The 72089-nt window shown below is 43.4% G+C and overlaps 1 protein-coding gene across 1 annotated transcript; it reads right to left on the minus strand.

The window, feature by feature from the left end:
- Positions 1–20963: 20963 nt before the first annotated feature.
- LOC139413192 (phosphatidylinositol glycan anchor biosynthesis class U protein-like) lies at positions 20964–43201 on the minus strand. Its single transcript, XM_071160291.1, has 12 exons — positions 43028–43201; positions 42174–42238; positions 42000–42059; positions 41689–41751; positions 40804–40913; positions 40437–40537; positions 40235–40332; positions 38179–38333; positions 37788–37931; positions 34533–34657; positions 24994–25136; positions 20964–22269 (listed from the first exon to the last, which is right to left on the minus strand). The coding sequence occupies exons 1-12, from the start codon at positions 43155–43157 to the stop codon at positions 22156–22158; spliced, it is 1308 nt and encodes a 435-aa protein (XP_071016392.1). The 5' UTR covers positions 43158–43201; the 3' UTR covers positions 20964–22155.
- Positions 43202–72089: the final 28888 nt, after the last annotated feature.

Genomic DNA, 72089 nt, shown 5'->3' on the forward strand with positions numbered 1-72089 from the left:
GAACCTAAACATATTGACTTAGCTAGCTAATATCACCTCTGCTCTAAAAGTTACTGTCCCTAAGATACAGTAGCTAGCTAGCTAACATTAACATTAGCTGACGTTAACAGAGAAACTTTGACAACAACCACGACCAGAAATTAATTAGCGACTGCGATGAAATACACTATTACAAATAATGTTATACTAGCTACAATTACCTATTTTGAACTTTTTGAAATTTTCTCTGGCTGGCCGTTGGAAAGTCAGGCTACGAGGCAGGCTCGAGCTGCAAGGCAGACGGCTCGAGCAGCAGAGGCCACCACTGCTGGATCATGTGTTTTTGGTTAATTAAGAGGTGATGCTAGCTCCTTAAGGATAAGACCCTTTAATTTATTTTTTGCCTAATATGATATCCCCAAATCTGCCTGTAGCTAAGGACCTGAAGCAAGGATATGTATATTCTTGATACCATTTCAACAAAAACAACTTGCAGTTTGTGGAAATGTTAAATGAATGTAGGAGAATATAACACATTAAAAGATAATATAAAGAAAAAGAAATACGTTCCAAAAAAAATGTCCATCATCTTTGAAAGGCCACAACGTATTATTCCAGTTTAGGTGCAATTTCGATTTTGGCCACTAGGTGGCAGCAGTGTATGTGCAAAGTTAACTGATCCAATGAACCATTGCATTACTGTTCAAAATGTTGTATCAAGTCTACCCAAATGTGCCTAATTGGTTTATTGATACATTTTCAATCGTCAGTACATAACTGTGCACTCTTCCAACAATAGCATGCTATTATTTTACTGTAATAGCTACTGTAAATTGGAGAGTGCAGTTAAATTAACAATAATTTATGTTTTATGGCCATATCAGATATACCTATGTCCTAGGAAATGTTCTTGTCATTTACAACGTCATGCTAATCACATTAGTGCACGTTAGCACACCTTCCCGCGGGGACGAAACCGATCCTATAGGATACTTCAGCAAGCATTGATGTTGGCAATTGAAGATACATGTATGCTGCCATTTGTTATGTTGAAAATTACAATCACAGACTTGTAAAACAGACAGGAAATAGTATATGAGGCGTTATACTGTAACGGTTTTCTTTAGGTGAAGGAGAGTCGGACCAAAATGCAGCGTTGTGATGATTCATGTTTGTTTAATAAAGGAAAAACTATACATGAATAAACTACAAAATAATGACATGTGAAAACCTAAACAGTCCTATCTGGTGCAAACACAGAGACAGGAACAATCACCCACAAACACACAGTGAAACCCAGGCTACCTAAATATGGTTCCCAATCAGAGACAATGACTAACACCTGCCTCTGATTGAGAACCATATCAGGCCAGACATAGAAATAGACAAACAAGACATCCAACATAGAATGCCCACCCAGCTCATGTCCTGACCAACACTAAAACAAGGAAAACACACACGAACGATGGTCAGAACGTGACAGTACCCCCCCTCCAAGGTGCGGACTCCGAACGCACAACCTAAACCTATAGGGGAGGGTGTGGGTGGGCATCTGTCCGCGGTGGTGGCTCTGGCGCTGGACGTGGACCCCACTCCATAAATGTCTTAGTCCACCTCCTTAGCGTCCCTAGATAGGCGACCCTCGCCGCCGACCTTGGCCTAGTAGTCCTCAACAAGGGCCCCACTGGACTGAGGGGCAGCTCGGGACTGAGGTAGCTCGGGACTGAGGGGTAGCTCGGGACTGAGGGGTAGCTCGGGACTGAGGGGAAGCTCGGGACTGAGGGGAAGCTCGGGACTGAGGGGAAGCTCGGGACTGAGGGGAAATAGCGGATCCTGGCTGACTGGCGGATCTGGAAGATCCTGGCTAACTGACAGCTCTGGCTGCTCCATGCTGACTGGCAGCTCTGGCTGCTCCATGCTGACTGGCAGCTCTGGCTGCTCCATGCTGACTGGCTGCTCCATGCTGACTGGCGGCTCCATGCTGACTGGCGGCTCCATGCTGACTGGCGGCTCTGGCTGCTCCATGCTAACTGGCGGCTCTGGCTGCTCCATGCTGACTGGCGGCTCTGGCTGCTCCATGCTGACTGGCGGCTCTGGCTGCTCCATGCTGACTGGCGGCTCTGGCTGCTCCATGCTGACTGGCGGCTCTGGCTGCTCCATGCTGACTGGCGGCTCTGGCTGCTCCATGCTGACTGGCGGCTCTGGCTGCTCCATGCTGACTTGCGGCTCTGGCTGCTCCATACAGACTGGCAGCTCTGGCGGCTCCTTAAACTACAAAATAATGACATGTGAAAACCTAAACAGTCCTATCTGGTGCAAACACAGAGACAGGAACAATCACCCACAAACACACAGTGAAACCCAGGCTACCTAAATATGGTTCCCAATCAGAGACAATGACTAACACCTGCCTCTGATTGAGAACCATATCAGGCCAGACATAGAAATAGACAAACAAGACATTCAACATAGAATGCCCACCCAGCTCACGTCCTGACCAACACTAAAACAAGGAAAACACACACGAACGATGGTCAGAACGTGACATATACAGTTGAAGTCGGAAGTTTACATACACTTATGTTATGTACAACACTTATGTTGGAGTCATTAAAACTCCACAAACTACTCCACAAATTTCACAAATTTCTTGTTAACAAACTAGAGTTTTGGCAAGTCGGTTAGGACATCTACTTTGTGCATGACACAAGTATTTTTCCAACAATTGTTTACAGACAGATTATTTCACTTATATCACTGTATCAATTCCAATTCCAGCACAATTGTAGTGGGTCAGAAGTTTACATACACTAAGTTGACTTTGCCTTTAAACAGCCTGGAAAATTCCAGAAAATGATGCCATGGCTTTAGAAGCTTCCCATAGGCTAATTGACATCATTTGAGTCAATTGGAGGTGTACCTGTGGATGTATTTCAAGCTGACCTTCAAACTCTGTCTCTTTGCTTGACATCATGGGAAAATCAAAAGAAATCCACCCAGACTTCAGAAAACAATTGTAGACCTCCACAAGTCTGGTTCATCCTTGGGAGCAATTTCTAAACGACTTAAGGTACCACGTTCATCTGTACAAACAATAGTATGCAAGTATAAACACCATAGATGAACGTACTTTGGTGCGAAAAGTGAAAATCAATCCCAGAACAACGGCAAAGAACCTTGTGAAGATCCTGGAGGAAACAGGTGCAAAAGTATCTATATCCACAGTAAAATGAGTCCTATATCGACATAACCTGAAAGGCCGCTCAGCAAGGAAGAAGCCACTGTTCCAAAACCGCCATTAAAAAAAGCCAGACTACGGTTTGCAACTGCACATGTGGACAAAGACTGTGCTTTTTGGAGAAATGTCCTCTGGTCTGATGAAACAAAAATAGAACTGTTTCGCCATAATGACCATCGTTATATTTGGAGGAGAAAGGGGGAAGCTTGCAAGCCGAAGAACACCATCCCAACCATGAAGCACGGGGGTGACAGCATCATGTTGTGGGGGTGCTTTGCTGCAGGAGGGACTGGTGCAATTCACAAAATAGATGGCATCATGAGGATGGAATTGTATGTGATTATATTGAAGCAACATCTCAAGACATCAGTCAGGAAGTTAAAGCTTGGTTGAAAATGGGTCTTCCAAATGGACAATGACCCCAAGAATACTCCCAAAGTTGTGGCAAAATGGCTTAAGGACAACAAAGTCAAGGTATTGGAGTGGCCAAAAATCCCTGACCTCACTCCTATAGAAAATTTGGGGCAGAACTGAAAAATCGTGTGTGAGCAAGGAGGTCTACAAACCTGACTCAGTTACACCAGCTCTGTCAGGAGGAATGGGCCAAAATTCACCCAACTTATTGTGGGAAGCTTGTGGAAGACTACCTGAAACGTTTGAACAAATTAAACAATTTAAAGGCAATACTACCAAATACTAATTGAGTATATGTAAACTTATGACCCACTGGGAATTTGATGAAAGAAATAAAAGCTGAAATAAATAATTCTCTTTACTATTATTCTGACATTTCACATTCTTAAAATAAAGTGGTGATCCTAACTGACCTAAAACAGGGAATTTTTACTTGGATTAAATGTCAGGAATTGTGAAAAACTGAGTTTAAATGTATTTGGCTAAGGTGTATGTAAACTTCCGACTTCAACTGTACGTGTCTATACCTCGATTGTAAAATGTAATATTCAACTAACAAATAAGGCAATTTCCGCAATAGAGTGAATGTTGACTTGGTGATGTGAGGTCTTATTTTCAGGTGCAGCAAAGAAATGTGGCATGCAACCTTCGGTTGTGATGACAAAGAAACACTATTCTCAAAGTTACACAGTTAGTGATACAATTCATAACTTACCCGGTTGAGTTAAGCAGTTTTATTTTCTTCTGTCTTCTCAGAATGTACTACAGTCAAAAGTTCCATGCAGGAAAATGTTCAATGTCTCACAAATATGAGGTGTGCAAAAATAATACATTGAACATTAAGCAGATGCTTTTATCCAAAGCAACAGTATACATGCATTCATTTTCCATTTGTGGTCCCAGGAATCAAACACACAGTCACGTTTTGAGCGCCATTATTTCTTCCATTGACTTTCATGGTCGTTATTTATTTAGCTATTTTAATGGGCTATAGACTACATCTGTAACATTTAAATAGGCTGTTGAAATAACTCAACATGCATGGTTGTAGGCTGCATCAATCCTTCCGCCTAGGTAGCAGATGATCAAATACAATGATTCTACCTCCTAGACTACAACAACACACTGCAATGAGGAATTCATTTTTAGATGTACACAATTACTGTCTAAGCTGTAAACTGCAGTGATCTAGGTTCATTTGAATAACCGTTCAAATGTCCTTTTGTGTTTCATGCCGAAATAAAGCCCTGATTATACAACTATTTGGATCAGTTATGGGTTTATTCTCGACTGTTTAGAAGGTACAGAAAATTACATTAGGCTGTATCAGCGTTTACAGATAGGTCTACCATAGAAAAATAGGCTGTAGCCTATGACACTGAGATGTGCTGTCAGTCATGGATCATGTATCCCAAGTCGTCCTATAATTAACATGGCCACCAACATATGCCTAAAAATCGCTAATGTCATTGTATTAAGCCAGGATTGGCCGAATGACAGAAATTAATAGAATTAGTGTGGGGTTCCCCAAAAAAATCTGTAGTAAAATTGAATTAATTTATAGCATAGATTCTCTAGGATCCTTCTCCATCTAATACCATAACAGGTAGGATTTTCGCTTGCAAATGACCTAGCAAATTCGAAGTGAAATTATTACCTTAACTCGTTTTTTCATTCTTCCATCAACTGCCGAATATAGCCTTACTTCTGAATAAGTTAATCAGCCCAGATATGATGAAGTGGACTCGGCCCGAGTACCATTAGGCGGAACCCAGAGTAATATGATTATGCTGGAGCCTCAAACTGAATGGGCCAGAACCCACCGTGTTGTCTGGGAATGGCATCAGTGAAATAACTGTGAAAACTGTGGCCTCCTAATGGCTATTAGAAATGGAACAGATGGCAGCCTCCCGAGTGGCGCGGCCTGGGGTTCATCCCGGCTGTGACAGGGAGTCCCATAGTGCGGTGCACAATTGGCCTCTAGCAACTTCTTGTGGCGGACGCCTGCAAGCTGGTTTCGGGTATCAGTCGAGCAGTGTTTCCTCAGACACATTGGTGCGGCTTGCTTCCGGGTAAAGTGAGCAGTGTGTTAAGAAGCATCATGGCTTGGCGGGTAATGTTTCGGAGGACGCATGTCTCGACCTTCGCCTCTCCTGAGCCCGTTGGGGAGTTGCTGCGATGAGAGAAGATCGTAACTACCAAATTGGGGAGAAAAATGTCCTGAATTACACAGAAACATTAACACAGCAGGGTTTCTGCGGTATGAAATAGCCTCTAAATAGTTCCCATACTGTTTACATTATACTATACACTGAACACAAATATAAGTGCAACAATTTCAATAATTTAACTGATTTACAGTTCATATAAGGAAATCAGTCAATTGAAATAGATTATTTAGGCCCTAATCTATTGGTTTCATATGACTAAGAATATAGATAGACATCTGTTGGTCACAGATACCTTAAAAAAAAGTTGAGTTGATTGTGGCCTGTGGAAAGTTGTCCCAAACCTCTCAATAGTTGTGCGAAGTTGCTGGATATTGGCAGGAACTGGAACACACTTTCATATACATTGATCCAGAGCGTTCCAAACATGCTCAATGGATGACATGTAGGCCATGGAAGAACTGGGACATTGTGTACAGATCCTTGCAATATTATCATGCTGAAACATGAGGTGATGGCGGGGGATGAATGGCACAATCAAATCAAATCAAATCAAATTTTATTTGTCACATACACATGGTTAGCAGATGTTAATGCGAGTGTAGCGAAATGCTTGTGCTTCTAGTTCCGACAATGCAGTAATAACAAGTAATCTAACTAACAATTCCAAAACTACTGTCTTGTACACAGTGTAAGGGGATAAAGAATATGTACATAAGGATATATGAATGAGTGATGGTACAGAGCAGCATAGGCAAGATACAGTAGATGGTATCGAGTACAGCATGTACAAATGAGATGAGTATGTAAACAAAGTGGCATAGTTTAAAGTGGCTAGTGATACATGTATTACATAAGGATACAGTCGATGATATAGAGTACAGTATATACGTATGCATATGAGATGAATAATGTAGGGTAAGTAACATTATATAAGGTAGCATTGTTTAAAGTGGCTAGTGATATATTTACATCATTTCCCATCAATTCCCATTATTAAAGTGGCTGGAGTTGAGTCAGTGTCAGTGTGTTGGCAGCAGCCACTCAGTGTTAGTGGTGGCTGTTTAACAGTCTGATGGCCTTGAGATAGAAGCTGTTTTTCAGTCTCTCGGTCCCAGCTTTGATGCACCTGTACTGACCTCGCCTTCTGGATGATAGCGGGGTGAACAGGCAGTGGCTCGGGTGGTTGATGTCCTTGATGATCTTTATGGCCTTCCTGTGACATCGGGTGGTGTAGGTGTCCTGGAGGGCAGGTAGTTTGCCCCCGGTGATGCGTTGTGCAGACCTCACTACCCTCTGGAGAGCCTTACGGTTGAGGGCGGTGCAGTTGCCATACCAGGCGGTGATACAGCCCGCCAGGATGCTCTTGATTGTGCATCTGTAGAAGTTTGTGAGTGCTTTTGGTGACAAGCCAAATTTCTTCAGCCTCCTGAGGTTGAAGAGGCGCTGCTGCGCCTTCTTCACGATGCTGTCTGTGTGAGTGGACCAATTCAGTTTGTCTGTGATGTGTATGCCGAGGAACTTAAAACTTGCTACCCTCTCCACTACTGTTCCATCGATGTGGATAGGGGGGTGTTCCCTCTGCTGTTTCCTGAAGTCCACAATCATCTCCTTAGTTTTGTTGACGTTGAGTGTGAGGTTATTTTCCTGACACCACACTCCGAGGGCCCTCACCTCCTCCCTGTAGGCCGTCTCGTCGTTGTTGGTAATCAAGCCTACCACTGTTGTGTCGTCCGCAAACTTGATGATTGAGTTGGAGGCGTGCGTGGCCACGCAGTCGTGGGTGAACAGGGAGTACAGGAGAGGGCTCAGAACGCACCCTTGTGGGGCCCCAGTGTTGAGGATCAGCGGGGAGGAGATGTTGTTGCCTACCCTCACCACCTGGGGGCGGCCCGTCAGGAAGTCCAGTACCCAGTTGCACAGGGCGGGGTCGAGACCCAGGGTCTCGAGCTTGATGACGAGCTTGGAGGGTACTATGGTGTTGAATGCCGAGCTGTAGTCGATGAACAACATTCTCACATAGGTATTCCTCTTGTCCAGATGGGTTAGGGCAGTGTGCAGTGTGGTTGAGATTGCATCGTCTGTGGACCTATTTGGGCGGTAAGCAAATTGGAGTGGGTCTAGGGTGTCAGGTAGGGTGGAGGTGATATGGTCCTTGACTAGTCTCTCAAAGCACTTCATGATGACGGATGTGAGTGCTACGGGGCGGTAGTCGTTTAGCTCAGTTACCTTAGCTTTCTTGGGAACAGGAACAATGGTGGCCCTCTTGAAGCATGTGGGAACAGCAGACTGGTATAGGGATTGATTGAATATGTCCGTAAACACACCGGCCAGCTGGTCTGCGCATGCTCTGAGGGCGCGGCTGGGGATGCCGTCTGGGCCTGCAGCCTTGCGAGGGTTAACACGTTTAAATGTCTTACTCACCTCGGCTGCAGTGAAGGAGAGACCGCATGTTTTCGTTGAAGGCCGTGTCAGTGGCACTGTATTGTCCTCAAAGCGGGCAAAAAAGTTATTTAGTCTGCCTGGGAGCAAGACATCCTGGTCCGTGACTGGGCTGGATTTCTTCCTGTAGTCCGTGATTGACTGTAATAATAATAACAATAACAATAATGACCTCGTCACGGTATCTCTATGCATTCAAATTGCCATCAGTAAAATGCAATTGTGTTCATTTTCCATAGCTTATGCCTGCCCATACCATACCCATTCTGACAGTTTGTGCAGAGATTCTTCGGTTGTGCAAAGCCACAGTTTCATCAGCTGTCCAGGTGGGAGGTCTCAGACAGGTGAAGAAGCCAGATGTGGAGGTCCTGGGCTGGCGTGGTTACACGTGGTCTGAGGTTGTGAGGCCTGTGGGACGTACTGCTAAATTCTCTGGAGGTGGCTTATTGTAGAGAAATTAACATTGAACAAGAACATTCAATTCTCTGGCAACAGAGCATGCCAATTGCACGCTCCCTCAAAACTTGAGACATCTGTGGAATTGTGTTGTGTGACAAAACTGTACATTTTAGAGTGGCATTTTACGGTCCCCAGCACAAGGTGTACCTGTGTAATGATCATGCTGTTTAATCAGTTTCTTGATATTTCACACCTGTCAGGTGGATGGCTTATTTTGGAAAAGGAGAACTGCTCACTAACAGGGATGTAAACAAATTTGTGCATAACATTTGAGAGAAATAAGCTTTTTGTGCGTATGGAACATTTCTGGGATAAACACTTTACATGTTGTGTTTATTTTTTGGTTCGGTGTATTAATACCATCAGTGGGACTGCATTCCACATGGTATGAAAAGCTGTTGCTAACAGAATGGTTAGAATATTCTGCCATCTAGTGGCACACACTGCAAATGACATTTGTGCAAAGCCAAACGCAAAGTGTTCCAATGTGAAGAATTAGAAAACTTTATTGTCCACATAACATGGAAATGCCTCAATGCACAGCCAGTCTTGCCCAAGCTGTCCCCCATCTTGTTGCCCACATTACTTTTTTTAACTTAACCTTTAAAACTAGGCAGGTCAGTTAAGCACACATTCTTATTTACAACGAGTCTACCGGGGAACAGTGGGTTAACTGCCTTGTTCAGGGGCAGAACAACAGATTTTTACCTTGTCAGCTCGGGGATTGGATCCAGCAACCTTTCGGTTACTTGCCCAACGCTCTAACCGCTAGGCTACCTGCCGCCCTATGATAGCAAGGACCACAATGGAAATAAGTCTGTAGTTGTACTCAATGAATTAGGCAATTTAATATCTATTAATATGTCCAATAAAATACATTTCATGAATCAATTAATTCAGTAATAGTGGCATAGAAACCAGAAAAAAACTGGTTTGTTAAAACAGTGTAATACAAATGATAAAAATTCTGTATATCAACAATGAAAAGAACACACAAGTACATTATAAAAACCTTATAGCCACCTGCATCAAACTGTCCATTCTTGCTGCCCACATGATAACGATGATGATAACTGTTTGGATGGTAATTTTCATAAAATAAACAAACAATCCACAACATCTCAGAATTTGGTAACAGTGGGGAGGAACGATTTACAGAACATTTTGACAAAAATAAACTATTCGATTCTCTGAAAATATTGCATCTTGTCTTTTTTCTATTGATCTGCCAGTGTTCTGCTGATTTCTTTTTTTTCTTTTAAAAAGTCATTAAAATGATTAAAGGTTTAAAAGACACAAACCTCTGGCATGGAAAAGACTGATGGATCATTGGTCTTACTGCCGTGTTTAGCAAGTGCTAAGGAACCATAGCAAACCATCTACATTGTATTCTTGCATGACAGACTCATAGGGATGTCTTGAAAAAGACTATCAATGTTGCGCTGCTTTTAATGTATTTGTGATCTAGTTTCGCAACTATTTTTCTGGCTTAAACTCTTTCTAGTTGACATATTAATAGTCTCTTAAGGTGTCTGTTAATATATGGCCTCCACAACTTTACAACAAATAATTCAAAAGAACATTCTAGGCTTTCAATACTCTTTTTGTACACCTGTGGAGTAATATCATGGCCATGTTTCAAGCTTGAGGTGGCCACCAAGTGGTTTGTATATGAAGTGCATGTACTGTACACACTGTAAATTTCCAGTTTGGTGATTATATAATGTTTCTTCAGGCACTGGGTCGTAATCAAATGCTGCTGAGGCATTAACAGAAGCTCAGGCTATACAAGGCACCATTTGGGCAAACATGTACAAGAGAAAACATGGATAGCACAAAAATCCTCTCTGGATGACAAAAATAGTTTCCCCAAAGCTTAATAGCTGACAGTACACTTGGTCTCCACAACCCAGACCCACATCAGTGAGAACGTAGCAATGGAATCTAGGTTTGATGGTCAATCTGTACGTGAACAACATTAACCAAATGAAGCACTTTACGAGTGATGTGTGGGTCAGGGTTGTCAAGAGAATGAAAATACAACATTAGCTACATAGCTTTCAGGAAACTCACCCCAGATTGGTGAGAATGCAGGTCAATAATAGGCATATGGGTCTAAAAACATACACTACCGGTTCAAAGGTTTGGGGTCACTGAGAAATGACCTTGCTTCCACGAGCACAACCCCAAAAAAATTGTCCATAAAAATGACATCAAATTGATCAGATATACAGTGTAGACATTGTATATGTTGTAAATTACTATTGTAGCTGGAAACGGCAGATTTTTTATGAAATATCTACATAGGCATACAGAGGCCCATTATCAGCAACCATCACTCCTGTGGCACGTTGTGTTAGCTAATCCAAGTGTATCATTTAAATGGCTAATTGATCATTATAAAACCATTTTGCAATTATGTTAGCACAGCTGAAAACTGTTGTGCTGATAAAAATAAGCTATAAAACTGTCCTTCTTTAGACTAGTTGAGTACTAGAGCATTAGCATTTGTGGGTTCGATTACAGGCTCAAAACCCTTGTTAAGGGTTGCGTCAATTAGAATCTGGTATCAGAACAAGTATGACACTGAGTCACCGATTGTATACTATGTACTTTTTATTAGCTAAGCAATAAGTGGTAAATGCTATTTTTGTATATACGGGCTCTCGACCCCCCTCGCAGGGCAAACAGAGAACTGACTTGTTCTTGACAAAGATATTATAAATATACCCTGACAGAAAAAGTTCCTGCTTCCGAGCCGGCCTGTCAGAGTAGAGACTGGGCGTGGTTTAGACTCACCCAGCCTATCGTTGATTGTTGTCGTACGAGCTGGTGCCAGCCCCCGGGTGCTCCAGTTGATAGATGTAACTTGCTGTAACCGTTATCTCGCACCTGGCTCCTGTTATCTAACAAAATACCGTTTGTTCTCGCAACACTACGTTCTGAATGCCCCCCCCCCCCCCCCCCCCCCCCCCCAAACTCATTGCACAGTTCCTGTCTTCATGTTATTCTGTATTTTTCCATCATGAGAAAGGCCCATGGCCCTGAAACTGTTACCAATGTTTCAAGTCAGCTATGTTGCAAAACACATACATACACACAAGCCAACAGCAGATAATATTCAATCACATATATGGTAACGGGCTATAGTGCATAACACAGAATCCTCATACTCCGCCAGTGTCTCTTTTGGGTCACTTTTGCCAGTCCAAGCCCGGATAAAGGATGAGGGTTGGAATTGTGACATTTAAAAAAACAAGAATCGACAGAAGACAGTTCATTTGTAGTTCTAAAGATATTTAGGGTGTTTTTTACTCACTTTTGGTCTCTCCCACGACATTATTCCTCTCTCCTACAGCGTCCATCACAATTACATGCACATGGCCAATTATGCAAATTATGTGATGACGTCATTTAGCGCCTTTTAGGACAGCCAATAGCTACTTTCCTTACTGAGGAGTTGGCAACACTGACTAGGCGCACTTGAACTCTCACACCCAACTAGGTGGAGAAGCCCCTGACTGCTGCGTGCAGTGCAGTCAGAACGAAAGCGAGTCTTAATCGAACCTAACCAACATGGATAAAAATATAAACCATGGATGTGAGACTGCCATTATGCATAATGTACTTTGTAATATTCATGTTGTACCAGTGCAGTGGTATATTTTTGTTTAACCAACTACCGCACCAATGTTAGCATAGCGTTAATTAGCACCCATTTTCACGAGAGCTAGCTAATTAGCAATAGCACCCTTTTGCACTTAAGCTAGCTAATTGCATACAATGAGGGGATCTTATTTGGACAAATGTGCCTACTTGAGTAGTAAGCCTAGGTTTACATGTACAGTACAGTTAAGTAATCGATTTGGTCATTGATTTTCTGTGTTTCTTAAATGTATGCCCTGTTGTGTTTGGTTGGCTCTAAATGTGTATCGTTGATCCTGACGGCCGTTCCCTAAATTACACATAGCGAGTCTTCACAGCCTACACATAGTACATACAATAATGAAATGCCCATTACTAATTTTAATGTGTTGTAATTATCATGCCTTTTATGTGTTTGCTTATTTTCTTTGATGTTAGTGTGTTATTGTAGGGCGAGAGTCCCAAAAATAAAAAAATGCAGCAGCAGTCAACTTCATCACTGCCCCTTCTGCACATATAAGGCAACATATGGTCAACAACCACATCAAAGGTCATGCTTCAGTGAGGCACAGAGGTACTATTGAATATATGACGTTCACATTTTTTGATTTGCCCTATTTTTTCAGTTACATCAGTGTATTTAATTACATTCGATAACTTGATACTTTACTGTTATTCCTCTTTCCGTTAACAATCATAAAGTATGGCTTCAGTTGTAGAAATGCGACACTTTCATTGCTGCTATTGCACTGCACGGCAGCAATAATTAACAGAGCACAGTTTCTGAAGAACCTGACATACCATCAGCATCCACTGGCCCCTCAAGAGCACCCAGAGAACCTTAAACAGTCCCCAGGGGCCCCTCAAGAGCACTTTAAAAACTTCTTAGGGATAGGCGTCCTGTCAACAGGGCAGTTGTAAATCATGCAGCGCCTTGTGTCACGATCGCAGATTTTAGAGAAACAACAAATGTTGGTACATATAAATGTCTTATATCGGCTGAAAGCTTACATTTGTGTTAATATAACTGCACTGTCCAATTTACAGTAGCTATTACTGCGAAAAAATGCCATGCTGTTGTTTGAGGAGAGCTCCTAACAACAAAACACTTTCTACTGTGATAGATTTGATAAATTCACCTCTGAAGGTGAAATGTGTACTTACAGTCTGAAATCTTGCTCTGATTTATCATCCAAAGGGTTCCAGAGATAACATGAAGTGTCGTTTTGTTAGATAAAATCCTTTTTCATATCCTAAAAAGGTCCATATTGCATGCACGATCGATTTTGTATTTCCACTTGTTCAATTTGCAAAGAAAGGAATCTGTGAAAATCTAACCCTAAACGTTGTTTCAACCAGTCAAATCATGTTCGTATTTATTCCCCAGAGATCCTAGAACATAACCAGACTTCACTATATCATTAAGGGTGTAGTATATCCTATAGGATAACAAATTTGGTGAGAGAGTGACGCCTCATGGCACGCCAATGACGGGGGCGGTCTTCACTTGATTGACTGTAACTTTGTCAAATAAGCACCAATCGGGGTCAAACAAAGCTAGCTAGATAGCCAATGAGCTGGGCTTTACGGGAGCATTGGAAACCCTGTATCTGTCACAAAATGTAGCTGCTAACCTTGTGCGACAAGCCTTTCCTTTTGGACAAAAATTATATGAATATGGAGTTATATACACTGCTCAAAAAAATAAAGGGAACACTAAAATAACACATCCTAGATCTGAATGAATGAAATATTTTAATTAAATACTTTTTTCTTTACATAGTTGAATGTGCTGACAACAAAATCAAACAAAAATGATCAATGGAAATCAAATTCATCAACCCATGGAGGTCTGGATTTGGAGTCACACTCAAAATTAAAGTGGAAAACCACACTACAGGCTGATCCAACTTTGATGTAATGTCCTTAAAACAAGTCAAAATGAGGCTCAGTAGTGTGTGTGGCCTCCACGTGCCTGTATGACCTCCCTAGAACGCCTGGGCATGTTCCTGATGAGGTGGCGGATGGTCTCCTGAGGGATCTCCTCCCAGACGTGGACTAAAGCATCCGCCAACGCATGGACAGTGTGGTGCAAAGTGGCGTTGGTGGATGGAGCGAGACATGTCCCAGATGTTCTCAATTGGATTCAGGTCTGGGGAACGGGCTGGCCAGTCCATAGCATCAATGCCTTCCTCTTGCAGGAACTGCTGACACACTCCATCCACATGAGGTCTAGCATTGTCTTGCATTAGGAGGAACCCAGGGCCAACCGCACCAGCATATGGTCTCACAAGGGGTCTGAGGATCTCATCTCGGTAGTAGTCCTGAGGCATGGTCCTAGGGCTCAGAGAGAGAAAGAAAAAAATAATTAGAGAGAGCATACTAAAATTCACACGGGACACCGGATAAGACAGGAGAAATACTCCAGATATAACAGACTGACCCTAGCCCCCCGACACATAAACTACTGCAGCATAAATATTGGAGGCTGAGACAGGGAAGGTCGGGAGACACTGTGGCCCCGTCCCACGATACCCCCAGACAGGGCCAAACAGGCAGTATATAACCCCACCCACTTTGCCAAGCACAGCCCCCACACCACTAGAGGGATATTTTCAACCACCAACTTACCATCCTGAGACAAGGCTGAGTATAGCCCACAAAGATCTCCGCCACGGCACAACCCGTGGGGTGGGCGCCAACCCAGACAGGAAGATCACGTCAGTGACTCAACCCACTCAAGTGACTCACCCCTCCCAGGGACGGCATGGAAGAGCACCTGTAAGCCAGTGACTCAGCCCCTGTAATAGGGTTAGAGGCAGAGAATCCTAGTGGAGAGAGGAGTACCGGCCAGGCAGAGACAGCAAGGGCGGTTCGTTGCTCCACTGCCTTTCCGTTCACCTTCACACACCTGGGCCAAACTACACTCAATCATAGGACCTACTGAAGAGATGAGTCTTCAATAAAGACTTAAAAGTTGAGACTGAGTCTGCTTCGCTCACATGGGTAGGCAGACCATTCCACATTGCACACCCTTTAGTTTGTCCGTTTTCAACTCACACATTTTTGCATGAATTTTTCAAACATTCAAATTTCAATAGCTCCTTCGTCCTGTGACCTACTGACTCCAAACAAGGTTCAGAATGTCCACTGACTACTGGACTCTGAGGGTGGTGACCCTGGTACAGAGATGCTTGTTCTGAGCCGGGGCACGGTTCAAAACATGCCCACGTCAGGGGAGATTTAGGCAATCCCTAGCTGCTGGGCTGCTCAGTCCTGGCCCTGGGGGTCTGCTGTACTTTTGTCACTCTGGCCTAAATCTGAGTGGGGTGTATTGGGTTGGGGCGCTACAGGGCTGTGGATTCTTTGGGGCAGGACGGGGTGACCCAGCTATATTGTGTGCAAGTAACACAAGTACTGGACGATTAGTAATTATATGTTGTCAATAGTGTCTTCTAAACCCATATGGGCTGGGAACCAAATGGTGTTAGACACTGAAATAAAATGAATACATTTCTTTCCTCAGTTATGTCAACTGGCTGACGAAGCAGATGGCCCGGAATCCTGGGGACCCCATGGAAGCTGCCCTGAATGACATTAAGCGCCGCGACAAGAAGGCAGCCGCACCCCCTCCTCCCCCAACAGCCTTAAAGACCCGGCCAGGGTTAGTATTACATGTGGTATCAGTAATGATAAAAATAACCAGTTATTAGATTTGTATAGAGTGTAACAGTGCTTGTTGTCTCTTGTTTGTTATTAAAGTCCACTTGGTCGAGCGGTCGCAGCATTTCTGGGGCAGCGATCAGTGCCCCCGGGCAAACTGCAGTCGACGGTGAAGAAGATCTTGGCCCCGAAGTCTGCAGTTCCAAGTAAGTCTCTACACACTGGAGCATTGTATTGAGATTTTGACAACCATTTTGACAACCATTTATCTCATACTCTGTTCTGTGTCATACAGGGCTGTCTGCTTCCCGAACAGCTCTGCAATTGGCTCTAAAATCCGCAGATACCTCATATGCAGAGCTGGTTGTTATTGCTGTAGAAGTTGAAAAGTATAAGTTAATTACTGCAATACTGATATTTTGAAATCAAGTTTTGGATTCTGACGGACATAACCTACCTACATTTATGTAATGTAACCTCTTTTTTTTGTCATTGTAATATTCCTCAGGTAGGTTTGGGTGAGAAACCTACCTTGTGTATCATGAAGCATGCATGCTTCTTAATGCTTCTTACTGTAGCCGTCACCCATTCATCCTGCTGCTTGGCTGTAGATTTCCTGCTGTCATGGTGCTGGTATCCCCCCCATTCATTCATCCTGCTGCTTGGCTGTAGATTTCCTGCTGTCATGGTGCTGGTATCCCCCCCATTCATTCATCCTGCTGCTTGGCTGTAGATTTCCTGCTGTCTTGGTGCTGGTATCCCCCCCATTCATTCATCCTGCTGATTTCCTGCTGTATGGTGCTGGTATCCCCCCCATTCATTCAGGCTGCCGCTTGGCTGTAGATTTCACGTCATGGTGCTGGTATCCCCCTCCATTCTTTTTTTTCTTTTTTTTTTACCCCTTTTTCTCCCCAATGTCGTGGTATCCAATTGTTGTAGTAGCTACTATCTTGTCTCATCGCTACAACTCCCATACGGGCTCGGGAGAGACGAAGGTTGAAAGTCATGCGTCCTCCGAACACAACCCAACCAGCCGCACTGCTTCTTAACACAGCGCGCATCCAACCCGGAAGCCAGCCGCACCAATGTGTCGGAGGCTACACCGTGCACCTGGCAACCTTGGTTAGCGCGCACTGCGCCCGGCCCGCCACTGGAGTCGCTGGTGCGCGATGAGACAAGGACATCCCTACCGACCAAGCCCTCCCTTACCCGGACGACGCTAGGCCAATTGTGCGACGCTAGGCCAATTGTGCGTCGCCCCACGGACCTCCCGGTTGCGGCCGGTTACGTCAGAGCCTGGGCGCGAACCCAGGGACTCTGATGGCACAGCTGGTGCTGCAGTACAGCGCCCTTAACCACTGCGCCACCCGGGAGGCCTCTTTTCCAACTTTGATACTAATATTATTTGTAGTTGGTACTTAGTATTGTAATGATGTTACTCTCACATTATGAACAAATATGGCCAGTTTTTTTCTTCTATAACATAGATTAAATTCCGACAACATTGTGACACACGGTTTCTACTCCAAAGCTCTTTTCCAGAGTTTTCCTGCTTTTCTGACATCAACCTGAGCTTAACTCTTTTCAGTTCCCTAACTCTAAATCAATATATTGCTTTAACTGATTCTGTTGTTCTGATCACATCCTTGGGCAGCACAATCATCACTTCTTGCTGATTTATGTATCCTCTGTATGTATTATTGGTACTGTAATTTAATTATGCCAATGTGCTTTCATTAATTGAAAACCCTTAATCTATTTTATGAGAATTTGTAAGATTCTAGTTCACATAAAATAGACGGAGACCAGTCTTTCAATAATAGGTAACAGAATTTATTCTCGGAGCGTGCTCCCACTTTACCACGAGCAACAGTTTATATACAAATCATGACGTCATTTCATTGTTTTAACAGAATCCCCTCTTCTCGACCGGGACAAAGTGAGTTGAAAAGTTCATTCTAACTTACTAACACACTCCCAGGTAACTTTTGACCCCTCAACATTATCGATCACCACTGAGCTGACACTTCTAATTAACAGAAAACCTAGGAATGCACTCACTGTGTTATCTAAAAACCCCAGAGCTAAGTTTATGTAGGTTCAACCATAGGTTAACGACCTTATGTGTTTACACAGTCCACAACCCATTAGTTTCTTCCTAGTTGTAATGGTGTTCATTAACTTTAATTACTCCTTGTCCGTGTCACACAATCCCATCGTATGAACTCATATTGTTAATCAGATATAATAAAACAGAGTATAAGTTTACTTAGTTACAGTTCCATTTAAAATGATTTGTTCAGTCATTTAATCATAATTTTACCAACAATTATGTATGAAGCCTTGAACGTACAGGTCCCTCCACCATTGCCTCCTGCCTCCCGTCCGGCTGATGACCCATCCCGTGCCCCCCAGGACCCACCCCTTGCCGTCCTGGACCAAGCCCACCTGAATTCATCCCAGGCTCCTGTCCTTGTCCCGTTGGGGCAAAGAGAAGAAGAGGAGGATGTGCCCCGGCTGTCCTTCCTGCCTCCAAGGCCTGCCCAAGAAAGTGCTGAGGTGAATAAAAAATAAATAAATAGTAATTGGATATTTATATTGGGTCAAACTGGAAAGTTAATCTTCCAATTCTAGTAATTTTAACTCTTTCTTTAACTCCTCTCTCTTAAATGTAGCTGCTGCTTCCAGAGAACTGAAACTCTCAACAAGGAGCAGCAGCGATGGATTGGCAGGAAGCTGTTTACCAGGAGCAGGTCCCAATTTCATCACAGACTTGCGTCCATGGTGGTACCCTCCCCAACCCCGGCCGGTCTACAATCAGCCATCCGCATCACCCGACCACTTCTTTGCATGTACGCTGTTCCTCTGGATGCCCGTTTGTATGTGGGCATTCAAGCAGACATGCACCCAGCCTGGGTGTAACACCACCCTCACCAAGGCTGTGCTGTACAAGACTATCCGGAGGGTCTCGGACATCAAGGATTGGTATCTCCTGGCCACTGAGTACCTGGAGTGCCCTCGGTGTAAGAAGAACGTGGTGGGCTGGTCGCTGGACGTCTCAGGTCACCCTGCGCATCGTTGCCAGTTTCCAGCGATTCTGAACTACAGGTAAGTGTGGAAATGCAATTTTTATTTTTATTTTCAGTGTTCATAAACACAATTAGAATGAATTGTAGTAGTTTTTGTTCTTTGTTGTAGTAGTAGTACAGTACAATTGAGTAGACTAAATGTCCCTCACCCTTTTCTCACTGCCCCTCTCTCCAGGTGTTCCTGTGACCTGGCGGTTGTGGGAATGCTGAGGGAGCGCACTTTGGGGAACAGTGTCACTCAGCTATACACCAAGCTGTGTGAGGGACACAGCGAAGCCTGGATGCGGCGGTCTAAACAGTACCGCGGCGAGTGCAAGCACTTCCTTGCCTCGTGCGCCATCCGGCCACAGTTCCCACCACTACCAGAAATGCCAGTGGTGCCCTCACCCGTCTGGCTGCTGACCGTGTACAGCATGGATGTGCTTTTGTGGCCTGACAAGGTGTCACACCATATTGAAAGTATACCATACTTTCATCCCTCTGCAACCCACTGATGCTCTCGCTCTTTACAGGTGACCAAGAAGCTTGCTGGTTACGCTTCGGACACGGGTGCTTGGGCCACAAATTGTGGGGAATGAACACAGGCATGCCCTCAACTGTGTCCTCACTGCTGGTGAGGGCGAGGGCCTGCTAGCCACGGCGGCCGGCCTTATGAAGCGGTACCGACTCGCTGGGATACCAGCCCCCCTCCCCCCCAGCTCATGTACGTGGACCGGGACTGTTGCTCCAGCAGGTCCAAGACGGTTGCCATGTTTGGGTTCCCGAGTGGCGCAGCAGTCTAAGGCACTGCATCTCAGTGCTAGAGGTGTCATTACAGACTCCCTGGTTCGAATCTAGGTTGTATCACAACTGGCCGTAATTGGGAGTCCCATAGGGTGGCACACAATTGGCCCAGCGTCGTCTGGGTTTTGAGTCTCATAGCAAAGGGTCTGAATACTTATGTAAATGTGATATTTCATGTTTATTTTGAATACAAAATAAAACTGTTTTTGCTTTGTCATTATGGGGTATTGTGTGTAGATTGATGAGGGGGGAAAAAAACTATTGAATCAATTTTAGAATAAGGCTGTAACGTAGCAAAATGTTGAAAAAGTCAAGGGGTCCGAATAGTTTCCAACTGCACCGTCGTCACGTGTTGCTGATGAAACCGAGGGGGATTTCCGAAGAGTGGCGAGGGGATCAATAAACCCATCAACTTCGGAACACACTCCTGACTTGAGTGATGCAATTCATGTTCCACTTTTAAATAATAAAACAATGAAATTCAAATGAACAAATTCCCCATGCCGTTTTATAATTTAAACCTCAGTAACAGTTAAATGTTTGATTTGGGAGGTATTTCATCTGTTATGTGTCAAGTCACGAAATCAGACAAACAAATGCATGTAGAATATAATCAGGCACGCATCTCCATGATTTTGTAAGAAATTGTGCAAATTCGGGATATCCCTTCGCTCTGAAGCCTGCAGCATTGGTCGAAGTGGCTGATGGTCTAATCAGCCCCTACACCCTTGAGAATTTTCACTCCCTCAGCTTTGGGACACTTGTGCAAATGGCGCAGGTGAGCATGAAAGCACAAATGGAGAGCCAAGGGAAGGGGGTGATTTGGATTCAACCATAGACAGAGGGTCTGGAACATTTGAGAAGGGAGGGCCTGCAGGGGCTAAGGATTGACCAGAAGGTTGGCTCTTAATTGATCAGCTGAAGTCATCTACTGCTATGGATTCAAATGGGTGATCCAGTAGGCTACTCCAGAACAGGTTCCCAGTGTGCTGCACATATCTACCTGTATGCTTCCAAACAAAAAAAAACTCAAAAGCCTGTAATCTAGTCATCATTCAAAGCCACTCATTCAACAAATGGAACATGATCCGTTTTAAAATCACCCTGGTCTTTAATATCATGAAGAAAAAATGAATACAGAAACATATCAAAACAATTAGAAAATTATAGAAGAAAAATGTTGAACAAAATTAGTGCTGTCAAATAAATACTGTATATGTACACATAAAAATGTCATACATGAACATTCATGCTGGATCACATTCAACAAGCAGAGTGCATCACGAGAGTTCAGATAGTGAGGAATCCAGATCATATCTAATTTTCACTGGGTAGAGGGTTATCAGACTACATTTTTCTCAGATAACACTCCAGTAAACAGGTGTCTTATCCCGATATCTTTTTCCTATAGTATTGCAAATAGTGACAATGCAGTAGTTAGGCCCATCAGATATCCATTGAGAGAAGAGTGCCAACTTACCAACATGTTGTACACAGTTTTTGTAGGACAAAGTGTTAAGTGTATTAGTAAAACACAAAATAAAGGGTTTTGTTCATTAGGCACTAAACAGAAGACAACATACTGGAACAGGTGAACTACTTGGACAATAAGAAATGCATTATATTTTTTACACATTTTCAGTTGCGCGCCCTAATGAACACGACCCAGATGTGGAGGCTGTTTCTTCCAGTAAAAACTAGATTGACTGACAAGCCCCTGTGTTTTTCATGTTCAAGCGACGCCCTCTGCTGGTAAACAGCCTAAATGCAGAACTGTTTGGTTCCTGTGTGCTCCAAGTACCCAAAGGCTCACATCTCTCAAGTCATGTGCTTGTTTTCAATGAGTGACAGCAATTCCTAAAAGCATAAGAAAGGAAATCCAGGAAAAAAAACTATGACCAAATGAAGCAAAAGAAAAGGACAAGCAACATCATCACCTACCCGCCACGACATTTGTCACCTACTCACTGGAGCGACAGAGCATGGAAAGAGCAAAAGGCATCCATCATCCATCCCACCCTCTTCAACTCCATGTCTGCTCCATCCTTAATTTCTGTACCAGAAGTAACTTCAGATAGACTATGGCTTTGGTCTATGGGGGTGGCAGGTGGTTTGTTGGTTGGTTGGGTGGGTGGGTGGGTAGATGTTTGCTTAAACGTAAGACCTCAGAAATAAGAACTCAAAAAGTGGGGTAATGTTCAGTGTCACTGACAGTCAGGTATGGGTCTGTCACCCATGTCCCATCCCTGCCTGCGTGCGTGTGAGAGTTTGACGTCTACTTGAGAACCAGAGTGGCCTCGCTGCCGTCTTTCCTCTTCAGGTACAAGCCATGGGTCAGGTGGTGCTCTCGCCGCAGATACGCATAGAAGTAGTCCGACACCAGCAAGATCTGAGAAGAAACAAAGTAATATCCATCTGTGATTAGTTGAATTTCAACAGTTATAGGTACTGTACTCCCATCAAACTGATTTCACAGCTACAAGCTACAGTGGGGCAAAAAAGTATTTAGTCAGCCACCAATTGTGCAAGTTCTCCCACTTAAAAAGATGAGAGAGGTCTGTAATTTTCATCATAGGTATACTTCAACTATGACAGACAAAATGAGAAGAAAACAAATCCAGAAAATCACATTGTAGGATTTTTAATGAATTTAGGTGCAAATTATGGTGGAAAATAAGTATTTGGTCAATAACAAAGGTTTATCTCAATACTTTGTTATATACCCTTTGTTGGCAATGACAGAGGTCAAACGTTTTCTGTAAGTCTTCACAAGGTTTTCACACACTGTTGCTGGTATTTTGGACCATTCCTCCATGCAGATCTCCTCTAGAGCAGTGATGTTTTGGGGCTGTTGCTGGGCAACACGGACTTTAAACTCCCTCCAAAGATTTTCTATGGGGTTGAGATCTGGAGACTGGCTAGGCCACTCCAGGACCTCGAAATGCTTCTTACGAAGCCACTCCTTCGTTGCCCGGGCGGTGTGTTTGGGATCATTGTCATGCTGAAAGACCCAGCCACGTTTCATCTTCAATGCCCTTGCTGATGGAAGGAGGTTTTCACTCAAAATCTCACGATACATGGCCCCATTCATTCTTTCCTTTACACGGATCAGTCGTCATGGTCCCTTTGCAGAAAAACAGCCCCAAAGCATGATGTTTCCACCCCCATGCTTCACAGTAGGTATGGTGTTCTTTGGATGCAACTCAGCATTCTTTGTCCTCCAAACACAACATGTTGAGTTTTTATCAAAAAGTTATATTTTGGTTTCATCTGACCATATGACATCCTCCCAATCTTCTTCTGGATCATCCAAATGCTCTCTAGCAAACTTCAGACGGGCCTGGACATGTACTGGCTTAAGCAGGGGGACACGTCTGACATTTTGTCTGTCATAGTTGAAGTGTACCTATGATGAAAATTACAGGCCTCTCTCATATTTTTAAGTGGGAGAACTTGCACAATTGGTGGCTGACTAAATACATTTTGCCCCACTGTATATAATATATTACATCTTATATAACCTGTAAATTTAAAACATTGCAACATAAAAATTCTGGGAGCATCTCCAAACCATGTGTGGAATGGTTAGGCCTTCTCCTTTGAAATTATGTAATCTCAGGCAAAGTCAACCTGCATACTATCAGAGAAATTTGAAATATATGTCAGCCAAAGCGGTCAGCTAGCAAAACTGACCAGGTTGATCTCAGATTGTTTCTCTCAAAACTGACAGGCAGGTTTACCCCAATCTCACACCAGTTATCTAAATACCATTCACAACTACGAAAACAACATATTTTGACAGATCAGTTTTTATAAATAGTCTGCTCAAGTGTATAATTGATCAGACTGGGAAGTCTCTGAACAGGCTTCATCTGGGAATCCTTCCATAATAGTCCAAATGGCCAGAGTTGTGTGTGAACCTAAGAAGTGCCTTGTTTTGTTCGAACCAACACCGTCAAATTATGAATGACTCCCCAAGACACCATTATCGTCATTTTCTGCTCCGGACATGAAAATAGAGTGTTTGTTCAGTCTTTGCGGATCCTGCTTACCAGGAAGAAAAGTCTCAATGGACTAAAATGAGCTATTTTATCCCAAAGCGTCTTACACCCAGTTTACCGGCCTCTCCATTAAACAGTGTTAGACAGTGATATCATAGTCATACTCTGACAGGTAACCCAAAACCTTGGTTTCTACAGAATGTTCCAGAGCAGATGAATTAGTGAAGGACATGGCAGAGGACAAACAGTCCTGCATTCCGGTCCCCTCTGTAACTAAGTCTTCGCTCTGTATTACCATGATTTCAACTCCAGACAAGGGATTTGTGAGTGTTAGCTGACACTGAAGGAAAAGATATCTGCGGTTGTCAAACGGCAAAGCGGCTGCCGTTTATTTAGAATGTCTATCTGTGAGTTTGGGAAGGTCCCCCAATAAGTCTACCTGTTTTACTGCCTCCATTATTCATTATAGGTGACATCATAAGCCTCTTTTACATACAAACTTGACAAATTCTGGTCCGTAGCCAGACTCACTGTATCACTGATCTTGGTGAGATGCCCCAGGGGTGCCATTTGGGTATAGCAGGCTGTGGCAGTTAACATACCCTAGCTCAAGACCAACAATGTTAAATATGATACTACTAGCATTTCAATCCCAAGGAAAAAGACTTGGCCATTCCCAAGGACAGGGTCCCCAACTGATGGCCCGTGCGCCAAATTTGGCCCAAGGGTGGTTTTATTTGGCCCCCAAAGATGAGCAAAAAATTTGGTTTTATTGTTGGACATAAGACTTTAAAAACACCAGGAAATATTTTAATTTTAGAAAACTGTTTCCAACTATTCCCACATATAAGAGTGAGACACGTGATTGTATACAAATGTAAGCAAGGTTTGAAATTATTATGTTTTAGTCAAACATATCTGTTTCGGCTTCATGCGGTCAATTTGCAGTCTACAAATTATGTTTCGGCCCTCCGACCATCCGCTAAAGAAAAAAAAATGGCCTGCGGCTGAATCTAGTTGATGATCCCTGCCCTAGGATTAGCAGAAAAATACACTAAAGTTGCCTGTCCCCATGCTAACTTACCCTTTGCTGCCTATGCCAGCCCACTCACCTGTGCCACATTGAAGAGCAGTGTGATGGCGTAGTAGAAGTTGGAGTTGGCGCTGCCAGCGTAGATCCAGAGGTGCCAGAGGACGGGAAACAAGGCGGAGCAAGCCAACAACACAACCGACACCAGAAATATATTTCTCAAGACTGGAAGACACAAGGAAAACAAATACATCAAATAAATGGACAATATACAGTGTACAAAACATTAAGAACACCTTCCTAATATTGCGTTGCACCCCCCCAGCCCCCTTGCAGTCAGAACAGCCTCAATTCGTCGGGGCATAGAGTCTACAAGGTGTCGAAAGCAATGCTTCCCACAGTTGTGTCAAGAGGCACTTAAATATTTTGTCTTGCCCATTCACCCTCTGAATGGCACACATACACAATCCATGTCTCAATTGTCTCAAGGCTTAAAAACCCTTCTTTAACCCGTCTCCTCCCCTTCATCTTCACTGATTGAAGTGGATTTAACAAGTGACATCAATAAGGGACCATAGCTTTCACCTGGTCAGTCTCACGGGAAGTGCAGGTGTTCTTAATGTTTTGTACACTCAGTGTACTATACTGAACAAAAAGACAAACGCAACATGGTCCCATGTTTCATGAGCTGAAATAAAAAGACCCCAGAAAGGGGGTCTCTAAAATGTGCATTTTTGTCAACACAACACAATGCCACATATGTCTAAAGTTGAGGGAGTGTGCAATTGGCATGCTTACAGCAGGAATGTCCACCAGAGCGGTTGCCATAAAATGTCATGTTAATTTCTCTACCAACGTCGTTTTAGAGAATTTGGCAGCACGTCCAACCAGCCTCACAACCACGTGTAACCACGCCAGCCCAGGACCTCCACATCCGGCTTCTTCACCTGTGGGATCGTCCGAGACCAGCCACATATGGGCATATGTTACTGACAACGAACACAATTGCATTTTATTGTTGGCAATTTGAATACAGAGATACTGTGACAAGATCCTTATGCCCATTGTTGTGCCATTCATCCGCCGCCATAACTTCATGTTTCAGTATGATAATGCACGTCCCCTTGTTGCAGGAATCTGTACACAATTCCTGGAAGCTGAAAATGTCCCAGTTCTTCCATGGCCTACATACTCACCAGACATGTTACCCATTGAGCATGTTTGGGATGCTCTGGATCGACGTGCATGACAGCGTGTTCCAGAGTAGTGGGACAACATTCCACCTCATCAACTCTATGTAAAGAAGATGTTTTGCTCTGCATGAGGAAAATGGTGATCACACCAGATACCGACTGTTTTTTTTATCCTCGTCCCTACTTAAAAAAAGGCATCTGTGACCAACATATCTATATCCCCAGTCATGTGAAATCCATAGTTTAAGGCCTTATGAATTAATTTAAAATGACTGATTTCTTTATATTAACTCAGTAAAAAAATATATATATTGTTGTAGTTATGTTATACTCAGACATGATTCAAACAGTTTTAGAAACTTCAGAGTGTTTTCTATCCAGTACTAATAATAATATGCATATATTAGGATGTGTGACAGAGTAGGAGGCAGTTCAGTTTGGGCACGCTATTTATCCAAGAGTGAAAATGCTGCCCCCTACCCCAAACAGGTTAACAAACTATAGTTTTGGCAAGTCGGTTAGGACATCTACTTTGTGCATGACACAAGTCATTTTTCCAACAATTGTTTACAGACAGATTTCACTTATTATTCATGGTTTCACAATTCTAGTGAGTCAGAAGTTTACATACATTCAGTTGACTGTGCCGTTAAACAGCTTGGAAAATTCCAGAAAATTATGTCATAGCTTTAGAAGCTTCTGATGGGCTAATTGACATAATTTGAGTCAATTGGAGGTGTACCTGTGGATGTATTTCAAGGCAAACTCAGTGCCTCTTTGCTTGACATCATGGACAAATCAAAAGAAAATCAGCGAAGACCTCAGAATTTTTTTTTTGTAGACCTCCACAAGTCTGGTTCATCCTTGGGAGCAATTTCCAAATGCCTGAAGGTACCACGTTCATCTGTACAAACAATAGTACGCAAGTATAAACACCATGGGACCACGCAGCCGTCATACTGCTCAGGAAGAAGATGACGTTCTGTCTCCTAGAGATGAACGTACGTTGTTGCGAAAAGTGCAAATCAATCCCAGAACAGCAAAGCACCATGTGAAGATCCTGGGGGAAACAGGTACAAAAGTATCTATATCCACAGTAAAACGAGTCCTATATCGATATATCCTGAAATGCCGCTCAGCAAGGAAGAAGCCACTGCTCCAAAATCACCATAAAAAAGCCATACTCGGGTTTGCAACTGCACATGGGGACAAAGATCGTACTTTAGGAGAAATTTTCTCTGGTCTGATGAAACAAAAATAGAACTGTTTAGCCATAATGACCATCGTTATGTTTGGAGGAAAAAGGGGGACGCTTGCAAGCCGAAGAACACCATCCCAACCGTGAAGCACGGGGTGGCAGCATCATGTTGTGGGAGTGCTTTGCTGCAGGAGGGACTGGTGCTCTTCACAAAATAGATGGCATCACGAGGATGGAATATTATGTGGATATATTGAAGCAACATCTGAAGACATCAGTCAGGAAGTTAAAGCTTGGTCGCAAATGGGTCTTCCAAATGGACAATGACCCCAAGCATACTTCCAAAGTTGTGGCAAAATGGCTTAAGGACAACAAAGTCAAGATATTGGGGTGGCCATCACAAAGCCCTGACCTCAATCCTATAGAAAATGTGTGGGCAGAACTGAAAAAGCTTGTGCGAGCAAGGAGGCCTACAAACCTGACTCAGTTACACCAGCTCAGGAAGAATGGGCCAAAATCCACCCAACTTATTGTGGGAAGCTTAATGAAGGCTACCCGAAACATTTGACCCAAGTTAAACAATTTAAAGGCAATGCTACCAAATACTAATTGAGTGGATGTAAACTTCTGACCCACTGGGAATGACGAAAGAAATAAAAGCTGAAATAAATCATTCTCTATTATTCTGACATTTCACATTCTTAAAATAAAGTGGGGATCCTAACTGACCTAAGACAGGGAATTTTTAAATCGGATTACATGTCAGGAATTGTGAAAAACTGAGTTTAAATGTATTTGGCTAAGGTGTATGTAAACTTCCGACTTCAACTGTATGCTGAAGAAAAACTTGCTTTCTATGCCTGTGATATGTGGTTGTCCCACCTAGCTATCTTAAGACGAATGCCCTAACTGTAAGTCGCTCTGGATAAGAGTCTGCTAAATGACTAAAATGTAATTTAGTGTTCTAAAAGGATTTAAAAGAAAATGTATATTTTCCTCCTTTTTACATAATGGTGGCGGTCTAAAGAAATTCCCATAGGAACCCAGTCATTTTTTCATCTTGGATACAAGGAGAAATCTGAAGTCTATCTATCCACTGATGTAAATATATCCCCTGTCTGATTCCCAGTTTGTCCACTAGATGGCAGTTAGAGATCAAATCAAATTATATTTGTCACATGCTTACTTACAATCCCTTAACCTCTTTGATCTCTAGGGGCGCTATTTCATTTTTGGATAAAAAACGTTCCCGTTTTAAGCGCGATATTTTGTCACGAAAAGATGCTCGACTATGCATATTCTTGACAGTTTTTGAAAGAAAACACTCTGAAGTTTCAGAATCTGCAAAGATATTGTCTGTAAGTGCCCCAGAACTCATTCTACAGGCGAAACCAAGATGATGCATCAACCAGGAAATGAGCAGAATTTCTGAAGCTCTGTTTTCCATTGTCTCCTTATATGGCTGTGATTGTGCAAGGAATGAGCCTACACTTTCTGTCGTTCCCCCAAAGTGTTAGCAGCATTGTGACGTATTTGTAGGCATATCATTGGAAGATTGACCATAAGAGACTACATTTTCCAAGTGTCCGCCTGGTGTCCCTGCGTCGAAATTGGAGCGTAAAGCCAGGTGCAATTATTTTTCCATTTGAGAGCAAGGAGAAACCAGGCTTCCACGAAGGATATATCATTGAAGAGATATGTGGAAAAACACCTTGAGGATTGATTCTAAACCACGTTTGCCATGTTTCAGTCGATATTATGGCGTTAATTTGGAAAAAAGTTCGCGTTTTGAGGGCTGAATTTTCGTTTTTTTTTTTTTTTTTTTTTTTTTTTTTTTGGTAGCCAAATGTGATGTACAAAACGGAGCTATTTCTAATACACAAAGAATCTTTTTGGAAAAACGGAGCATCTGCTATCTAACTGAGAGTCTCCTCATTGAAAACATCAGAAGTTCTTCAAAGGTAAGTTATTTTATTTGAAGGCTTTACTTGTTTTTGTGATAGTTGCCTGCTAAATGCTAACGCTAATGCTAACGCTAATGCTAACGCTAAATGCTACGCTAGCTAGCTACTGTTACACAAATGATTGTTTTCCTATGGTTGAAAAGCATATTTTGAAAATCTGAGATGACAGTGTTGTTAACAAAAGGCTAAGCTTGAGAGCTAGCATATTTATTTCATTTCATTTGCGATTTTCATGAATAGTTAACGTTGCGTTATGGTAATGAGCTTAGGTCTATAAATAGAATCCCGGATCCGGGTTTGGTCGTCGCAACAGGTTAAACAACAATGCAGTTAAAAAAAATAAGCGGTAAGTCCCCCCAAAATATTTTTGTTGTTGTTGAAAAATAAATACTTAAAGAGCAGCAGCAAAATAACAATAGCGAGGCTATATACAGGAGGTACTGGTACAGAGTCAATGTACCGGTTAGTCAAGATAATTGAGGTAATATGTACATGTAGGTAGAGGTAAAGTAACTATGCATAGATAATAAACAGAGAGTAGCAGCAGCGTAAAAGAGGGGGTGGGGGGCCAATGCAATGGGCTCCCGAGTGGCGCAGTGGTCTAAGGCGCCACTACAGACCCTGCTTTGATTCCAGATTGTAAAACAACTAGCCGTGTTTGGGAGTCCCATAGGGCGGTGCACAATTGGACCAGCATCGTCCCGTTTAGTAGTTTGGCCGGAGTAGGCTGTCATTGTAAATGATAATTTGTTCTTAATTGACTTGCATAGTTAAATAAAGGATAAATAAAATTAAAATATGCAAATAGTCCGAGTAGCCATTTGATTAGTTGTTCAGGAGTCTTATGGCATGGGGGTAGAAGCTGTTAAGAAGCCTTTTGGACCTAGACTTGGCGCTTTGGTACCGGTACTCGATGGTGCAGATATAGAACTTTGAGGATCTGGAGGACCCATGCCAAATCTTTTCAGTCTCCTGAGGGAGAATAGGCTTTGTCGTGCCCTCTTCACGACTGTCTTGGAGTGTATGGGCCATGAGAGTTTGTTGGTGATGTGGACAAAAAGGAAATTTAAGCTCTCAACCTGCTCCACTACAGCCCCGTCACATGACGTCTCTTGGCCACTTGAAACCAGTTGTGTCTGGTTTGGGTAGTGAGTCAGTGTGACAAAATGGCTGAATGGATTTTCAAGCCTAACATCTTAAAATGAGGGCAATTAGGGCTGTTAAGTTATGGAGTTTTTTTATTTTTATGACAGATGAGGAAACTTAAAAAACGTCTTTTCCCATTCACTCTTCCTATTATAAACGATGAGCTAGATCAACGGCGCATGTGGAGGATGCATACAAGTTCATGTGGATGGAGAAGGAAATGCATTGCTTTACAATGACCCTGCATACTAAATGTTTGCACTTTTGGTGACCAACATTGCATACAGTATATGACCATAGGGCGATTTATTTCATGAGCGGATGGTCAGGGGTCCGGAACATAATTACAAATAATTTGTAGACTGCCGAATTGACCATAAGAAACATAAAAATTGGTTTGATTTCCAAAAAGGACTCTACCTTTCAAACAATGTCACTTTCTATTTTCTGACAAAACATTTTTGGGGGGTAATCCCCAAACTCAACGACTGAGATAACATGTTCATGGATTCAGGTATGTTAGCGCTAAAACAAAAAAAAGTATAGCCAGAACCAAGATAGGGAAACACCGTCCTAGACCACTTTGGAGAGTTACCGATCCGTAAGAACCAGATAGGTGTAAGCTACAATGACTAGCTTGCATTCAATGTTCACTCAATTTATTTCTGTCAATGAGCCAATTTCAGGTCTTGCTGAGCACAAACTTGAACGTTGTGAAAATTCTGTGCAACTTCCAGTGCACATTTACTGTGAACAGAGGCTGTACCCACTTTAAGTCACCGTTTTAACAGTGGCCAAGTAGGCTACAGTGGCCATTTGACCAAAATGTAGGCCTACCAGAACCTCTTCACCAGACTCACTTTTTCAAAGATGATGTGCACGTTTTATGCTCGTAGGAAACAATCACTCCCCCATTGCTGACGACAAATAATCTAACTCGGCTAATATCTCACTAACTAGCAAAGGAAATTAACTAAATGTGCACACATAGCTACATGCAGCTCTTGCTTTGACCTCAAAACAAGCACATCTAATCATCACCACAGCTGTAAACACAGTCCAGTTCAAAGTAAATGGCACAGATCCATATATGACAAGGGTCAATTTGCATATAGGCCTACTGCAGCTCTAATTAGTTATGCTGCACCGGTCTGTGTGGTGTACGGCTGAGTCATGCCCAATAGACTCATACTCGGATGCGTTCTGCCTACAACAAAATCTCTTGCATAGTTTGCTTTGTTTCGGTATGTGGCATAGAAATGGGCAAATATTGCTTTGATTCAATCACAATTGCCACAGTAAAGGGAAACGTTGAAACAAATTAACAGAGAAACTAACAGACTGACTGAGAAAACTCTAAAAAGTTGAGTGAAGTTCAATCTTGTGCTTCTCTCTGTGGGCTGATATTTCTTCTGCGCTCCACGTGAAAGTGCCGGGGAGCTGTGTGGCAGTCTCGGGCTACTGCGATCACACGCGCAGGTCCTCTACATCAGAAAACAATGAAGGGGTTGGGGTCAAGCGTAGAACCTTCTCTGTACTTGGGTGTGTTAAGAGGAAACTGAAGTAGTGGCGTAGTAAATTCAACTGATCATCAACACCTCGATTAGATGAATCAGGTGTTAAACTGCTCAGCTGGGACAAAACCTGCAGTACTGCACTACAATATTAGGGACTCACAATGTTAAGGAGCACACACTCCATGTCCAACGTCATCTGTCGTGGCTGAAAGACGACATGAACATCATACAGATGGCGGGTTTTATACTGTATTGGCAGGATAGAACAGCAGCCGGGACTCTAACCCGGAAGCTTATAAGAAATCTCGCTATGCCCTCCGACGAACCATCAAACAGGCAAAGCATCATTAGAGATCTAAGATTGAATCGTACTACACCGGCACCGACGATCGTCGGATGTGGCAGGGCTTGCAAACTATTACAGACTACAAAGGGAAGCACAGCCGAGAGCTGCCCAGTGACACGAGCCTACCAGATGAGCTAAATTACTTCTATGCTTGCTTCGAGGCAAGTAAGACTGAAACATGCATGAGAGTATCAGCTGTTCCGGACAACTGTGTGATCACGCTCTCCACAAGGCCAGACGGATTACCAGGACGTGTACACCGAGCATGCGCTGACCAACTGGCAAGTGTCTTCACTGACATTTTCAACCTCTCCCTGTCTGAGTCTGTAAAACCAACATGGTTTTTATTTTTATTTCACCTTTATTTAACCAGGTAGGCCAGTTGAGAACAAGTTCCCATTTACAATGTTCTCATTTACAGTGCTACAAAAACAGAGTTACACATGGGATAAACAAAAGTACAGTCAGTAACAATAGAAAAATCTATGTACAGTGTGTTCAAATGTAGTAAGATTAGGGAGGTAAGGCAATAAATAGGCCATAGTGGCGAAATAATTACAATTTAGCATTAACACTGGAGTGATAGATGTGCAAATAGAGATACTAGGGTGCAAAACAGCAACAACAACAAAAAATAACATGGGGCTGAGCTATTTACAGATGGGCTGTGTACAGTTACAGTGATCGGTAAGCTGCTCTGACAGCTGATGCTTAAAGTTAGTGAGGGAGATATAAGTCTCCAGCTTCAGTGATTTTTGCAATTTGTTCCAGTCATTGGCAGCAGAGAACTGGAAGGAAAGGCGGCCAAAATAGGTATTGGCTTTGGGGATGACCAGTGAAATATACCTGCTGGAGCGCGAGCTACGGGTGGGTGTTGCTATGGTGACCAGTGAGCTGAGATAAGGCGGGGCTTTACCAAGGGTAGTGCGTACGGCCCAGTACATTACTGGAGCCAAGCTTCCTGCCATCCGGCCTCTATACCAGGCGGTGTCAGAGGAAGGCCCTAAAAAAAATCAAGACTCAAATCAAAGACTCCAACCATAGACTATACTCTCTGCTACCGCACGGCAAACGGTAACGGAGCGCCAAGTCTAGGTCCAAGAGGCTTCTAAACAGTTTCTAACCCCAAGCCATAAGACTCCTGAACAGCTGATCAAATGGCTACCCAGACTATTTGCATTGCTGCCCCCCCCCCCCCCCCTAGTCACTTTAATAACTTCACCTACATGTACATATTACCTCAATTACCTCGAGTAAAACTGCATTGTTGGTTAGGGCATGGAAGTAAGCATTTCACTGTAACCATAACTGATTTAATGAGACATCCGCAGTTTCACTGTACTGGCCGTGTGTACTTAAACTTGCATGGCTTAACCTTTGAAACAAAGATGGTGAAATTTATAAACCCAAGAAATAGCCATTTCCTTCAGTACGTGCTACGAATGAGAAAAACGCAAATGTTCCAAAGATGCAGTCCCTTCAACCTTTAAGCATGGGAATCTTCACCCCCCAAAAATTTGACTACTTTAAAATAAAAAGTACAATAAAGCCTCTGAAATCAGGCCAAGCGCCTTTTGTTTAAAAGGTTAAACAAATATATACAAATAAAACTATCATAAAAATAGCACATGAAATACATGAAGCTAAAAGAGAGCAGGTCCAACTTAAGGGCATCCTGATCATCTGCTTTCCAGAGCCCACTCTGGTCTGTGTGGTTGATGTATTTGTGTACCTGTTGTATTCGGCACGACAAATAACATTTGATTTGATCGAATAAACATGTTTACAAAACTCTCCTTGAGATCAGTAGGTACAAAAAGGAAGAAAGCGCTTTGAAAAGTGGGGAGGTCCTATCTAAACTTGTCCAATAAGTAATGCTTTTGTTCATCTTCTGTTGCAAAACAGTTTGCTACTGTGTGCCCTATCGAACACAACCCAAGGGTCATGGGAAGGAACAATAGAGAATGATAGCGGCCAAAGGCCATATTAGCATGGGCAGCTCCATTGAGGGCTTCCACCATTTTAATGTAGTCAACTGGGTGGGACTTCCAACTTCATTGGCTGATCCCTCCTGGTGACTCTGTTGGAATCATGTCCAAACAGGTCATCAGGAGGGATCAACCAATCGTGAAGAAGAAAATTGACTACTTTAAAATGCAGACAGCCTCAATGGCGCTGCCCATGCCGTCTCAGACGCTATAATGGCACAGATACAAAAATAAGTCCTCTATCTATCTCTATGGAAGGAACCACTCACATCTGTATAGGTGGTTCCATGCAGGCAGGAAGGCCATGTAGAGGGCGATGTCGCCCACGGTGGGGTAGGACTTGAAGATGGAGATGATGGCAATCTGCATGAAGATCAGAAAGATCGGGTGCTCCCTGGGACAGAGAGAGGACAGCAGAGTGTTACTACTGTACGGCAGCAATTTTAAGACAAAAATCATCTACAGGATGCATAGATGTCACTCGTTTAGATGGGATACATTATATACACACAGATGTGGTCTGTGTGGCACAGTAGAGCAAAGCTGTTATAACAACGCTGGGGCCACCCATACCAAATTTATGCATGCACTACTGTAAGTCGCTTTAGATAAAATTGTATGTGCATTAATATACGTTAATACATGATGTTTGTTAGGTTCTAAGTTCTGGTTCAATGATCCAGACGAATACCAAAGAAAGCTCAGACTAGACCTATTCACCAAACTGGGTTATGTAGCTGCAAGAAAACCATACAAAGTCTCAAGCAACTGTGTTTATAACGTCACACTTGGCCCCCCATCCCAACTAGACCCCCCTTTTGTGTCAAGGATGAACAATCAATCTCTGTTGCTGGGCAGGTGGTGCTATCATCCAAGCTTGAGTCCGGAACCTTCATACTCCTCAACGCCTCTCAAGTCTTCTTATCAGACAGGAAAGGCCTCGAGAGTTAGGGGAGTACACATTATTGCAGTCTACCGCTGTCCACTAGATAATTACTATACACAAAGAGCTTACACCTAACACTACTTTCTATCCCTAATAATATATAAAAGTTCATTCCTATTAGGAGTATATAATGGTATAAAACAGTAAAGATATAAAATGGTAATTTACGATCTACCAGCTCTAACTCCAGACATATGGCTCCTATTCAACCCTAATGGAATCAATCTTGCCCTCAGAGATAGGCTCCCTTTGTACTTTCCTTCTACTAAAATACAATAAACATAGCATTCCATCTAACACATAACACTAGGCTAATTATACAATTATAAATAGGTTAAAATGGGCTCAAGTCCATATTCAACAATAATAATATACATAATAATACCCAGGAACATCAATGGAAATTATATCCACTGAAATGGAAATTAATGTATACTGAAAGAAATATATAAAGCACCACATGTGAAGTGTTGGTCCCATGTTTCATGAGCTGAAAAAAAAAAAGATTACAGCAATGTCCCATATGCATAAAAATCTTATTTCTCTAAAATGTTGGGCACAAATTTGTTTACATCCATATTAAATGAGCATTTCTCCTTTACCAAGATAATCCATCCACCTGACACGTGTGGAATATCAAGAAGCTGATTAAACAGCTTGATCATTACACAGGTGCACCTAGTGCTGGGGACAATAAAAGGCCACAATAAAAAGTTGAGGGAGTGTGCAATTGGTACGCTGACTGCAGGAATGTCCACGAGAGCTGTTGCCAGAGAATTCAAAGTTTCTTCCATAAGCCGCCTCCAACGTCATTAAAAATAATTTGGCAGTAAGTCCAACCGGCCTCACATTGCAGACCACGTCTAACCGCGCCAGCCCAGGAACTCCACATCCAGTTTCTTCACCAGTGGGATCGTCGGAGACCAATAACCCGGACAGCTGATGAAACTGTGGATTTGCACAACCGAATAATTTCTGCATAAACTGTCAGAAACTGTCTCAGGACAGCTCATCTACGTGCTCATTGTCCTCACGAGGGTCTTGATCTGATTGCAGTTTGGCATCGTAAACGACTTTAATGGAGAAGTGTGCTCTCCATGGATGAATCCTGGTTTCAACTGTACCAGGCAGATGGCAGAAAGCGTGTACGGCATCGTGTGGGCGAGCGGTTTGCTGATGTCAACGCTGTGAACAGTGGTGGCAGTGGGGTTATGGTATGGGCAGACATAAGCTACTGGCAACGAACACAATAGCATTTTATCGATGGCAATTTGAATGCACAGAGATACCATGATGAGACCCTGAAGCCCATTGTTTTGTCATTCTTCCGCTGCCATCACCTCATGTTTCAGCATGATAATGCAAGGCCCCATGTCGAAGGGATCTGTACACAATTCCTGGAAGCTGAAAGTGTCCCAGTTCTTCCATGGCCTACATACTCACCAGACATGTCACCCATTGAGCATGTTTGCAATGCTCTGGATCGACGAGTACGACAGCGTGTTCCAGTTACCGCCAATATTCAGCAACTTGGCGCAGTCATTGAAGAGGAGTGGAACAACATTCCACAAGCCACAATCAACAGCCTGATCAACTCTATGCAAAGGAGATATTGCGGTGCATGAGGCAAATGGTGGTCACACCAGATACTACCTGGTTTTCTGATCCACGCCCCTACTTTTTTTTTTACATTTCTGTGACCAACAGATGCTTATCTGTTTTCCAGCAATGTGAAATCCATAGATTAGGGCCTAATTTATTTATTTCAATTGAGTGATTTTCTTATATTAACTGTATAGTAAAATCTTCGAAATTGTTGCATGTTGTGGCAATTTTTTTCCCCAGTATATTTTCTAGGTCTGATTTGACTGGTCAGAAAAGTTTGGTTTGATGAGTAGAAGTTGTACCTCTGTTGTTACACGGCAACAATCCAGGTGCAAGGTGATCACAACGTAGGCAAACATGATTACATAAAACAGCTTGAAGCTTACGCAACTGTAAAGATTTGCAAACAAACCCCAACCGTGTTAATCTTATAATAGGCCTCAAAACAGGTCCAACTGTGTAACCTTACGTAACCATTGTAGACTGTGGGGCGGTGTTAGCTCAAATACACTGTTTGTTAACAAACAAATACATACATTTGACATAATTGCAATGACCACAATCAGGTTTAATAATTCTAAGTAATCTACATTGTGGTTACTAATTCATTAACCTGACTATTAACTACCACACAAGTGGAGGTATAATATCCACTTCATAGAAAGGAGACCAAACACTTGGGTGACATTTTCATCCGTGCAAAAAAAACACCATAAACCTAATTGCAATCAGGCCATGTGATCTAATTTAAAACTTTTCTTCAACAATGTGCATTATAAGGAAGCAATTATTTAACTAGTTTATTGAACTGAGAAATGCGCATACATTGAAGAAATCTTTTAAATTAAAATCAGACTGCCAGATTATAATGAGGTTTACTGTATTTTCTCCCCACAGAACTGTGCTCTTTTTAATCATGAAAACAACTCCCTTATTCTCACTATACTGTGAGTTAAAGAGAAGAGGGACTCACTTTAGCTTGATGGAGAGTGGAATGGTGTAGAAGAACACATTGATCTGAAAGACGCAGATGAAGAAGAGGCGGAAGTGCTCAAACATCTCGGCAAAGAAGTACCAGAAGAGGCCTATGTTGGGGGTGAGGTCTGGAACGGAGAGGCTGGGGGGAACACATAAAGGAAAGTTGTAGATTCTCTCAATCATATTCCGAAGACACCTATTCATAACAGATTTACACTGATTAGTGAATCCTCAATGCACAAATGAACAGTAATTGTATGCTAAGGTCTACAACAACAAGCTGAAAAAAACTCCCTTAGTAAACGTTTCCATCAGGGTTGGGGTCAATCCCATTTCAATTCGGTCAATTCTTGAATTGAAATGACCCCAACCCTGGTGTCACTCACATGAATCCGTAGACGGAAGACAGGAAGTCCCAGGAGCTGAGCAGGAAGAAGGACAGACAGACCATGACACATAGGCTGCCCAGGTACATGAAGGTGTACTGCGTTGTGAAGAGCCAGAAGCTGGATCTTTGCCAGTTCACTGGGATGTACAACCTCTGTGGGAAAGATAGAAACATTAGGGAGAGAATTAATGTTGCAAATGCTTAAAAATCACAGGCAGAATGTATCTAACATCTCAGAGTAGGAGGGCTGATTTAGGATCAGTTTTTCCTTTTATCTAGATCAGAATGAATAAGTAACATGGACACAGAAGACCTGATCGTAGACTCATGTTCTACTCTCCTTAATTTGCACTGATGTGGAAAAGACTTGAAAGGTGGAAGCTCATTATTAGGCTGCCTGTGACCTGTTCAGTTCTTACAGATCAGTACAATGAAGTAGACGGGACAAGGATAGGACAGATTTTTGAATGTTCACCAGGGGTGCATCTCAATAGTCCAACCGGCCACATCTCTGTGACTCCTTCAAGTGCAATGAACTGAAAGCATTGGCTAGAAGCCATATTGTGGATGCCAATCAGCCTGTACTTGGGCAGGTGAAAGTTCTCATGTCTATGCATATAAAGGAAAGGCGACAAGGGGAGGAAGCCACTTTGGACTATAGCGATTGACCACATATCACTAACCACGTTTCAATCCGCAGGTCATAGTGTATTAAAAAACAAAAAAAACTGCTGTGATGAAATAGGAAGACTCGGTATAATTTCAGAAATGTCTACAGAATGTTATTTTTGTGTCGGTACAACTAATTATGCTATAAACTGCGGTGGAAACGATGTATTGGACAATTGTTGATAGAATAACCTTGCCTGGCAAGCCAAACGGTACGCCACACCTGTGGAACAGGTTCTAACCGGTCTGACCGGTCCCAGAAAATGCTGGGTTGGGCCATTGTCAGTACACCCGTGAGTAAAGCGGTGTTTTAAAAATGCGTCATTGGTTAGAGATGATACAATCGCTGATTACTTTATTTTGTACAAATCCCCTCATTTTGACGTCACCACAAACAACTTAAAGGGTGGCAGTCTCAAACTGAAGTATGTAGCGAACATAGAGTGACAGAAGAATTCAGTTTAGTCGTCAGGCAAAGATTAACCATCACGTCGAGGTAAATTTGCAGTCGCACGATGCTACACTACATGACCAAAAGTATTTGGACACCTGCTCGTCGAACATCTGATTCCAAAATCATGGGCAATAATACGGAGTTGGTCCCCCCTTTGCTGCTATAACAGCCTCCACTCCTCTGGGAAGGCTTTCCACTAGATGTTGGAACACTGCTGCAGGGACTTGCTTCCATTCAGCCACCAGAGCATTAGTGAGGTCGGCACTGATTTTGGTTGATTAGGCCTGGCTCACAGTCGGCGTTCCAATTTATCCCAAAGGTGTTTGATGGGGTTGAGGTCAGGGCTCAAGTTATTCCACACCAATCTCAACAAACCATTTCTGTATGGACCTTTCTTTGTGCATGGGGGCATTTGGGGTGGCAGGTAGCCTAGTGGTTAGAGCGTTGGGCCAGTAACCGAAAGGTTGCTAGATTGAATCCCCGAGCTGACAAGTTAAAAATCTGTCGTTCAGCAAATGAACAAGGCAGTTAACCCACTGTTCCTAGAACGTCACTGTAAATAATAATTTGTTCTTAACTGACTTGCCTAGTTAAATAAAAGGTTGAATCTAAAAAATAAAAATACACTTAAAAAATTGTCATGCTTAAACAGGAAAGGGCCTTCCACAAAACTGTTGCCACAAAATTGGAAGCACAGAATCATCCAGAAAGTCATTGTATGCTGTAGCATTAAGATTTCCCTTCACTGGAACTAAGAGGCCTAGCCCGAAACAAGAAAAACAGCCCCAGACCATTATTCCTCCTCCACCAAACTTTGCAGTCGGGCAGGTATCATTCTCCTGGGGACCACTGATCCCTGTCGCAAATTGGATGGAAACCTTGTGAAAAGTGAGGCAAACTTGAGTCTTTCAGCTGAGTGATACGAACATACCTGTAGTAGGTATAGCAGTGCCGGGGCAAATAGTGTGAGGGGGTAGATTGACTGGTATGTCGCCAAGGCCAAGAATATCGCACTCATCAAGGAACTTCCTTCAATATCAGAGAATAATTTAGTTATTGACACGACAAGCAAATACATGGTTTGGGTCACACCAAAATAGTTTTTATTTTGTCATTTGTTGCTGTTCACATACCTTTTACTGTACAGAGAATGAAGAGTGCGATGACTGCATTGTTAAGCCCGCAGGTTGACTTTGCCACACAGGAGAGGATAGTGAAAGGGTTCAACAAGTAACTGCAGGGTGAGAAAGCAAAAACTAAAGGTCATCATTAAGTTGTAAACACTTTGTTTACCAAAACTGGCAGACACCCATAGGTTTCAAGGTGTAATTGAATGTTGACAGAGCTGTTCTTTAAGCTGACTATGTTGAGCCAGGTGGAGTAGGGTGAAGTTAACCCTGGATTTTGATCTAGTCAGTTTTGTGTTTTCCCCTCTAATGGTTAAGGTTAGGACTGGGGAAAGTAAGCTGATCCTAGATCTGTGCCTTCTCTGGTACTTACAACATGGCCACTTTCAGAGGGATGTAGTACATCTCTTTGGGGGTGCGGATGAGCTCCAGGCAGTCCAGAGGATAGCGCTCAGCCTCCAGGGCGTACTTCTGTTTCCTGAACTGGAGCAGAAACACACACCCCACTAGCCGTGTCACTACACCAAGTCTGTGTTGTTCTTGAACCCATAATGAAACAGCAAAGTCAAAAGTCTCTGGGATTCTTCAATATTGCAGTCGACTGCCGACTGACTGATCTACAAATCTCTTTGCATCATAAATAACTACTCACTATTATATGTAGATCAGTCACAATTTACCAAAAATGCGTCACTGATTTGATGCTCTCGGACACCCAATCCCAGGGTATCTTGAAACATCAAAAAGACGCCACACCACCCACCCTGTTAAGACTAGACAATGACTGTGAAGGAATACTCCTGCCACGTCCAACTTTAGTAAGTTTGTTTGATAAGTGAAAATGTGTTTTGTAGTAGAAGACAAAATATAGCCAGGACGTGATACTCCTTTCAGCTTTTCCTGTTGTTTGAATTCACTGCACACTTGAGGAAGTTACTCGACTTATCAGACCCCTGTGTTTGTCACAACAGCTGACAACCAGATACGGGGGCGGCTAAGCAAACATTTAGCCTATGTTCTAAAATAGTAGGCCTATGTAGCAAATAGGCACAGTAAATACTTTTAGTAAGCAGTATTTATTAGGTCACAAACCAAGGCTTGTTGTTCCTGTACCCATAATGCAAGTGAAATGTCTAACACCCAATCCCAAGGCACCTTGAAGCACATTTTTAGGTCATGCAGACATGCATAATATCCCATGACACTGTACATCATCATGATCGGCATTATATTTATTTTGGCATTATTTGTCACTTACCACAGTCTTGTTGTAGTCCTTCACTGCTAGGTATAGTGCCACCGCAGTGAGTGCATCTGCCATCTATGGGGCAGGTTGAGAGAGGGAAGATAACACAATTGATGGATGTATGGATGGATTTGATCTTTGGGAATCTAACTCAAATTATGGTTTTTCTGTAGCATCCATGTATGTTCCAGCTAATTGTCTATGAGCAAAACTAGCAATCAAATTACACTGGACCCTCAATTTGATACAGATATCAAATTGTATAGTGACATAATAGACAGTGTTATTACTGAATAAGTATATTTATTAAAGGTTGCACTCACCATAAACACAATCTCTGCATAATCAATAACAAAGTGAAAGAAATATATAATGAGGGGCGTCTGAAAGAGATAAGATGACATCACGATTATACCACTTTGTGAATGTATTACATTTATGAAGCAACACATTGTGATAGAATGTTACTCGTTTAATGGAATCGAGAGGGGACTGACCTCATGGAACACATCCCCTGCATACGGAGATACTCCCAGGTCCAGGAGAGCCAGGCCTTCCACAACTACAAATAACAAACCATAAAATATCATCAACCTATGGAACCAAAATAATGTATAGCCTGTTGTGTCCACATTGTTCTCAACCATGATAGCTGGGGCTAGTTCTTTTAAGTCCAAAAACTGGTCCTGAACATTTTACATTTTGAGTGCAATATCAAAATTAAAGCCAAATCTATATAAGCTATCATAAGGCTTGACTTGCACTAGCTGACTAAACTCCGACAGTTGAGTAGGCTAGACTTGCACAAGCTAATGTACTGTCTGGTTAATAATTAATATGCCCTGTCATTCCGTTTCTTTACAGGATATTCAGGTTAAAGCCGATAGATAAAGGGAACAGCAGCAAATTACATTGCAGCATGTATTAGAAAATACTGCAAACATGCATGAATCACTGTTGCAGTAGCTACCCATCCTTGCTTCTTGGCTTTTTAGCTAGCCTTCCATTGATTGCCATTCCAGAAGGCATCAAATCAAACGTTATTGGTCACATAAACGTGTTCAGCAGACGTTATTGTGGGTGTAGCGAAATGCCTGTAACTGCAAATACCATGCATTGGCAGCTAACTAGCTTTGATTACTCTCTGGCTTCCCATGTATTTTACTATATTCCTTTGTGGAATCACTAAAACTACCAATACTAGAACTCTCAATAACACTTTTAGTGGTGCAGTCCAACCACCTATCTAGGTTTGCATAGCAAGCTAGCCGAGCGGGGTCATCATACTGACAAGCAAGCGCAAGACAGAACAGCAGCAATTCCCTACAAAGATAATCAATAAAACGCCTACCTCTTTTCCAGGCATTTAGTGGAGATACTACCTCAACTCTTTCTGGTATAAGCTCAGCTAAACTTGATCTAAATAACACTGCTCTTATTGTTACAGCTACAATTAAAAGCAGGGTTAAAGGAGCTGCCATCTTTGTTGGGAGGAAGAAGCCATCAGCGGCTCGTCAGCAACACTAACAAAGTAAGTCCGGGGTCACAGCATTTCGAAAATTTTCTCAATAAAAGTCCCCCACGTAACAGTGGAAAAAATATCAATAAACCTGTATTTATTCATGATATATGAAACATAATTGTCGAAACATGAACAATGATTCATATTTGTTCATATTTAAGTGACATTTGCATTACATTTGGGTTTTAAAACATTTTCCAAGGTCAAATAAATGCCCCAATGCTGGTTTATAAAGCAAAAAGCTATTCTAGGTACTGCAGTAAAAGTATTGTAGGGAATCCTCAGTAAAGTCTGTAGAATGTAAACTGAGTATACCAAACATTAGGGAGACCTTCCTAACATTGAGTTGCACACTTAATGTTGATTTTTGCCAGGTATTACCTAACCTACCAGAATTAATCCTACCCTTTGAACCCCCGATCCTCCTGGCTGGTGGTAAATGTGGTTGCACTTGGCTGGCAAAACTTAAAAAGCGGTCTCTCTTGTTTTCAAGCTTCCGACATGATTTAGTTGTTTGTTGGTGATGATGAATTAGATGTTTTTCATATAGCTGGTTTCACATGCCCCTTATTTGGGATTGGCCAACATTTGCATATAGTTTACGCATTGTTATTTAACGTGTATCTTTTTAACACGCAAAGACCCAAACAGCGTTCCATACCCTTTTGCCCTCAGACCAGCCTCAATTCGTCTGGGCATGGACTCTACAAGGCGTCAAAGGCGTTCAACAGGGATGCTGGCCCATGTGGACTCCAATGCTTTCCACAGTTGTGTTAAGTTTATACCTGTATCTCGCAGCTAGCTAGCTGCTATCCGTGTGACTATCGGCTTATGTCGATTCCGGAACAAACATCAATTATTCTGGAGCTAGCCAGCTGAAGAGTTCCATCAGTCACTCCTGGGCTATAGCGAGGAGCCCCACCGGGCCTTCAAAACTGGACTACCGATATTATCTGCCCGAGGGAGTTATCCAGCTGGCTCCTCCGTCGCGACGTTACCTGAATGCCAATCTGTGGTCCGCTAATTGTTAGCTGTCTTATCGGCTGCTATCTGAATAGATCTATCGGACTATTTTTCTTGGGCCTCTATAACTATATCTATTTTTTTTTTTTGTATTTTTTTTTTGCGAATTGGATTGATCCCCCTCTACCACACGGAACCCCACTAATCCTACCGACGGAAACGCACAAGGTGGCTAAAAACAGACCTCCATCCTATGCTAGCTTGCTACCGATGGCCCGGCTAGCTGTCTGAATCGCCGTGACCCCAACCAACCTCACTACTCACTGGACCCTTCTGATCACTCGACTAAGCATGCCTCTCCTTAATGTCAATATGCCTTGTCCATTGCTGTTCTGGTTAGTTCTGGTTCTGCTCACTATACCTTATCCAACCTATTAGTTCCACCACCCACACATGCGATGACATCTCCTGGTTTCAATGATGTTTCTAGAGACAATATCTCTCTCATCATCACTCAATACCTAGGTTTACCTCCACTGTATTCACATCCTACCATACCTTTGTCTGTACATTATACCTTGAAGCTATTTTATCGCCCCCAGAAACCTCCTTTTACTCGTCTGTTCCAGACGTTCTAGACGACCAATTCTCATTGCTTTTAGTCGTACCCCTATCCTACTCCTCCTCTTTTCCTCTGGTGATGTAGAGCTCCACTCCTATTCCCCAGGCGCTCTCTTTTGATGACTTCTGTAACTGTAATAGCCTTGGTTTCATGCATGTTAACATTAGAAGCCTCCTCCCTAAGTTTGTATAATTCACTGCTTTAGCACACTCTGCCAACCTGGATGTTCTAGCTGTGTCTGAATCCTGGCTTAGGAAGATCACCAAAAATTCTGACATTTTCATCCCAAACTACAACATTTTCAGACAAGATAGAACTGCCAAAGGGGGCGGTGTTGCAATCTACTGCAAAGATAGCCTGCAGAGTTCTGTCCTACTATCCAGGTCTGTCCCCAAACAATTTGAACTTCTACTTTTAAAAATCCACCTCTCTAAAAACACGTCTCTCACCGTTGCCGCCTGCTATAGACCACCCTCTGCCCCAGCTGTGCTCTGGACACCATATGTGAACTGATTGCCCCCCATCTTCGGAGCTCGTGCTGCTAGGCAACCTAAACTGGAACATGCTTAACACCCCAGCCATCCTACAATCTAAGCTTGATGCCCTCAATCTCACACAAATTATCAATGAACCTACCAGGTACCTCCCCAAAGCCGTAAACACGGGCACCCTCATAGATATCATCCTAACCAACTTGCCCTCTAAATACACCTCTGCTGTCTTCAACCAAGATCTCAGCGATCACTGCCTCACTGCCTGCATCCGTAATGGGTCAGCGGTCAAACGACCTCCACTCATCACTGTCAAACGCTCCCTGAAACACTTCAGGGAGCAGGCCTTTCTAATCGACCTGGCCAGGGGTATCCTGGAAGGCTTTTGATCTCATCCCGTCAGTAGAGGATGCCTGGTTATTTTAAAAAAATCCTTCCTAACCATCTTAAATAAGCATGCCCCATTCAAGAAATGTAGAACCAGGAACAGATATAGCCCTTGGTTCTCCCCAGACCTGACTGCCCTTAACCAACACAAAAACATCCTATGGCGTTCTGCATTAGCATCGAACAGCCCCCGTGATATGCAGCTTTTCAGGGAAGCTAGAAACCATTATACACAGGCAGTTAGAAAAACCAAGGCTAGCTTTTTCAAGCAGAAATTTGCTTCCTGCAACACTAACTCAAAACAGTTCTGGGACACTGTAAAGTCCATGGAGAATAGTACACCTCCTCCCAGCTGCCCACTGCACTGAAGATAGGAAACACTGTCAACACTGTCACCACTGATAAATTAACTATAATTGAGAATTTCAATAAGCATTTTTCTACGGCTGGCCATGCTTTCCACCTGGCTACTCCTAATCCGGTCAACAGCACTGCACCCCCCACAGCAACTCGCCCAAGCCTTCCCCATTTCTCCTTCTACCAAATCCAGTAAGCTGATGTTCTGAAAGAGCTGCAAAATATGGACCCCTACAAATCAGCCGGGCTAGACAATCTGGACCCTTTCTTTCTAAAAATTATCTGCAGAAATTGTTGCCACCCCTATTACTAGCCTGTTCAACCTCTTATTCATGTCGTTTGAGATTCCCAAAGATTGGAAAGCAGTTGCGGTAATCCCCCTCTTCAAAGTGGGGGACACTCTTGACCCAAACTGCTACATACCTATATCTATCCTACCCTGCCTTTCTAAGGTCTTCGTAAGCCAAGTCAACAAACAGATTATCGACCATTTTGAATCTCACCATACCTTCTCTGCTATGCAATCTGGTTTCAGAGCTGGTCATGGGTGCACCTCAGCCACGCTCAAGGTCCTAAATGATATCTTAACTGCCATCAATAAGAAACATTACTGTGCAGCCATATTCATTGATCTGGCCAAGGCTTTCGACTCTGTCAATCACCACATCCTCATCGGCAGACTCGACAGCCTTGGTTTCTCAAATGATTGCCTCGCCTGGTTCACCAACTACTTCTCTGATAGATTTCAGTGTGTCAAATCGGAGGGTCTGCTGTCCGGACCTCTGGCAGTCTCTATGGGGGTGCCACAGGGTTCAATTCTTGGACCGACTCTCTTCTCTGTATACATCAATGATGTTGCTCTTGCTGCTGGTGAGTCTCTGATCCAACTCTACGCAGACGACACCATTCTATATACTTCTGGCCCTTCTTTGGACACTGTGTTAACAACCCTCCAGGCAAGCTTCAAAGCCATACAACTCTCCTTCCGTGGCCTTCAATTGCTCTTAAATACAAGTAAAACTAAATGCATGCTCTTCAACCGATCGCTGCCTGCACCTGCCCGCCTTTCCAACATCACTACTCTGGACGGCTCTGACTTAGAATACGTGGACAACTACAAATACCTAGGTGTCTGGTTAGACTGTAAACTCTCCTTCCAGACCCATATCAAACATCTCCAATCCAAAGTTAAATCTAGAATTGGCTTCCTATTTCGCAACAAAGCATCCTTCACTCATGCTGCCAAACATACCCTTGTAAAACTGACCATTCTACCAATCCTCGACTTCGGCGATGTCATTTACAAAATAGCCTCCCCTACTCAACAAATTGGATGCAGTCTATCACAGTGCCATCCGTTTTGTCACCAAAGCCCCATATACTACCCACCATTGCGACCTGTACGCTCTCGTTGGCTGGCCCTCGCTTCATACTCGTCACCAAACCCACTGGCTCCATGTCATCTACAAGACCCTGCTAGGTAAAGTCCCCCCTTATCTCAGCTCGCTGGTCACCATAGCATCACCCACCTGTAGCACGCGCTCCAGCAGGTATACCTCTCTGGTCACCCCCAAAACCAATTATTTCTTTGGCCACCTCTCCTTCCAGTTCTCTGCTGCCAATGACTGGAACGAACTACAAAAATCTCTGAAACTGGAAACACTTATCTCCCTCACTAGCTTTAAGCACCAGCTGTCAGAGCAGCTCACAGATTACTGCACCTGTACATAGCCCACCTATAATTTAGCCCAAACAACTACCTCTTTCCCTACTGTATTTATTTTGTTTTATTTATTTATTTGGCTCCTTTGCAATCCATTATTTTTATTTCTACTTTGCACATTCTTCCACTGCAAATCTACCATTCTAGTGTTTTACTTTCTATATTGTATTTACTTTGCCACCATGGCCTTTTTTTTGCCTTTACCTCCCTTATCTCACCTCATTTGCTCACATCGTATATAGACTTGTTTCTACTGTATTATTAACTGTATGTTTGTTTTAGTCCATGTGTAACTGTGTTGTTGTATGTGTCGAACTGCTTTGCTTTATCTTGGCCAAGTCGCAATTGTAAATGAGAACTTGTTCTCAACTTGCCTACCTGGTTAAATTAAGGTGAAATAAAAAATAAATTAAAAGTTGGCTTGATGTTTACAGATTGTAATTCATATATACAGAAAGAAAACAGTACACTACACTTCCTATGCATATCTAACTCCCTTCGTCTGCATTAATCTGAGAAGGTTCTCCCAGCCATGTGGATAATTGAAAACAGGGCAGCAAAGTTTGTTTGTCACCAGAGCGGTTTAGAGCATATCACTATTTGCCTGTGAATAACCAGACCTTCATACAAACTTGCTATGCTGAATTCTTGACTCATAACCAAAGGTGCTGTCATATCCTGCCAGCATGTCCACAAGCGGTTCTCAGGTGGAGAATGACGCGTGGAAGAGGGAGAGGAAGGAGATGGGAGTAACAATCCAGGCTATTTGTTCTGAGACCGGCATAATAATTTAATGAAACAAGCAGGGAGCAGGTTACGAACCCTCAACATTCTTGCCCGAAGTCCAGCACGCTATCGACGGTGCCCAAATGTATTATTTGGGGTTGGGGCCGATTGTGGTTAAAAATACTTTATCAATTGGAATCTTTAACAATTTAAATTGGAAAAAAGTATTATTATTCGTTTTTCACAAGCGTAACAGGATGGGCTATTAGCTGAACAATAGACTGTTCAACCTTTACTAAAGAATTGTCTAATAGCTGAGCTAGGTGTGAACACCCCCCTCCCCAACTTGCAACAAATCATTTGTATCTTCCTTTCCACATCTGCCTACACACGTTGAATGTTCGGAGAAAAAAAAAATATATATATATATATATATATATATACAGTATATATATATATATACAGTATATATATATATATATATATATATATATATATATATATATACATATATATATATATATATATACACACTGCTCAAAAAAATAAAGGGAACACTTAAACATCACAATGTAACTCCAAGTCAATCACACTTCTGTGAAATCAAACTGAAATCAATAGACAACAGGTGGAAATTATAGGCAATTAGCAAGACACCCCCAATAAAGGAGTGGTTCTGCAGGTGGTGACCACAGACCACTTCTCAGTTCCTATGCTTCCTGGATGATGTTTTGGTCACTTTTGAATGCTGGCGGTGCTTTCACTCTAGTGGTAGCATGAGACAGAGTCTACAACACACACAAGTGGCTCAGGTAGTGCAGCTCATCCAGGATGGGACATCAATGCGAGCTGTGACAAGAAGGTTTGCTGTGTCTGTCAGCGTAGTGTCCAGAGCATGGAGGCGCTACCAGGAGACAGGCCAGTACATCAGGAGACGTGGAGGAGGCCGTAGGAGGGCAACAACCCAGCAGCAGGACCGCTACCTCAGCCTTTGTGCAAGGAGGAGCAGGAGGAGCACTGCCAGAGCCCTGCAAAATGACCTCCAGCAGGCCACAAATGTGCATGTGTCTGCTCAAACAGAAACAGACTCCATGAGGGTGGTATGAGGGCCCGACGTCCACAGGTGGGGGTTGTGCTTACAGCCCAACACCGTGCAGGACGTTTGGCATTTGCCAGAGAACACCAAGATTGGCAAATTCGCCACTGGCGCCCTGTGCTCTTCACAGATTAAATCAGGTTCACGCTGAGCACATGTGGCAGACGTGACAGAGTCTGGAGACGCCCTGGAGAACGTTCTGCTGCCTGCAACATCCTCTAGCATGACCGGTTTGGCGGTGGGTCAGTCATGGTGTGGGTTGGCATTTCTTTGGGGGGCTGCACAGCCCTCCATGTGCTCGCCAGAGGTAGCCTGACTGCCATTAGGTACCGAGATGAGATCCTCAGACCCATTGTGAGACCATATGCTGGTGCGGTTGGCCCTGGGTTCCTCCTAATGCAAGACAATGCTAGACCTCATGTGCCTGGAGTGTGTCAGCAGTTCCTGCAAGAGGAAGGCATTGATGCTATGGACTGGCCCGCCCGTTCCACAGACCTGAATCCAATTGAGCACATCTGGGACATCATGTCTCACTCTATCCACCAACGCCACGTTGCACCACAGACTGTCCAGGAGTTGGCGGATGCTTTAGTCCAGGTCTGGGAGGAGATCCCTCAGGTGACCATCCGCCACCTCATCAGGAGCATGCCCAGGCGTTGTAGGGAGGTCATACAGGCACGTGGAGGCCACACACACTACTGAGCCTCATTTTGACTTGTTTTAAGTTGGATCAGCCTATAGTGTTGTTTTCCACTTTCATTTTGAGTGTGACTCCAAATCCAGACCTCCGTGCGTTGATAAATTTGATTTCCATTGATAATTTGTGTGATTTTGTTGTCAGCACATTCAACTATGTAAAGAAAAAAGTATTTAATTAGAATATTTCATTCATTCAGATCTAGGATGTGTTATTTTAGTGTTCCCTTTATTTTTTTGAGCAGTGTATATTGGTCATGGCTCCCAAGTGGCGCAGCGGTTTAAGGCAATGCATCTCAGTGCAAGAGGCTTTACTACAGTCCCTAGTTCGAATACAGGCTGTATCACATTCGACCGCGATTGGGAGTGCCATAGGGCGACGCACAATTGGCCCAGCGTCATTCGGGTTTGGCCGGGTAGGGCGTCATTGTAAAAAAAAGTTTGTTCTTACCTGACATGCCTAGTTAAAAAAGGTTGAATTTAAAAAACAACTGGCTGCAACCGCAGCTCAATCAATAGCAGGTGAACAGTGGCTGGTGCTGAAAATATAGCTAACTTGTTATGCAGGTGTTGCACACCAACAGATGGAGAAAACCTACACAAGTCGAGCAATTCATTTCAGCAATAATCTTCATTTTAATTTGACTTTACAAACAACAAGAGGACTTAATTGAAGTTTATTTCTTCAGAGCCTAGACCTATATAAAATAACTTAAGCCTCATTGCCTACCTCAGCCAGTTAATAGCCTAATACAAAGTAGGATTTTTTTTATTAGGCTGGTCCAAAATGTAGCATCCTACATAATAAAACAATAATTTAAAGAAAAAAAGTATGCACGTTAAAACTAAAACAATGTAAATAATAATGAAAAGTGCACATTTGTAAATCCCAAACTCTAAAGGTAATTGGAAAGGTAGATACAAATTATTTGTGACATTGTGGTTACAATAAAGAATGTAAACAAGATGCTGTGTTTTTATTTACAGTATTGATGGACAGCTGGAGGCAATTTGAAAACAGGTTTTCAAACACTTGTTTTTCACAAGTTTACTGTAGTACTGTAGCAGGTTTAGCCCATCATGCAAATGTTTCTTATTAGCAGGACAATATACTTTTTATAGCCTGGCTACTGTTGTGAGAATCCCTAAATGTGCAATGTATTTGATGCTTAAGTACTCTAAAGCGTTACATTTTTAACTCAAAACAGCAGTACAGTATTTCTTCATCAACATCTTTACACTTTCGTTAATAAAATAATGAGAAAAAATACATTCCAATGCAGATGTTTATTTAAACTACATTTTAGTCGCACTTCCAACCAGCTCCACAACCACAGGTAAAACCTTGCTGAGATGATCAATGTAATTGTTGCATAGTTGTATCATCAATTTCTCTAGTCAAAACATCTTGATGGCCTTGACCAGTTCATCTTGGCAGTGTTACAGATTAATGTTTTCAGTTGATGCCAAAACAGTTTGATCGGTTTAAAATCAGGAGACCTACATGTAGAGATTAAAAACATATTTTTAGATATACTGTAGGCCTACCAAAGGTGTTGTAGGTCTTTTATTTATTTTTGTTTAACCTTTATTTTACTACATAAAGGTCTACTTACTCTGCTGGCGTCTTGGCCCAGTTTATGCCCTCATTTGCAATGCAAACCCAGGTAAGCAGTGTGTGTTGTGTCATTGCCTGCATTTGGAGAAGAAAAAAATACATTTAGCCTAACAGCCAACATTAGGTACAATACTAGAAATATACTGTACATGTAAATAGGCCTAAACGTAACAAAATATTGCTATAATCGTACCTTGAAAGAAATGTGGTCCCACAAACACCTCTCTGATATCGGGTCCAGCATATCTCTTGATGATTTCTCCCTCAAAGAAATCTCAAGCCATGGTACCTGAAAAAGGAAGCAAGAGTGAATTATTGTGGAACACATAACAGTCAGTGTTGTGTAGGCTACACTATTTCATGTACCCTTTGCTTTGTAAATATTCCAATTTATCATCAAAAATCAAATATGGGCTTGGTCCCTGGCGAGAAATTGCTCCCGACACATGAGGTTTGAGTGGATGCTTAGGACTTGATCTTGCTTGCTTGATCTTCTTCATTTTTTTCTGTAGCAATTTTGAGCAAATTGCTCAAGCAGGACGCAAAGTTCTTTGTCAGACGAATCATTGTGTCGAAACAACAGAACAGTACAAAATAAGCGAACACACATGGTTAATGTTCTGATAATTTTATATATATATAAAACATACATAAAAAAAAATTCCTACCCGAGCCTTTCCAGAAGTCCACGTTTCTTCAACTGTCTTCTGACTGTGATTAGAGCGATGTTGCTGTTGTACCGTGATGCCAGCAGATTACAGACTGCCTTTGCCAATCGCTCATCATCGTCATTCATCAATGAGTCGATGGCCCAACACTCCACCATTCAAAAATGAGCTGTTTATCTAAAAAAATGACATTGTGACCAAAGAGAACAGACAAAATGGACATTGTTTTCGTCAAGCCAGCTTCTTTCTATGGTGCTACCCGTTATTTTGGTTTCAGTGCATTTTATAAAATAAAAAATGTGTAGGCCTCCCTCTGGTAGATTCAACTTGGAAGGATTCTGCATGTTGCAACCCACCATAATGGTTTGTGGATCATCATAGCAGCCCCCCCCCCCCCCCCCCCCCCCCCCCCTGGTGGTTTACCCTGGTAGGATTTCTGCAAGCTGCAGATATTACCACCAGAATGGACCTGGGAGGTCCGGCAGTGGCTCTTTGTTCCGGCCCGTCGTCCAGTTGATCCTAGTGGATCTAGGCAGTAACTAGGGCAGACGTTAATAATGCACAACACTCAGGCAATACATCATTACATTTCCTCCCCAAACGAGCGGCGTTGTGGCTCTAACTGGTGGTTGTATGGGGAACTTGTTTATGGCTCTATCACTTCCTAAGTGTCGAAGGAAATAAAATAAAAATGGAATAAAAACATAAATAGAAGATACTGTATACAAAATATATCTACCACACCTTAATCATCTAATTTGGACTATGTTCTATATATGTCCAAGGTCTCTATCATGGCATTGTCTCTAATGTCATATCTAGGGGGATCCTACTTGAAGGTGGGTAGTTAAGGCACTTGGAAAAATGGCCCCTGATGGCCAAAGCTTAAAAATCCTAGTATAAGACCTCATTAGGTCTTCCATTGCACGTGTGCGCCTGTGTACGTAATAGGTATACATGCCAAGGGCCAAGGATCAGACCAAGGATCAGGCTAACAGTCAGGATACTGTCCAGCACCGTCCAAGAGCAGGCGACAAACCAATCTTTTGGTCGGTAGTCAGTTCGGTCAACTAAAAGTGCCTCATCCAGTACGTTAAGATCAACAGTCATTGGTCCTTCATACTGGATTTGTTTTGAATGGCTTGTGGTAGCTCAAGGGAACGCTTAGCAAAAGCAGCAGGCATTTCAATCCCTGCGTTTATCATGTCGTTGGGAAGTTGTTATTGAGCGAGTTCATCTATGTGGATAATCGTCCTCTCTGGTACCTTAACAAAAACACTCTGGTTGGGGAGGTTCAGTTGGGTGGTTGAGTCATGGCGTTGGTAAGTCATAGGGGCAGACGCGAACGGTGTGTTGACCAACCATCGGTTCCCTACCCCCTCCACTTGTGTGGCACCATCTCTTGCTGTTAGTTTGGCTCTACAGCGTTCTTCGCTGGTGATAGGCTTAAGACCACAAAGACGCTCTGACAATCGTTTTTCTTAGGACAGAGGTAGTGGACATCTTTGGTTAGAGTACACATTAGTTTAGGGGTGATATAGAAATCTGTTTTGTTTTCCTGATAAGCCATAACTGGGGGTGGGGCAATTTTTACGTGGGTATTGTCGGGCCAAAATCCTGGCTTTGATTTGATTTGGTTCCTGTGGACCCACTTTAACGTGGCATTTTGTCGACCTTTGCTGATTCTGATCTGATAAACTACAGGTGACAGCTTCACCATGATCTCGTGTTGCCCCGTCCAGTGGGGCAGGAGCTTTGTTGCGACGCCCGCCAGTTTGGTGTATATGTAGTACCACACCTTATCCCCGAGCTCGAACACCTGGTGTGAGGCCTTTTTGTTGTAATAGGTCTCGTCACCTTCTGCACTACTTTCCAACTTTCCTTCAGCGTATGCGAAGGTAGTCTGGAGATGGTTACGCAAGTCTGTCAAGTAGTGATGAGCCGTGTAGGCAGTGGCGGCGGCGGTTGGTACAGGAGATGCAGTGGAAGTGTCATTTGCTGGCCCGTCATCATCTTGAAGGGTGTTATTCCCTTAGACCTGTTGCGTGTTGCTCTGATCTCCATCAGTACCAGTGGGATTTTGAGGTCCCAATCTTTGTGGTTGGTTGCCACATATTTCCTCAGGATTCTGACGATTGTTTGGTTGCTCTTTTCTACCCTGCCGGAGCTCCTATGGTGGTACGCGATGTGGAGTTTAGCTTTGACTCCCAGGAGCATCCACAGTTTGGTCATTACAGCTGCCGAAAAGTGGGTTCCTCTGTCGCTGTCCACGGTTTCTCCTGGCAGTCCGAAACGACTGAAAACTTGGTTGAGCAAAAGAACGAAGGTGGTTTGCACTGTGTCATATGTTGCGGGCAGGCACTCCACCCACTTTGTGAATGCGCAAGTCACTGTGAGGAGATACTTGTGGCCTCTGCCAACCTGGCAACTGGGTCGACACAGTCGATCTGGATCGAGCTCCAGGGGTAAGACACCCGTGCGTTGCAGGGGTGCTCTGTGAAGTGGCTTGGAGGGTTGAAACTGGCAGCAAACTAGACACCCCCTCACGTATTGTGCCACGTCTTGTTCCATGTGAGGCCAGTGGGCCACCTGTCGCAATGTTTCACATGTAGCCTTGACGCCCCTATGGCCTCCACATGGCTTGTTGTCTGTGTTTTAGGAACCACCCACCTTGGTGTGGTGTCGGTTTCTGAAACATAAACCAGTAGGTCTTTTACAAGTGTGAGGTCCTGTTTAGTTGCGTACAGCGAATGCAGGTTGTGTGAACCTGCCAACGCCAGTTCGGACACAGTTCGGGTGATTGACAGGATCAGACAGGAAAGCCATCAAAGTGGCGAGGGACTCATCTTGGTGTTCCATTGCTACCAGGTCACCATTCAGGAATTAATTAGTTTGCAACACATTATGTTTGTGCAAAGACATTTCCCGTGGTGCTACATGGCTACGCGTTACCGCAGACACCATGGCTTCCTCAGTGTTTTTTTTGTCTCGAGCATCGAACACCCAAGGGGTGCCGTGAATTGAACCAGATTTCGCCATGCTGTCGGCATGGTTGTTGCCAAGTTTGTCACAACCAGGTGATTTGGAGTGTCCCTTGAATTTCTTCCAATAGACCTGTATGTCATGTTTGGTGATGAGGTAATCGCAAGCATTTCTTTGCCACTTGAAGTAGTCATGTGCTTTTTTTTCCAAAACGGCAAGTGGCATAAGAAGGTGAGTCTGGCATAGTTTGAAGCAGTGCAGATTTCCAGTTCTGACAATTTGTGTTTCATCGCCATTTGCGGTGTGATAAGCACATCAGCCACTTCTGCAAACTGGCTGGTCTTGTTGCCTAGCTGAAATTGAAGTGTTTGTACGGAATGTCGTGGTGCCATACCAATTCCACAAACCAGCTTGCAAGTGGTCTAGATGACGGTAAGAACAGTCATCAACAAATGCCATCGGCATGTGAAAACACACATTCTTTTCGAAGTAGTGATGGTTCGAAGGCAATGGCGGAGCGATGTCACACGGGGGTGGTGCGGAGTCGGTTTCATCGTAACCACAGCGTTGACACACCGCCAACACACTGCCCAAAGTCAGGTTTTTTGCTTTTACTTAGTGAAAACGTCTGATCCTGTCGCTTTTACGTCTGATCCTGTCGCTTTTGTTACCTCATCATGGCTCTGCAGTGTCATAAATCAAGCCGCTATCCTGCTGTTGTGTACAGCACCCTCATGGATTTGTTGGCTTTTCAGAAAAGTCTTAGGCAGGTGACATGTTTCTATGATCATCTTTTGTCTTCCGACATAACTGGTGAAATGTTTGACCACCCAGACTGTTGACGGTAGTGATTTTTCACAGTCAAAGTATTTGTGTTCATCAGGGTTGAGTGTTTTGTTTGCGTAAGCAACCACACATTTGTCTTGGTCGTATTTTTGGTACAACCCAGCACTAAGGCAGTGCTCTGAGAAACCGACTTCCAAAAATAACGTCTTGTATTTGTTGGGGTATACCAGGCAGGGTGCCTCGCAAAACAGGTTTTTCAAGGAAGCCACAGCTTCGTTGTGAGTGCCATCCCAGACGAATGAGGCTTCTTTCTGAAGAAGACGGGTCAAATGCTTCGACAAGTCGACGTAGTTTTCGATGAATTGACTGGAGTAATTACATACTCCCAAGAAACTGCGCACCTCACGAAGGTTTGTAAGTGTTTTGATGTTGCGGACTGCTTGGATTCTGTGGCAGGATGCCCTCAGCACCCACGTAGTTTACCTTGGTCTTGCACCATTGTCCTTTCATGATGTCCATTTTAGCCCCTGCTGTCCCGAGTTGGGGAAGATTGTGGTCCATCTCGTTGAGGTGATGTGACCAAGTCTCACTTCTCATGAGAACGTTGTCCACGTAGATTATCATCCCCCTGGAGGCTGCATCTGGCATTGCCTTGTGCAGGAAGATGTTGAACTCTGAGGGGGGGTTGCATACACGAACGGGCAACGATTGAACATGAAGAGCTTGTTTGAGAAAGAGAAAGCCAACTTGTGTTGGTCACGAGGGTCGACTATCATGGTCCAGAAAACATTTGCCACGTCAACGGTGGGGAAGTACTTGGCATTTGCCACCTTTGGCAACTCTTGGTTGAGCTGTGTCATTGGCCAACAAGACAACGGAACCAGTTTGTTGAGTTGTCTAACTGTAAGATGCCATTTACCCTTTGGCTTCAGAACAGACCACATCGGAGCACTGTACGTACTGTTACATTCCCTGATTATCCGTTTAGCTAATAGGGAGTCGATAATCTCTTGTACCGCTGTGTATGCTGCGAGCAAAATTTTGTATTGTCTCACAAACGCAGGAGATGCTCCGGGTGGCGTAGGAATATGCACTACATGAATGCGCGTAACACCGCAATCCACCAAGTCTGTCGACCAGATCTCACTGTGTTTGCTAAACAATTCTCTCAACTGATGCCGTTCAGTGTCATTGACAAGTGCATCAGCCTCCGACAGTAGTTGTACTACCTGTGCATGGAAACCAGGATATGGTTCGGCAACATTGTACAGGTCTTCATCGGGTGGTGACGGCATGTCAATGGTGGGAGAATCATCGGTTGTTACCTCACAAGAGTGTACTTCACAGGCAGGAGGAGATGCGATATCATCCTCTGTACCAGGAGGTATGTGGATCTAGCGGTTAGTTCCAACAGTGGGTTGCCATTGATAGTTAGCCCCAAGTCGAATAGTCACGGAGAGGGTTGGAAGAACGCAGTGGTGCCTTCCATCCGGTATCCGGGCGCCAGGTTCAGTCTTACAGAAACCTCTGTGGTTCTTGCCGGAATCACCATGGCGGACTCAGTTATCACCTTGCAAGCTTCAGGAAGTCTGCCTGGATGACATTCACACCGGTTCGAACGTCAAGGCATGTTGGTCTGGCTGCGCCAAAGACCAAAGAACTTGGTGTATGGTATCGAGTTTAACACCCAATCTTACCAAAATGTCCGCTCCCACATAGACTGTATGTGGGAGGTCTGTGATAACCACTAGCTAGTGAGATACTTCCTTGGTTCCAATGCAAATTGATAGAACACACACCCCTATAGCGGTGATTGTCGTCTGGGTAGTCATTCCCAGACGAAATCTGAACGTTTTCAGAACAAGGAGATGGGAGTTAGCCGTTTTTGAATTTGCATTGAATATTTCCAAACTGATTGCGGATATTTCCGACCAGGTTGCCAGTATGGCATCCTCAACCATAGTGCCGTTTAGGCACACGCACCGTATCAGAAGAGGGTGGTAAGTGGCGGCTGGTGAATCACCCAAGCCACACAGGAAAGCCTCATGTTCGGCTATGTTCCTGAGTTGAACTTGTCACATTGTCATTTGCCACCAATGGCGGACTCATGACCAAGTTCCCTAGGTTTGCGTCAGATGCAGACGTCGAACCACGTCGTTGCACAATGTATGACATGTAGCCTTGGAAGAATGCGGTAAAGTCAATGGAGTTGGCAAAGGTATTTGTGACCAGATTGGGTTGGTTTTCCAATCCATTAGTTGTACCAAACGGTCACTTAAATCTGTCCCAATCAGCATCCATTCGATGTCAATGCTAGTGATGTACACAGGGTGGATCAGTGACACGCTTTCTAAGTTGAGTTTAAGTAGGAGATGCTTGGTTAGGGGCGAGGTAGCTTGAGTGAAACCTCGAAGATTCGTGTCGCAAAGTTCCATTTTCAACCAACGTTTTGCTGGGTACATTGCCCTTTTTAGTTCATCTAGCAAAGTTTCAGATATGAGAGAAATTGTCGAACCCGAATCTATCAGAGCGTGACAGGTCAAACAGTCCTCATGGACTACTCTAAGGTATGGCCTGTTCGAGTTGGCTTTTCTCATCATATCCCCAACTAAATGGAGTCGGTTGGGAGAAGGGAGCGGTTTGTAATCTGTGTCGATTTCCAAGACAAATAACTCACCTTTGTGACCCAGTGGGTACTCTTTCGGAATGGGAGAGGAATCATCTGTTGCAATACTGCTTATCTTGTGCATCTGTCAAATCTGTGTATTATCCCAATAAACGCCCTGAAAAGTAGTATGTCAATTTAACTTCTGTATTAAATTGAAATGAGACAATGGTATCCAATCAGATGAGACTTGTTGGATATCGTACAGTTTAAGGGGAAAACAAAAATGGCTGCTCCCCTTTATTAGCTTAGCATCCCTTTGTTAGCTTAGCATCTGGCGCAATGCTTAGCTTCCCTTGCGTGGGATTTCCACTTCGCCACACAAGGAAAGTTCTCCCCAACAAGGGAACAGGTTTACTAGGTGACTGTCACGCCCTGGTCTTAGTATTTTGTGTTTTCTTTATTATTTTGGTTAGGCCAGGGTGTGACATAGGTTTATTATGTGGTGTGTTTTGTTTTGGTTTTTTTGTAGGTATTGGGATTGTGGTATAGTGGGGTTGTCTAGAATAGTCTATGGCTGTCTGAGTGGTTCTCAATCAGAGGCAGGTGTTTATCGTTGTCTCTGATTGGGAACCATATTTAGGCAGCCATATTCTTTGAGTTTTTGGCGGGTGATTGTTCCTGTCTCAGTGTTTGTTTGCACCAGATAATGCTGTTTAGGTTTTCACGTTATGTTTAGTGTTTTTGTATTATTCGTCTTTATTAAACATTAATCGAAATAACCACGCTGCATTTTGGTCCTCCTCTCCTTCACCGCAAGAAAACCGTAACAGTGACGTCTCACGTTCAACCCTTAAACTCTTCACGTTACCAAAACGCGAGAGGTAGAGAGGTAATGACTTCGCTTCAGTCAGAAGAATATATCTACTCAAATTTCCGTAATGACTGGCTCCTATGTCCTCTGCTCTGGAAATTGCTTATGACTGAGTCTGATTGCTCCTGAAAGCTATCGACAGAAATAACACTACGTTGGGCCCAACTAGTATTATTCTCAGAATGCCTGCATCGGCTTGTACATATGCCCTAGCTCATAGCATTCAGTAAACTCCCCCACACACTGACTTTCGTCAGATATACAACACAGTGGTGGTTCTCTCCCTACCAGTATCTGGGTGAAAAGGAAAACCACACACACACTCTTCTCAACAATAATCCTGCCTATAGCTATTATTGGTGTATAAGTATCTTGCTACACAATTGATAGCCCGACAGGATGCTCTCGATTGTGCATCTGTAGAAGTTTGTGAGTGCTTTTGGTGACAAGCCGAATTTCTTCAGCCTCCTGAGGTTGAAGAGGCGCTGCTGCGCCTTCTTCACGATGCTGTCTGTGTGGGTGGACCAATTCAGTTTGTCTGTGATGTGTACGCCGAGGAACTTGAAATCAGCCCTTGCCTTAACAGGAAGCCAGTGTAGAGAGAGGCTAGCACTGGAGTAATATGATAAAATTTCTTGGTTCTAGTCAAGATTCTAGCAGCCGTGTTTAGCACTAACTGAAGTTTATTTAGTGCTTTATCCGGGCAGCCGGAAAGTAGAGCATTGCTGTAGTCTAACCTAGAAATGACAAAAGCATGGATAAATTTTTCTGCATCATTTTCATCGTCATCATCGTTTCTGAATGTTGCAGTGTTATGTAGATCGAAAAAAAAACTGTCCTGATATGTCTTGATATGTTCATCAAAAGAGTAATCAGGGTCCAGAGTAACGCTGAGGGATCCGCGGACGAGTGGAAATCTGCTCTTGCAATCGGTACTATTGGCCAATATACAATCGCTGCATAATAAAATGGACAAACTAAAAGCATGCATATTCTACCAACGGGACATTAAAAACTGTAATATCTTATTTTTCACAGAGTAGTGGCTGAACGATGACATGAATAACATACAGCTGGCGGGTTATACACTGTAACGGCAGGATAGAATAGCAGCCTCTGGTAAGACAAGGGGTGGCGGTCTATGTATATTTGTAAACAACAGCTAGTGCATGATATCTAAGGAAGTCTTGAGGTTTTGCTCGCCTGAGGCAGAGTATCTCATGATAAGCTGTAGACCACACTATCTCCCGAGAGAGTTTTTATCTACATTCTTCGTAGCTGCCTATTTACCACGACAAACCGATGCTGGCACTAAGACCGTGAGCTGTATATGGCCATAAGCAAACAGGACAACACTCCTAGTGGCCGGGGACTTTAATGCAGTGAAACTGAATTCCATTTTACCTAATTGCTACCAGCATGTTAAATGTGCAACCATAGGGGAAAAAAAACTGTAGACTACCTTTACTACACACACGGATACGTGTACAAAGCTCTCCCTTGCCCTCCATTTGGCAAATCTGACCATAATTCCACCCTCCTGATTCCTTCTTACAAGCAAAAATTAAAGCATGAAGCACTATTAACTCCGACAATAAAAAAGTGAGCAGATGAAGCAGATGCTAAGCTACAGGACTGTTTTGATTGCACAGACTGAAATATGTTCCGGGATTCTTCTAATGGCATTGAGGAGTACACCACATCAGTCACTGGCTTCATCAATAAGTGCATCGATGACGTCGTCCCCACAGTGACTGTACGTACATACCACAACTAGAAGCCATGGATCACAGGCAACATCCGCACTGAGCTAAAGGGTAGAGCTGCCACTTTCAAAGGAGAAGTGTATAAGAAATCCCACTATGCCCTCCGACGAACCATCAAACAGGCAAGGCATCAATACAGGGCTAAGATCAAATCGTACTTCACCGGCTACCAGGATGTGCACTCAGAGCATGCGCTGACCAACTGGCATGTGTCTTCACTCACATGTTCAACCTCTCGCTGTTTGAGTCTGTAATACCGACATGCTTAAGCAGACCACCTTAGTCCCTGTGCCCAAGAATACTAAGGAAACCTGCCTAAATGACTACCGACTTGTAGCACTCACGTCTGTAGCCATGAAGTGATTTGAAAGGCTGGAAATGGCTCATATCAACATCATTATCCCAGAAACACTAGACCCACTCCTATTTGCATACCACCTCAACAGATCTACAGATGTTGCAATCTCTATTGCACTCCATACTGCCCTTTCACACCTGGACAAAAGGAACATCTATGTGAGAATGTTATTCATTGACTACAGCTCAGCGCTCAACACTATAGTGCCCTCAAAGCTTATCACTAAGCTAAGGACCCTGGGACTAAATACCTACCTCTGCAACTGGATCCTGGACTTCCTGACAGGCCAGCCTCAGGTCGTGAGGGTAGGTAACAACACATCCACCACGTTGATCGTCAACTCGGGGGCCCCTCAGGGTGCATGCTCACTCATGACTGCACGGCCAGGCACGACTCCAACACCATCATTAAGTTTGCCGATGACACAACAGTGGTAGGCCTGATCACCAACAAGACAGACAATAGGGAGGAGGTCAGAGACCTGACCGCGTGGTGCAAGGCCTACCACTGAAAGAGCTGCAAAACCTGGACCCATACAAATCAGCTGGGCTAGACAATCTGGACCCTATATTTCTGAAAATATCCGCCGCCATTGTTGCAACCCCTATTACCAGCCTGTTCAACCTCTCTTTCGTATCGTCTGAGATCCCCAAGGATTGGAAAGCTGCCGCGGTCATCCCCCTCTTCAAAGGGGGAGACACCCTGAACCCAAACTGTTACAGACCTATATCCATCCTGCCCTGTCTATCTAAGGTCTTCGAAAGCCAAGTTAACAAACACATCACTGACCATCTCAAATCCCACCGTACCTTCTCCGCTGTGCAATCCGGTTTCCGAGCCGGTCACGGGTGCACCTCAGCCACGCTCAAGGTACTAAACGATACCATAACCGCCATCGATAAAAGACAGTACTGTGCAGCCGTCTTCATCGACCTGGCCAAGGCTTTCGACTCCGTCAATCACCATATTCTTATCGGCAGATTCAGTAGCCTCGGTTTTTCTAATGACTGCTTTGCCTGGTTCACCAACTACTTTGCAGAGTTCAGTGTGTCAAATCGGAGGACGTGTTGTCCGGTCCTCTGGCAGTCTCTATGGGGGTACCACAGGGTTCAATTCTCGGGCCGACTCTTTTCTCTGTATATATCAATGATGTTGCTCTTGCTGCGGGCGATTCCCTGATCCACCTCTACGCAGACAACACCATTCTGTATACTTCTGGCCCTTCCTTGGACATTGTGCTATCTAACCTCCAAACGGGCTTCAATGCCATACAACACTCCTTCCGTGGCCTCCAACTGCTCTTAAATGCTAGTAAAACCAAATGCATGCTTTTCAACCGTTCGCTGCCTGCACCTGCACGCCCGGCTAGCATCAACACCCTGGATGGTTCCGACCTAGAATATGTGGACATCTATAAATACCTAGGTGTCTGGCTAGACTGTAAACCCTCCTTACAGACTCATATCAAACATCTCCAATCCATCATCAAATCGAGAGTTGGCTTTCTATTTCGCAAAAAAGCCTCCTTCACTCACGCCGCCAAACGTACCCAGTAAAACTGACTATCCTACCGATCCTCGACTTCGGCAATGTCATCAAAAAAAATAGCTTCCAATAATCTACTCAGCAAACTAGATGCAGTTTATCACAGTGCCATCCGTTTTGTTACTAAAGCACCTTATACCACCCACCACTGCGACCTGTATGCTCTAGTCGGCTGGCCCTCGCTACATATTCGTCGCCAGACCCACTGGCTCCAGGTCATCTACAAGTCCATGCTAGATAATGCTCCGCCTTATCTCAGTTCACTGGTCACGATGGCAACACCCACCCGTAGCACGCGCTCCAGCAGGAGTATCTCACTGATCATCTCTAAAGCCAACACCTCATTTGGCTGCCTTTCCTTCCAGTTCTCTGCTGCCTGTGACTGGAACGAATTGCAAAAATCGCTGAAGTTGGAGACTTTTATTTCCCTCACCAACTTTAAACATCTGCTATCTGAGCAATTAACCGATCGCTGCAGCTGTACAGCTGTACCTCATCCCCATACTGTTTTTATTTATTTACTTTTCTGCTCTTTTGCACACCAATATCTCTACTTGCACATGATCATCTGATCATTTATCACTCCAGTTTTAATCTGCTAAATTGTAATTATTCGCTCCTATGGCATATTTATTGCCTTTTGCACAAAATGTATTTCAACTCTTTTTTCTACTGTGTTATTGACTTGTTTGTTTACTTCATGTGTAACTCTGTGTTGTTGTCTGTTCACACTGTTATGCTTTATCTTGGCCAGGTCACAGTTGTAAATGAGAACTTGTTCTCAACTAGCCTACCTGGTTAAATAAAGGTGAAATAAAAAATAAATAAATAAAAGGACAACAACCTCTCCCTCAACGTGATCAAGACTAAGGAGATGATCGTGGACTACAGGAAAAGGAGGGTATCTCATCAACGGGGCTGTATCAGAGCAGGTTGAGAGCTTCAAGTTCCTTGGCGTCCACATCACCAACAAACTAACATGGTCCAAGCACACCAAAACAGTCGTGAAGAGGGCACGACAAAACCTATTACCCCTCAAGAGACTGAAAATATTTGGCATGAGTCCTCAGATCCTCAAAAGGTTCTACAGCTGCACCATTAACAGCATTTTGACGGGTTGCATCACTGCCTGGTATGGTAACTGCTCAGTCTCTGACCGCAAAACACTACGGAGGGTAGTGCATAAGACCCAGTACATCACTGAGGCCAAGCTTCTTTCCATTCAGGACCTCTATAACTGGCTGTGTCAGAGGAAGGCCCTAAAAACTGTCAAAGACTCCTGCCACCCTAGTCATACACTGTTCTCTCTGCTACCGCAAGGCAAGCGGTACGGAGCGGCAAGTCTAGGTCCAAGCGGCTTCTAAACAGGTTCTACTCCCAAGCCATAAGACTCCTGAACATCTAATCAAATAGCTACCCAGACTATTTGCATTGCCCCGTCCCCCCTCTGTTACTCTGCTGCTACTCTCTGTTATTATCTATGCATAGTCACTTTAATTAACAACTCTACCTACATGTACATATTACCTCAATTACCTTGTCTTACCGGTTTCCCCGCACATTGACTCTTGCACCAGTACCCCCTCTATATGGCCTTGCTATTGTTATTTTTCTGCTGCTCTTTAATTATTTGTTACTTTTATTTCTTTTTTTAGGTAGTTAAAAACTTCTTATGGCAGCAATCCCTTTAACGGGATGATATGAAAACAGCCAAATTTAAAACATCAAAAATCTCATAATTAAAAGTCCTCAAACATACATGTAGCGTTTTAAAGGTAGTCTTGTTGAACCAGTGTCCGATTTCAAATAGGCTTTACGGCGAAAGCACCACAAACAATTGTGTTAGATGACCACCAAACCACAATAAAAACAGCCATATTCCCAGCCAAAGAGGAGTCACAAAAGCACAAATAGAGATAAAATCAATCACTAACCTTTGATGATCTTCACCAGATGACACTCATAGGACTTCATATTTATAAAAATATGAGTTTACATTGGCGCGTTACATTCACTAGTTCCAAAAACATCCAGTGATTTTGCATAGCCACATCATTCAAACAGAAATACTCATCATAAATGTAGATGATAATACAAGTTATACACATGGAATTATAGATATACCTGTCCTTAATGCAACCGCTGTGTCTGAATTCAAAAAAACGTTACGGAATAAGCAAATAATAATCTGAGATGGCGCTCAGAGGAAATAGTCACAATTGCCGCCATGTTGGCGTCAACATAAACAAGAAATTACATGATAAATATTCCCTTACCTTTGATGATCTTCATCAGAAAGCACTCCAGGAATCCCAGGTCCACAATAAATGTTTGTTTTGTTCGATAATGTCCGTTATTTATGTCCAAAAACCTCCGTTTGTTAGCGCGTTTGGTATACATATCCAAACGCTCATTCTGGTCAGCGTTACGTCGGACAAAAAACTTCAAAAAGTTATATTACAGGTTGAAGAAACATTTCAAACTAAGTACAGAATGAATCATTAGGATGTTTTTAACATATAGTTTCAATAAAGTTCCAACCGGAGTATTCCTTTGTGTCTTGATGAGCAATGGAACGCAAGTGGGAATGCGAGTGATCAGAAAATGGCTGACTGCCAGTCACCTGATAGATTCTGCTCTTATTCAGTCCCACAACACAGTAGAAGTCTCATTCACATTTCTATAGACGGTTGACATCTAGTGGAAGCCCTAGGAAGTGCAACATCATTAATATATCAAGGGGATTTCAATGGGAACCTTGGTGAATACATACCAAGCTCAGATTTCTCACTTCCTGTTTGATTTCTCCTCAGGATTTTTCCTGACATATGAGTTCTGTTATACTCACAGACATCATTCAAACAGTTTTAGAAACTTGAGTGTTTTCTATCCAATACTAATAATAATATGCATATATTAGCAATTGAGACGGAGGAGCAGGCCGTTTACTTTGGGCAACTTATTCATCCAAGCTACTCAATACTGCCCCCAAGCCATAAGAAGTTTTAAGGGCTTGTAAGTAAGCATTTCCCTGTGTATTCGGCGCATGTGACAATTAAAATTGAATTTGATTTGATTAATATGCTTTTAAGCCACATATTTGCCACATATTTGGAGATTGCAGTGACAACATAACGTTCTAAAATGGTAGCTGTCCATGGTGCTGATATGTGTCTCTGTTCAAATGTCAACATAAAGCTTCCTTTGACCTAGCTTTTTGTTCAAACTCACCTGTTTAGTATTATAGGGATTCTAGTGAGTAGACTGGACCCTGGTTTTATCGACACACAATCTGACACACAGTGCTATATTTGTACAGTATAGTGTCCAAGCAACCCACTTTAAGCTATTTGACCTCAGTGAAAGTCCAGTAACAGGGGCAAAAAAGTATTTAGTCAGCCACCAATTGTGCAAGTTCTCCCACTTAAAAATATGAGAGGCCTGTAATTTTCATCACTTCAACTATTACAGACAAAATGAGAAAAAAAATCCAGAAAATCACATTGTAGGATTTTTTATGAATTTATTTGCAAATTATGGTGGAAAATAAGTATTTGGTCAATAACAAACGTTTATCTCAATATACTGTGGTACAGGTATGCCAGGAAAAGAGGTAGGTGTTTGTTTCATTGTAGCAAACTGCTGCCGCTTGTCTCACGCTTGCTTGCTCAATATTGTCAGTGATAGCAGTTCAAGTCAGATTTGTTTTCAGTTTATTCCATGTGTTTTGGATAGTGTCAGATGGGGGTCCAAATATTAGGCTATAGCGACACCAACCTTTATGTGTGTACTTGGTCAGGTTGAGGTCAAGTCTGAAAGCACCATTGCATTGTTGTGAGTGAACCATCTCAGATGTAGAACTGAGAACGTCTTGTATACTCCAGCTTGTCAATGTTTTGTAAGGAAAACTTACACTGCAGGTTAGGAGACTGAGGTTTTAAGGTTAGGAAAAGGGTTAGCGAAAATGCTCTCCTTAACCTACTACGAAAATCACTTTTTATCGAAGTGGAGTGAAGAGTGTGTCCCACTTCCAGACAGCATGAAACCTATATTCCTCTTCATGACCAGTAGATGGCAAGATTGTATACAGTAGGAAGTTTACATACACTTAGGTTGGAGTCATTAAAACTCATTTTTCAACCACTCCACAAATTTCTTGTTAACAAACTATAGTTTTGGTGAGTCGGTTAGGACATCTACTTTGTGCATGACACAAGTCATTTTTCCAACAATTGTTTAGACAGATTATTTAACTTATAATTCACTGTATCACAATTCCATTGGGACAGAAGTTAACACACTAAGTTGACTGTGCCTTTAAACAGCTTGGAAAATTCCAGAAAATGATGTCATGGCTTTAGAAGCTTCTGGTAAGCTAATTGACATAATTTGAGTCAATTGAGTCACCTTCAAACTCAGTTGCTTGACATCATGGGAAAATCAAAATAAATCAGCCAAGACCTCAGAAAAAAAATTGTACCCCTCTACAAGTCTGGTTCATCCTTGGGGGCAATTTCCAAATGCCTGAAGGTACCACGCTCATCTGTACAAACAATAGTACGCAAGTATAAACACCATGGGTGTCAGGACCCGGTTACGAACTCGGGTCGCCGGTCTGAGAAACAGTCACTTAGTAAACTGAGCCACTAATACTTGGCAGAACCCAGAAGATGAGGCAGACACAGCAGTACTAGAGACGGCGATTTAATAAAGAAAAAAGGAAAAGATCTTCAGGCAAAAATATAAATCCACAACGTCAAAAGTAATTCCAAGAGAAAAAATGTATATCCTCCCTAGACACAAGGAAAATCCACAAAGTGGTAAGAACAGCAGGGAAAAAACTAACCTCAAAAGAATAATCAAAAATAAACAAGAACAAAACCAGAGTACCTCAAGAAAATCCAGCTAGAGAAACAAAAGTTCACAGCATGGCTGGGTGCTAACATACAAACACAGAGCAAAGAACTGAGGAACAATAAGGGTTTAAATACAGTCAAGGGAAATGAGGCACAGGTGCAACTAATAACTAGAACAAGGGAAAAACAAAAGGGTCAAAAAAGCACAATGGGGGCATCTAGTGACCAAAACCTGAACAATCCTGGCAAAATCCTGACAGAATACCCCCAACAGCAGGGAAAAAACAAACCTCAAAAGAATAATCAAAAATAAACAAGAACAAAACCAGAGTACCTCAAGAAAATCCAACTAGAGAAACAAAAGTTCACAGCATGGCTGGGTGCTAACATACAAACACAGAGCAAAGAACTGAGGAACACTAAGGGTTTAAATACATTCAAGGGAAATGAGGCACAGGTGCAACTAATAACTAGAACAAGGGAAAAACAAAAGGGTCAAAAAAGCACAATGGGGGCATCTAGTGACCAAAACCTGAACAATCCTGGCAAAATCCTGACAGAATACCCCCAACAGCAGGGAAAAAACAAACCTCAAAAGAATAATCAAAAATAAACAAGAACAAAACCAGAGTACCTCAAGAAAATCCAGCTAGAGAAACAAAAGTTCACAGCATGGCTGGGTGCTAACATACAAACACAGAGCAAAGAACTGAGGAACACTAAGGGTTTAAATACAGTCAAGGGAAATGAGGCACAGGTGCAACTAATAACTAGAACAAGGGAAAAGCAAAAGGGTCAAAAAAGCACAATGGGGGCATCTAGTGACCAAAACCTGAACAATCCTGGCCAAATCCTGACAGAAGCTTCTTGTCTTCACCCCTCTGAGACAGGACAGCGCCAACACCAACCTCTGATGCGTCTACCTCCACCACAAAAGGTTCATCCACAGTCGGTAGTGTCAGGATGGGAGCAGAGAGGATGTTTTGCTTGAGTCCTTGGAAGTCCGTCTCAGCTTCTTTTCCCCACAGAAACCTTGCGTTGCCACCCTTGGTTAAAGCTGAGAGAGGGCCTGCCACTAAGCTGAAGTTCTTGATGAACTTGCGGTAAAAGTTTATGAAGCCCAGGAAACGCTGAACTTCCTTAACGGACTTGGGGGTGGGCCAATCCGCTACCGCCCCTACCTTCCTGGGGTCCATCTGGACTCGACCGGGTTCCACTACAAATCCCAGGAATTGTACTCGGGAGGAATGAAATTCACATATTTCCGGCTTAACGTACAAATGGCTGTCTAGGAGGCGTTTGAGTATTTGTCTGACATAATTAGTGTGTTCTTGAAGGGAGCTCGAAAAGATGAGGATGTCATCCAAGTAAACGAACACGAAGATGTTAAGCATATCCCTAAGCACATCGTTAATGAGCGCTTGGAACACAGCCGGGGCGTTTGTCAGGCTGAAGGGCATCACCAAGTATTCATAGTGACCAGTAGGCGTGTTGAAAGTGGTCTTCCACTCGTCACCGGGTCTGATCCGCACAAGATGGTATGCGTTCCGCAGGTCAAGCTTAGTGAAGACAACTGCTTCCTGGAGCAGCTCAAAGGCTGTGGCCAATAAGGGGTAGCGGGTAGCGGTTACGGACGGTTATGGCATTGAGTCCCCGGTAGTCAATGCAAGGACGTAATCCACCGTCTTTTTTGGCCATAAAGAAAATCCCTGCTCCCGCCGGCGAGGTGGATGGACGCATGAGGCCTGCTGCCAGAGCGTCCTTGATGTAGGTATCCATAGCAGCTCGTTCGGAAGGAGATAGGGAAAAGATCCGACCCCTGGGGGGGCAGGTGCCTGGAAACAGGTCGATGGGGCAATCGTAAGGTCTATGGGGTGGTAGCATGGTGGCCCTCTGTTTCCTAAATACCGGTTTGAGGTCATGGTAACACTCGGGAACTCGGGACAGGTCAATGGATTCTAGAGACTCGGGAGAAGAACTCGGGGAACTTGGGAAGATACAAGTGGCTTGGCACGTAGGACCCCACTGCTTGATAGTGCCCACAGACCAGTCGATGTGAGGGTTATGGCTGTGAAGCCAGGGGTATCCAAGGATGAGAGGGAACTCGGAACAGGAGATCAGATGAAAGTTCATCACTTCCTGGTGTTGGGAAACTGAAAGTCGCAAGGGGGTAGTGACACGAGTGACAAGTCCAGATCCCAAAGGACTTCCATCCAACGTAGTAACCCTCATGGGGTCACTTAGAGGTTCAGAGGGAACGCCATTCTCCTTCGCCCAGACACCATCCATGAAGTTACCTGCGGCTCCAGAGTCTACCAAGGCTTGAAGGGGAAGCTCGTGGTTGTCCCAGGAAAGGGTGACTGGAATGAGTAGGCGGGAGCTGGATGGATGGGAGGAGGTTATGTTTCCTGTTACAGTCCTCCCAGGCCTGCACGGGACAGTATGTGTCCCTGGAGCCCGGGACACGTGGAGCGGAAATGGCCGGGTCTGCCGCAATATAGATGCATCGCTCCCTCATCCGGCGGTCTCTCTCAGCCTGGGAGATGCGTCCAATCTGCATGGGTTCCGGTGGAGCCAGCGAGGATAAAGGTGGAGACTCGGAGCTGGGACCGATAGGAGTTCTCTCTCTCTCTCTCAGACGCTGGTCTATGCGCGAGGCCAACTTGATCAGGGACGCAAGGTTGTCCGGTGGTTCCCGAGTGGCCATTTCATCTTGGATGATGTCGGAAAGACCCTTCAAAAAGCACACTGTGAGCGCCTCGTCGTTCCAGCCACTCGCTGCTGCCACCGTGCGGAACTGGATGGCATAGTCCGTCACGCTGCTCTGACCTTTGCGGAGAGTCAGGAGCTGTTTGGCTGAGTCAGGGCCGCTGGTAGGACCTTGAAACACTCGCTTGAATTCTTCAGCAAAGGTAGAGTAGCTGGCACAGCAGGGACTTTGGGCATCCCACACAGCAGTAGCCCAGGCTAGGGCTTTTTCCGACAGCAGGGTGATGATATATGCGATCTTGGACCGGTCGGTGGGAAACGACAAGGGTTGCAGCTCGAAGGAGAGAGAACATTGGGTGAAAAACCCCTTACAAGCACTCGGATCACCTGAAAACCGTTGGGGAGGCGGCAGACGAGGTTCAGCCAGGGGGTTAACTGCCACGAGCACTTGAATCTGATGTACTGGAGCGGGAGCGGTTGCCGGGGAAAGTCGATCAGATATCTGCTTTATGGAAGTCAGCATCTCCGACAGAAGTTGAGAATGTCTAGCCATTAAGGCCTCTTGCTGAACCAGAGCAGCTTTGTGGCGTTGGACAGTCCCCTCGTGGTGGGACAGCATGGAAAAAAGGTCCTGGGTACTGGCTGCCTCTTGGTTCATTTTGTTGGCTCTGTGTTTCTGTCAGGACCCGGTTACGAACTTGGGTCTCCGGTGTGAGAAACAGTCACTTAGTAAACTGAGCCACTAATAGTTGGCAGAATCCAGAAGATGAGGCAGACACAGACGGTGATTTAATAAAGAAAAAAGGAAAAGTTCTTCAGGCAAAAATATAAATCCACAACGTCAAAAGTAATTCCAAGAGAAAAAAATGTATATCCTCCAAGACACAAGGAAAATCCACAAAGGGGTAAGAACAGCAGGGAAAAAACAAACCTCAAAATAATAATCAAAAATAAACAAGAACAAAACCAGAGTACCTCAAGAAAATCCAACTAGAGAAACAAAAGTTCACAGCATGGCTGGGTGCTAACATACAAACACAGAGCAAAGAACTGATGAACACTA

Source organism: Oncorhynchus clarkii, chromosome 7 (assembly GCF_045791955.1).
Source record: "Oncorhynchus clarkii lewisi isolate Uvic-CL-2024 chromosome 7, UVic_Ocla_1.0, whole genome shotgun sequence".
NCBI classification, from domain to species: domain Eukaryota; kingdom Metazoa; phylum Chordata; class Actinopteri; order Salmoniformes; family Salmonidae; genus Oncorhynchus; species Oncorhynchus clarkii.

Bases quoted from the DNA above. Each gene is read 5' to 3' on its own strand.
- LOC139413192 (XM_071160291.1), bottom strand. From the start codon at position 43,157: ATGGCAGCTCCTTTAACCCTGCTTTTAATTGTAGCTGTAACAATAAGA. The intron at 42,239-43,027 runs GTAGGCGTTTTA...TGTTATTTGTAG, and splicing joins ACTAAATGCCTGGAAAAGAG to TTGTGGAAGGCCTGGCTCTC. The intron at 41,752-41,999 runs GTGAGTGCAACC...CCTGCCCCATAG, and splicing joins ATGCAGAGATTGTGTTTATG to ATGGCAGATGCACTCACTGC.